Below are 72,089 nucleotides of genomic sequence, written 5' to 3' on the forward strand. Positions count from 1 at the left end.
CTTTATGTCCATGAAGGTCCCATTCAACTTATGGACCATTATTTTGGCCATTTTAAGCAAAGTAGTCCATGCATGCAAGTAAAGATAGGAAATTTACATGATATATTAGCCCTAGGGGAACAAATCTATGCTTTGGAAGCATTGAACCCGACTGGAAGTAACTGAATGGATTTAGACTAAGAGAACTCGACGATTTGTTCATAAAACTTGGCGAGTTGGATCGTGGTCCCCAGGGGCGCACCTTTTATGGGACCAGGAGGGGTCTTGCCCCCCCCCCTGAATTTTGGGCTAGAAGTAGAGTAAGTATGCTTAATTTTCAGAATTATAGGCCCAACAATATGAGTCTTGGGTTGTGGCCCCTCCTGATCCAATGTTGGTTTGTCAAGAAGCCGATCGAAATTGTAACATCCCAAAATACAACCCGAAATTTTTTGTTTTAATAATAATAAAAATCATATACTGAACGTCATATCATAAAAACCATACGTCAAATATCTCAACTCATAATAAAATGTCGTGAAACATCTGTATCAAATCAAACTATGAATCCAAACAAACTCCCAGGATAAAGAATGAAGCTGTGGTGTGTGCGATGCCATCATCCCGAGCTCTTCCCTTTACTTGCGGAAGTACCTGAAACCAAAACTAAAACTGTAAGCACGAAGCTTAGTGAGCTCTCCCAAGCTACCACATACCATACAATAACATAAGCACGTACTAGGCCTTGCCCACTACATCGGACCGAAGCCCGGAAACTGCATCGGACCGTAGTTCGGAACTGACTGGGACCTTGTCCCCTGCATCGGACCGGTGTCCGGAACTAGCTGCATCAGACCGAAGTCCGGAACTGACTGCATCGGACCGAAGTCCGGAACTAACTGATCATAGCATAGCATAAACACGTATCAACAAGCACAACACACATCATCATACACACATATACTGCATACTGCGTCAGGCCGTAAAAACCATAACACATAAATCCTGCCTGAGCCACGAAGGCATCAAACACACTATCTGCTGCGTCAGACCGAAGTCCGAAAACTACCGCTAGCTAATCGGGCCGGCATTGTGGCCGTCGACCCGTTCCTACTGGAAGGAAACTCACCTCGTAGCCTAGCTACTGAAAGGACTGCTCCGGAATCTGTCTGTTGCGGCTCCGGTTTCACCTCGGCTACAATTTTCATAAGCACCATCTATCAAATACTAATAATAATACTGAGAGAAAAATGACTCTCTTACCCCTGGTCCAAGTCAGCCTAACTGTCAATGTCAACATTCAGTTGACCTGACTCGTCGAGTTGGGTCGCCAACTTGTCGAGTCCTTACTCTTACTTTCTTGATTCTACTCGCTACTACTCGTCTAGTTTTGGCACAAACTCGGCGAGTTCCTCTTTGCTACTAACACTCCGACAATCTGCATCCGACTCGCCGAGTTGTATGAACAACTCGTCGAGTTCTCCTTCATCCGATGAACATTCTAGCTATGACTTGCCGAGCTGTATGAACAACTTGTCGAGTCTGTTCTTAATGCATGAAGGTTGCCTTGGACTCGCCGATTCAGGGCATTGACTCGCCGAGTTCTTCCACGAATGAGTCTAACCCTCTAGCTCACCGAGTCCATCTCTCACTCACTGGTTCCACTCGGCATAACTCGAAAAAGGAAAAACAGGGGACTCGCGACTCGACTCGCCGAGTCTGAAGAACAACTCGCCGAGTCGTATGCATGCAAACACTATATACTCAATTCTGCTTGAAACCAGTCCATACCATTAATAGATATGGGTTCCTGGGACTTGATTAACACGTAAAGTTTCCAACTTTACGTGTAAATAACATCAAATGAAGGTTTTAAGGTTCAAAGCACACTATAATAATAGATCTAGAGCTTCCATGCAAAATGGATCCATAAAGGTGCTAGATCTAAGCTTCTGGAATACAAACCTAGCTAGATCCGAAGGCTAATCAACTCCATGAGTCCTCTATGCAACTACTAAGCCAAGAAATGATTCAAGAATAGCTTTAATGGCTTCAAAAAGGGGATTTAAGCATAGAAACAGAAAAGGGCCAAGATATACCTTACTATCTTCTGAAATTCCTCAAGGATCTAGGATCTCCTTCTTCTTCTCTTGATCTACCTTCCTTTTTCTCTCAAGATCTTCAAGGAACACACCAAAATCATACAAAATGCAAAGAGGGCTCTAGGGTTTCGAGAATGATGCTCTGAGGGGTGATGGTGGCTGACTTGTGGCCTCAAAAGTTGTTGAAATAGGGTGCAAACCCTTGAAATTAGGGTTTCGTCCAGACTGGTGGACTCGCCGAGTCGCCAACTTAAACGTGCTCGAATTCCCAACTCTACTCGACGAGTCCAGCTACCGACTCGTCGAGTTCCCCTTAAAACTTGAAGAAAATAACAATAAACAGAATATAAATATCATACCAGAATTGGGGTGTTACAGAAATAGAGAAGCAAATCGGCAATCGTCTTCCACCCCAATCCCCCAGGCCCCATCCTTAATTCTTCGCTAACGGCTAATCGACAATTGCTTTCGCTAGTCGGCTAGTCGCAATCGCTACTCGCTTATCCTTAAATTGAAGGACGAAGGTCAGAAGTTGTCAGCTCCGGCGCTCCGCCATTCACCACCGCTCTCTGCTACGGTGTTGTTGCCTGCTGTTGTTCAGCTATTCCGTACAGCACAACTGCAATTCTATTGTTCGCCACTTCGCTTGTTCTTTAATATTTCACACTTTACAGCACAGAAGTGAAGAAAATCAAGATCAGGTATGATTTTTCAGTTGATATTCTTTCATGTTTCAACTTTCACAGTTTTAGGGATATAGGGATTTAGTTGTTGGATACTTGTAAATTGTAATTAGAAAGCTAGAATTGTTCGATGTTCAGGAGCCTGTTTTGTTGCTTTTGTCTAGAATGAACTTATGAACTAATATAAAGATTTCATGTATATTTGATTAATTGATTGTTGTTGGAATTTTAGGAAAGAACTAATTACACATTGTTATCCCAATAGTTTTAAAACATGTTAGGCCCTAAATGGAATACTTATAATTCAGAGAATTTATTTGTGGTAAAAACGTTTTGAAGGTCTCTCTCAGTCTCTCTTGTTTGTATCTATAATGATTGTTCATCTTTATATTTAAGTCTCATTGTTGTGACTTGAAGGGGCTAAAAAATAGATAGGAACCGGTGACAAATTATGCTTGGTCTAGTGAGATAGAGTTGATGTGTAGATGGAAGATTGGTACTTAGATTATTATAAGTAAAAAATTATTATTAGAATCTAGCATGATTTGTTTCACTGTATAATTTCTTTACATGAACTCTTTCATGAATAAGTTGTTCTACAAATGTCTTTCTTTAATGCACAATTCTTTATTTTCCCTTTCACTATCCACATCTTCTTACAGGTTAAGATATATCATTAGGTTCTATTCATTGGTTTTCCATTCATCATTTCTTCCCTGACATTATGAATGCATTCTGTCACACCCTAAAACCGGAACGGCGGAAATGTTCAGGGGTGGAGGACATCATGTTCAGTATCACAACAATGCATAGTAGGAAATAAGCAACAACATCATCCATTGCATCAATAGTATAATTTCATACAAGTGTGTTATGTAAAGTTATAAGACACCAAAAATGTAAATAAAAAATGAGATAAGTCTTGAAAGAGCTCCATCTTCTCTCATAAGCCTGGCATCGATACCTGTCTACTGATGATCTGAGAATACAAGTTATTTTGGAAGAGTTGATCAGCTTTAAAGCTGGTGAGATCATAAGTATTTTAGTGTCATTGTTTGTATGAAAGTGTTAGTATGCACTTAATGTATAAGTTTGTAAATGTTTGTAATTGTTTGTAAATGTTTGTAAACGTTTGAGGTCTCCTAGAGAAACCCTACTACCAATGCATCAAATGTTTGTATGTATATCTCTTGTAAGAGTATGTATTTTCCCAATTCTGACTATCATTAACCAAAAATATAGTTTTTACATTACTGTTCATTGTGAGAAGATCACAAGTGAATGCAATGGGGAAATAAAATAGTATTGTAGTGTTGTATTAGGTAACTACTGTTGTATTAACTACCTTAATCCAATTGTTAATTAAAGTACCATGTGATATGCGTGTACCATGCTACTGACTAAAAACACGACGATGAAAGACGTCGGAAGAAATGACATTTGGCACCCGTAGACTTGCAAGTCCTACTATAGCGAGCAACAAGGTGTAAGATAGTCAATCCAGTATAGATCTATACACAAACTCAATGCTCTCTACTTAAGGAGATTCTGGATACAAAAAGAGCCATGACAAGTGATGCCATGCCCTGTTACATGGCTCACATAACTGTTGTAATGTTCTTGTATATGTATTGTGTGTACTAGTTGTATTATATGTTCTCCCTCTGTCTAGTATGTATGTATGTTCTCTCTGTTTCTCATAATAGTATGTGTTGACTCATGTATGAACTGACTCATTTTATGTTTCATTGTTCTAGTAATAGTATTGTAACTTCCTAACCTATACCTATTATAGTTTACTAACAATGTTGTTTGTATGTATGAACATGTTTGTATACCTTTGCTATCCAAACGTATTGAACTGAATGAAGGAACTTTTATATCTATACAAATATACATAATATATAACTAAGATTCAAACGACCTTCGGACAAATAACCGATTCCCTAAGTCCACAACCAAACAAGGAACAGGAAGCAAGGCGAGCTATCAGTCCTAAGTCCTTTCAATCCTACTTATATAACTATATCTATATAGATATGCATTGAAAAAGTATAATATTTTAAAAGAGTTTTAATAAAAAGTATTTAACATGAAAAAGCATTTGATAACTATTGAAGTAGTTTTTGTTTGATAAAACAGCTAATTGAATAGCAAATCCTTTGCTTGATAGGTATTAATCACATGTGATTGATATAATAACTAAAATGTTTCAACTTGTATTCCCCCCCCCCCTCCCCCATAAAAGCATTTAAAATCATTTAAAACATAGATTAGGGGTATGAAACTCACCTGTAGTGAGTGGTTTGGAAGAACGGATTGTATAGGATGCTAAGTGTCAAGTGAAGACTTGAGCACACATACGGATCCTATATAACATATAATAACACATATATGTAACCAATTAATCATTTAATTAACCCATTTAAGACACCCTAGGACATGGAAAACACTTTGATTCAAGGCTTGCATCTAATGGTTGTATAGCCACTTAAGGGAGTTTTCGATTCAAGTGGTATGTTTCTTGTGGTTTTTGGTCCATATGGTTTTTGGTCCAAAAAGGTTTTCGGTCCAAATGGTTGGCCGAAAACTCATGATCTTTGACGCATAAGGTGATTTCCAAGGGCTTTCAACAAGAAAAGAAGTGTTCTAGACTCAATACTAAGCATTAGGAAAGGCTTAAGGTCTTAAAGGCACCTTTCTTTAGGGTTTTCAGTTTAAGGAGATGCACTAATCGAAAACCTCTTTTGTTCTTGGAAAAATGAAGATTTCAAGGCTCTAAAACAAGTATCTTTACTAGATCACAAGTATAAGAGATAGATACTTACAATATGGAAGCAAATAAAGGTGTTTTCGGCCCAAAACACTAGTATGTGTTCTTGGTGTTCTTGGTGAAATGAAGAACACTTGAAGATCTAAGATAGTGGAATGATTTCACGGATGAAATCATGTAAGATCACTGGATAATGGAAGAGATAAACTAAACAAGGAAGGAAACACTTACAATCTTGAAGATCCTGACAAAAATTCGGATGATACTTGAGAGAGAATTGTTCTTGACTTGGAAAATGGAAAAGAATGGTAAAAATGACTAAGTGTCATTTATATACCCTTTGGGGTTTTCAGTCCAAACACTATTTGGGCCGAAAACTCCTAACTTTTGGAGTTTTGTGACTTAAATGTTGTACAATTAATCCTAAAGTATACTTCCCCTAATTATCTCTTGAAGTACTAGGCTTTAGAACACTCAAACTCACTCCAAAAAGCTTAAAAATTAGCAGAAATAAATCTGACTTCTATTGAAGTGAATGGTTGTACAAGATAGAAATTTCGGGTTGCCACACATTCTTTCTCCATTAACTCAAAAAGAAACTAACACCTCATAAATCATACAATATCACCAGAAAAAAATGGTGTTTAATTGATGAAAAAATTAGGTTTTTTATGTGTAAAAATGTTAATAGTAGTTTCTAATACTTTTGCCCCCCACCCCCCTCAAATTTATTGTTCAAGCTTCGCCCCTGGTGGTCCCCCAAACTTTTCTGTTTACTGAGCAAACTCGGCGAGTCTAGGAGATGACTAAGCGAGTTGCCCATGTTTTTGGGTGTTGAAGGCTAAAGAACTTGATGGGTTCAAAGAGGAACTCTACAAGTTGAGTTGAAAAGTCCCGACTCTATTATAGGGAGGAACTCGGCAAGTTCATGAAAGAACTCGGTGAGTTGGATCGCGATTTCAGGACTTATGGTTCATGGAACTTGACGAGCTGGTGGACTAACTCGACGAGTTGAGTCAACCAGAATGTTAACTTTGACCAGGATGTTGACTTTGACTTTGACTTTGACCAAAGTTGACTCTTAAGGGGGGTATGAGTGTGAAAAGGGTAATTAAAAGGAAATGTTTATGTATAGGAGTCTGAGAGGGGTTGATTTCATAGCAGGAGTTTGTGCAGCTATTCACAGTTATCGAGGCGAGTTACCTTCCAGTAGGAGTGGGTCGAAGCCACCAATGTCGGCCCACTAGTATTGATTATAGTTGAGATAATTGTCTTTGTGATAATTGTCTGGTATGCCACTATCTGTTATGTTTTATGTGCTAGTATGTTATGTTATTATGTGGTGGTGGTAGGAGGTGAAATAGTCCCCGGTTACCAGTTGAAAGAAACCGAAGGGGATGCAGTACCCAGATATGCTAGGCAGTATATGATTTATATGTATATGCTAGGGTATTATGTGGTAGTGGTAGGGGTGAAATAGTCCCCGGTTACTGGTTGAAAGAGACCGAAGGGGAGTCCAACACCCATATATGTTAGGCAATTATCAGTTGAAAGAGACCGAAAGGGAGGCCAACACCTAGATATGCTAGGCAGTTACCGATTGAAAGAGACTGAAGGGGAGGCCAGCACCCCAATATGCTAGGTGTTATGTTATTATATGGTATGTGGTAAGATGGGGGAACTCACTAAGCTTTGTGCTTACGGTTTTCAGTTTTGGTTTCAGGTACTTCTTCTTCAAAGGGAAAGGAGTCGACATGACTGCAGTGCATCACACCACTATTTTCCGTACTATGATGTTCTTGGGATTTGTAATCTGACATTATTATGATTTGTTTTGAGACATATGACTTATAGGTTTTTATGATAAGGTATAACTCAATGATGTTTTTAATAATCTTTTTTATGAATTATTAAATTAAAAATGAAATTTTTGGTCTTGGATTTTTGGGATGTTACAATACAGATATGTGAGGTTTATTAATTTTTTTAAAATATATAAAAAATAAACACATAAATAAGAAAATAAATTAAAAAGGGCATAATAATCTTTTGAAGTAAGACAGAGACCAAACGCACGACAAAAATAAAAAGTAGGGATCATTCGAGTTAAAAAATAAGTTACGAACCAAGCACACAAAATACCCAAACCACAGGGACCATTCGTGTAATTTACTCTTACATTTTCGGTTTGTTCACATCTGGGTCACTATCTTTTTTTTTGTACACATCTACGTAACGAACTTTTTGGAAGTGTTCACATATGACCATTATGACCAGTGTAACCTGCTACAGCCGGTTATAATGGTCATATGTGAACAATTCCAAGAAGTTTATTACCTAAATGTGTACAAAAAAATAGTTACCCATGTGAACAAACCGAAAAGTTAATTACCTTAATAAGTCAATGTGTTTGCCTTACTACATCACAATGTGTTTGGGCTGCTATATCACATTTGACTAAACTTATTTTAACGAGAGTATTACCCCTAACTTGTAAAAACTCACTGTTTCATAGTATTTCCCCTACTAATTAAAAACTCATTATTTCATGAGAATCAACCAATAATTCTTTTTGATTTTGAATGATTCTTTATTTCTTTTCGAATCATATCTCGGTTTTTCACAAATGAACTAATCGAGTTCAATACCTTTTAATCGGGAAAAATGACATATGAGGGTAATAAAGTGTTTGACTTCTATTCATTTGGTCCCTTATCTTTTTTTTGTCTTTATTATACCATTGAACTTAATATTCCTGCTCACCAAAAACCTCGTGACCGGTTATCACCTGTTTTGCCGGTTTCCTTATTTTAAAACATTTAATTAGAGATGACATGGTGTATTATGTGGACTTAGAGCACATTTAATTAGAGATGACATACCCGTTTTTCTTTCACCCCCTTTATCCTTACAGTTAGGGTTCATAGGGAAATTGCCGAAAATAGTTTGATCGAAGATTACGGTTACGAAATTGAAGAGAACTGGTGAATGTGAGTGTTATAGCGAAGAAAATGGCCTTTGATTCCAAACAATGTAAGTATTTGACAGTTTATATACATTATAGTGGTTTATTCGCACCAAAACTATTAGTGTACTTGGACGTTGTTGTTTCAATCTGTGATGTCGATTTTGGTGCAATGGACCTCAAAGAGTTTATGTTGTTCGTTGCAAAGTTGATTGAAGGCAGTTGCGATAATGTGTATTATTGCACTAGAAATGAACCATTGGTAGTGGGTATTAGGAGAATTGCGAATGATGTTGACTACTTTAAGTTTAGTGAAACGAGTTATAGTGATGAAGCTGGTATAAGAATGAATGTGTATATAGACCACGAAATGAACCTGTACTTGATTGGGATGATATGGAAGTACTAGAAGATGATGAAGGCATTAAATTGAGCAAGACCCGGATGATGATAACGATTTACAACTTTCTGATGATATTCCATATGAGCATGAAGCAAATGATTACATTCCTTCTCTTAACAAAATTGTTGGTGATGAATTCTTACATCGGGTGTAAGGTATTTGTAAGGATATAAATGATGAGGTTGAAACCAACAATAGGGATGACAAACCAGTGTACCCTGTCCATAATGAGAACCAGAAATGGGACAAATGGTGCCAATTCTAGGTATGAGATTCTCTAACCCTATGGAATTGAAATTTTTTTTGACTAACTGTAACGCCCGTAGATCCGGGCTAGTCAATTTAGAGATAATATGGGTCGAAAACGACTTTTTGACAAAATATTATTTAGAATAAATAATCTTAACCAAGTTGTAATATATGTTACAAGGGTTCCGTACATATAAAGAACGCCGAAATCTGAGTTATAACGAAGAAGTTATGACCCGTCGAAGTTTCGTGACGGAACCGACACGGCACCGGGAAGCGTAAATAGTAAATTTACGATAGAGCGATATTCAGCCTTAGCAATCTAAACAAAAGTCGCAGAATTGGTTAAACCGAGAGTGTACATAAAAAGAACGCCCAAATCTGATTTCGTATGAGGAAGTTATGATTTTTCGAAGTTTCGGCTTAGTGGTGTACAGCCCGAAATTCGAATATTAATGCGAGGGGTTACGTGGCGTGATCCGAAGTGAGGTATGATCAGCGATTGATGGTCCGTATGTTGCCACGTCATCTCAGATAGCAAGTATACAGATAATATGCACACATAACACTTAATTTATATATAATACTTCATATCTATGTGTAAGCTAAACGTGACTATGCATTCACTTGATAGGGTGGTGACTCGGCACTCGGACAGCACTTCGTTATCTCAAAACAATATCCTTCGACGAAACCTAGTATCATTATCACTAAGGTTTAGTTTAATATTCACCGAGACTAATTAATAGTCTGGCTATTATTATTATATAAGCGTTAAACAACACTATATAACTCATAATAATAGCCCAAATAATTATTTTTAAGGTCCTAATAATGTTACTAGAATTAATTAGAAGCTATATTAAAAATTGTATAGGCGTAGCTCACTTACAGCGGGTTTTATCGAAAACCGGGACTTCGCTTGGAGCAGCGTTTCCGAACCGAAAGACCCTTTTTCTCGGGACTCTGGGAGCCTCGGGGCTTCCTTTGGGTGCTAGGGGGTTTACCTAGACTTTAGGGAGGGTTTGAAACCCTAGAGAGAGAAATATTGTAGAGTGAGAAGTGGAATTGGTGTGAAAAATCCGGAAGAGTTCGCACCCTTTTATAGCCTGCGAGGCCTCAGAATACGCTAGTCGTAATCCTTGGTTACGTTGGGCGTAGTCTTCAGATAAGGGTGCCAGCTTCGCACCAGCTGTCTCGCACATCGGACGGATAGGACCTAAGGTACGTGGGGCGTACCGGACTTCGTACGCGGGGCTTAATGAGAGGGGCTACGTGGCGTGATCCGAAGCGAGGTCTGATCAGCGATGGACGGTCCGGATGTTGCCACGTCATCTCAATTTTGCAATTTTCCTTCTCGACTTCTAAAAATCATAACTTTCGTATACGAACTCCATTTTTGACGTTCTTTATATCCACACGAAGGAGGGATTGTACTCTACAACTTTCGTTTAGACCCCGTCGGCTAATTTTGACTTTATTTTAAATTTATATTTTTAACAGGCCGGAACAGGATTCGTCCGTTAAAAAAATTCATAACTTCTTCATCTGACGTCTGTTTTCGTCTATTGTTTTATCGTTACGCTACTATTAACGAGATCTTCGATTCTGTTTAGGTTGTGTCGGCTAAAAACCGCTCGATCTAATATTCGAATTTCGGTATGTACACTACTAAGCCGAAACTTCGAAAAATCATAACTTCCTCATATGAAGTCAGATTTGGGCGTTCTTTTTATGTACGCTCTCAGTTTAACCAATTCTGCGACTTTCGTTTAGATCGCTAAGATTGAATATCGCTTTATCATAAATTCACTATGTACGCTTCCCGGTGCAGTGTCGGTTTCGTCACGAAACTTCGACGGGTCATAACTTCTTCGTTATAACTCGGATTTCGGCATTCTTTTATATGTACATAACCCTTGTAACATGTACTACAACTTGGTTAAGATTATTTATTCTAAATAATCTTTTTTTGAAATGTCGTTTTCGACCCCTATTATCTCTAAATTGACTAGCCCGGATCTACGGGCGTTATAATTATCTCCCCCTTAGGATGATTACGTCCCGGAATCATCAACTAAACAGGACTCACATGATGATTCCATACGTTATCTCTTCATCCTAATTAATAACCGTAACTTTCATGTTTCTTCGAACGAGTATCTAACTCTAAGACTTCCTAACTGCAGGTGGTGTCCGATCTTGGATGCGCTCTCTATCTCATGTTAGACTTATGATCTTCATGTCGCCATCTCGATCTTTAATGGAGACTCCTTCTTTAACAAACTTGAGATAAGTTTCTTCCTTCGATTATCATAATAGACCGATGAGTCAAGTTCTAACGACCTCTCATCGTATGATGCAACGCTTGGACTCAGGTCTTTTAGAGTCAAATTCCATAACATATTATACCTTCCTTCATGTTCTAACCACATCTTAAAAGGTATCATTTCTAGCTACAAGCAACTGTCGCGATACGTCTACTCATTGCTTTGATTGTCTTTCACTTCAAGCCTCTAGCTTAAGTCAGATGCTACATCGGACTTGGTTCTCTGAACCATTTAACATACTCAATGCGGTCGAAATCAATTTAATATGACCACTAGGGTCGGGATTACAACAATCTTCTTAGTCATTACCGAAATGATGGTAACGATATGCTTGAATAAAACAGAATCAATTACTAGCTTCTTGGTAACCTTGTGACTTTCCCTGTTCCAAGCGTGAGTCTTGTGCTACCAGTAGTATATGCATCTACTACCTTTCACACCTACTCATACTCGTCCCAAGTATTGTCTCGCAGTCCCCAAGTCACCATACAAGAAAATCACATAACAGTTTAACACACTAGATAACAAAACAAAGACTTTATTATTTTTTTGAAACTATTACATAGGTGTTCAAGTTTACCCTAGACTATGCCTCCAATAGGCTACATCATATGATTCTATCCCCTTGGTTACTTCATAACTTGATCTTCGGGTATGAATTCCTCATCCTTGATTCCTCGCATGGTTTTCTGCTTCGTCAAGGATCATGTGAAATGCCCTTGGGCTTGGTGGCGTGTTTGGCCTTGCCGCCTCGTTTTTCTTTGGGCAGTCCCTAGAAATATGCCCTTCTTTGTTACATCCATAGCACACTTTCTTGTTGGACGCACACTTGCTGGCGTAATGACCTGTCTTTCTACATTTGTAGCAAGTCACATCCTCGCTACATTTCCCGAAGTGCTTCTTTTTACACTTCTCGCACCACTAGGCTTCACCTCCTCCTCCTTCTTCAGTCTTTGAGAATTTCATTTCTTTGTTGAATTTTGAAGATCCTTCATGCTTCCTTTTCTCGCCAACTTTAGACCTCTCCAGACTCTTTTCTCTTATCTGGGTCTCTACGTTCTTAGCTGCTCTAACGGCTGTTTTCAAAGTAGTTGCCATTTTGACCGTTGGCCCAAAGTCTATCGCCAGTCCATTAGCAAACCTATCAATCTTGGAGAGTTTAGTGGGACCAAGTAAGGAAATAGCTTCATCTTCTCAGTGAATGCGGTGGCATACTCATCAACACTCGTCTTCCCTTTCTTCAGGTTCTGAAACTCATTGTTTAGGTCTATTAGATCTATCTCTGAGCAGTACTTCATTTTCAATTGTTCCAAGAACTCTTCCCATGACATCCTTAGGGCTTCTCCTCATGGCATCGTATCTTCCAATAGCTTCCACCAGCTTAAGACTCCAGTTTTTAGTTGTCTTACCGCGAAGACAGTCTTCTGTTTCTCGCTACAGTTGCAGCTCTCAAACACCATCTCCATCTCAGAGATCCAATCCATAAGCTCAACCGGCTTTGGGCTTCCAGAAAGACTTGGTGGCTTAGCACCCAAGAAATTCTTATACATCCACCCATCCTGGTTATTTCCTCTCTCTGAGCCATTCCCCCTTGCCCCTTGGGTGCAACTTGACTTACAATGCGGCTATAGTTCCCTTCCTCAGATTGCTCGGGAATCAGCTCGAGCTCCACGAGTGGTATGGTAGCTTCATCCCTATTTTCGTGAAACATCTGCCTCATTTCCTCTCTTTGTTCTGCTAACATAGCCTGTATCATGGCTTGTACTCCAGCCATTGTGATTGACTCGGGTGCAACTTCAACTACAACATGTATTTGTTGAATCATCGGGGGTTGATTCCTATTCCCTTTTGCATCCCCAGCTCCACTGCGGGTTCTTGCCATTTTGATTTATACACCAAATAAGGTGAATTTAGATCGTTACTTAGGATAGACGTTCAAATCATCCTTATCTCTCCAAAACGTTTATATGCTAGTCCTAATATCGTAGTCATACATTTAGAATCCTACACACATAAGGTTTCCAGATCTGGTCGGCAACAGACCATAGATCCGCACCAATAACAACATAAAGCATATTAGGCATACTTTCCTAAATAAGCTAGTGCTCACACCTCACCATCATCGCTTAACATTCTAAGTTTAAGTCTAGAAATTTCCTACAAATTCCTAGTTCGCTTAAACTAATGCTCTGATACCAACTGTGACATCCCCATTTTCACGGCCAGAAAAGACCGATTTTGTTTATGCTTTATAAAAATCAGAGTATCACTTTTAATAAAAATGTTGTGGAATTTGTTCCTAGAGAAACACGATAAATATGTTATCAAAACATTTCCAAAGAAACATATTTTATTCATTTTAAAACATTTGGGATGTCATCATCAATACAGAAACATAAGCATAAATAGAACTTACATTCATTTACACTAGTGATCTATATCTCCTTAATCTCTCAGTGTAAGGTAACTTAACATCGTCGCCTGTGATATAAATAAACTGAGTGGGTCATGTTGGGAAACCTGGTGAGCACATAGGGTTTTCAACCCACAATAATATAATCATTATGTTTAAACAATCAAACAATCAAGCCAATTACCCATCCCTATTACCTTCTTTACAACACCTACAGGTTGTGAGTCTGCTAGTGTTCCACTGGACTATAGGTGTTGTGAACGATGAGTTCATCCGGTGTACTCTGAACCTTGGCGACCATGCAGACTTGGTGCCTAAACCATGGCGATCATGCAGACTTGATGCCTAAACCCTGGCGACTATGTAGACTTAGTGCCCGTTGTGTAAAGCGTGGTGATGATGGACTTCGTGCCAATTCCTTAGGATGATCCTTAGGAATGCATGAACGAGGAATAACTGATTCTTAGGGTATATCCTTAAGAGTAAAGAAGATAATAGGGATTGGTAATTGGCTTGATTGTTTGATTGTTTAAACATAATAATTATATTGTTGTGGGTTGAAAACCCTTAGTACTCACCAGGTTTCCCAACCTGACCCACTCAGTTTATTTATATCACAAGTGACGATGTGAAGTTACCTTACACTGAGAGATTAAGGAGATATAGATCACTAGTGTAAATGAATGTAAGTTATGTTTATGCTTATGTTTCTGTATTGACGATGACATCCCAAATGTTTTAAAATGAATAAAATATGTTTCTTTGGAAATGTTTTGATAACGTATTTCTCGTGTTTCTCTGGGAACAAATTCTGCAACATTTTTATTAAAAGAGATACTCTGATTTTTATAAAGCATAAACAAAATCGGTCTTTTTTGGCCGTGAAAATGGGGATGTCACACTAACTATGCAGTGAAGAATGGCTACAACCTTTATTATGAGAAAAATGATAGTCAGAGGTTATTAGTGAGATGTTGTAAAGATAACAAGAAACCCTCTTGTCCTTTTAGACTGTGGGCTTCCTGGATGAGTAGTGAAAGGTCTTTCCAGATTTAGTTCTTAGTTGATGACCATAATTGTTCAAGAGTCTTCAAACTTGGCTCTATTGTAACATATAAATGGATTGGAAAGCATTTTAAGAATCATCTTTTGAAGAACCCCAAAATGAGTATAAGGAAAATGAAAGCCAAAGTAAGTACAAATTTTAACTTTGATTGTTAGTGTGACTCAATGTAGAAATGCTAGGAGATATGCTTTGGATGAGATAGAGGGTATTTTGATAGAACATCATGGTAAAGTATGGAGTTATGGTGAAGAAATAATAAGGACAAATCTTGGTTCAACAGTAAAGATAGATGTGAATGTGATGCCTGATTCCACCACTTACTTTTCAAAAATATATGTTTGTTTTAAGGGTGTGAAGGATATTTGGATTGCAACATGTAGGAGGGTAATAGGGGTAGATGGTTGCTTTTTAAAGGTTATATGTAAAGGCCAACTGTTAGCAGCTATGGTGGAAGTTGAAAATAAGGAAACTTGGAAGTGGTTTCTTGACCTCCTACTGGATGACATTGAAATGGGACTTGGTCATGGATTCACCCTCATATCAAACCAACACAAGGTATATTTTCTGTTAAGTTTTGTTTGAGCTGGATGTTTTTGCTATGTTATCTATTTCATGTTTTCTTTCAGGGATTGGTAGAGGCTGTTAAAGAAAGGGTTCCAACAGCGGAGTAAAGACAATGTGCTAGGCACATCTATGTTAACTTCAAGAAAAGATTCAAAGGTGAACAATATAGGAAGTTTTTTTGGGCTGCTGCTGCTAGTGGAACTAGTTCAAGTGGAACCAATTCAAGTTGATCCAGTTCAAGTTTATGATCCTACACAACATGTTGATGATGTTCAAGTGGAACCAGTTCAAGTAGATCCAATTCAAGTTGATGATCATGTACTGCCTATTGACGATGTTCAAGTAGATGTCCCTGCTCAACTTGTTGCAACTGGGAATAGGATACAAAAATACTCAAAAAGAATTACCAAAATAGGGTTGCGGGGGAAGATTTTGAAGAAAGAAGGAAGCACTGATCACCACCTAATGGTTTTGGAATGATTTTATGTTTTAATATTTTGGGAATACAAACTTTTAGTCTTTAAATTATGTAATTGGGAAAACTTTTAGTCATGACACATCTTTTGAGATATTAGGACAAATGCGGGCACAACTTTTGTAATGGTGCACATGCTAATGAAATCTTACAAGTTTGTCTTATATATATATATATATATATATATATATATATATATATATATATATATATATATATATATATATATATATATATATATATTATATGCTTTGGTTGTGGTTAAGAAATGTTTGCTATCTTTTGACATATTCGGACAAATGTTGTTGTTGTAGTTAATCTGGACAATTTTACCCTTGGATCACATTAAGACATTAACATTAAGAAATGTTTGATGTTGTTGTTGTGGTTAATCTAGACAATTTTACTCTTGGATCACATTAAGACCATTTTACCCTTGGATCACATTAAGACCATTTTACCCTTGGATCACATTAAGCCATTAACATTAAGAAATGTTTGATTTTGTTGTTGTGGTTAATCTGGACAATTTTACCCTTGGATCACATTAAGACCATTTTACCCTTGGATCACATTAAGACATTAACATTAAGAAATGTTTGATGTTGTTGTTGTGGTTAATCTGGACAATTTTACCCTTGGATCACATTAACATCATTAACAATTGGATGTTTCTATGCTTAATCTAGACCATTTTTTATGGGTTTTATACAAACAATCCTATGTGTGCATGCAACCCTAGATTCAGATCTATGTTTTCACTACTAGTCCTACAACATTATGAACACAAAAGAAACCTATCATGCTTCTAGTAATTTCAAAATCATAAAGAAGAATGGAATATATACCTCTTGTTTTTATGTTGTAATAACAACTTGTTCCTTGAATCTTCTTGTCTTTGAAACCAACTACCACAAGTGTAGTACCTCTAATGGATCGCAAACACCAAGAGCAAGTGAAGAAGTAAGGGAGAGACAAGGGAGAGGTAAAAATTCGACTCTAGGAACTCTAGGGATCAAGTGGCCGAATTTCTAATCCCAAAGGTCCTTTATATAGGTGTAGGAATTAGGGTTTCAGTCCTTATCCTTATCTGGTTGCTTGGCCACCAAGCAACCCAAAGGATAACTCTAGAACCCTTATCATGGATGAATTCTATGGCCATTATCCCTTGAATTCGTCCACCCTATCCCATAGGGCTTCCTTGCCCAAATTTGTAACTATCACATAATTACAGTTCAATCCACTGAGTTCAAGTAACTTCTTTTGATCACAAAATTAACTCTTAATTAATTCTTGATCAATGTTAATTAAACAAATATGATTTCTTTTAATATATTATTCTTATAATATATTAATAAATCATAATCACCTCTCTCTCTATTATTTCTCCATTCAAGTTGCTTTGGTGAAGGCAACCCAAAAGGACCATGCACAACCGGGTCAAGTACTTACCAAATATGGTTACGGGATTAGACATTAATCCAACAGTCTCCCAATGCAAGTACAATCCGATCAGCAATCATAGCTCTCAAAGATGCTGTCGAACTCTGATCTTATCAGTAACATGTCCTTTAGATAAGAGATCGTATAATCCTCTGTTCCAGATATCGTGTGGACAATCACATGGAACATAGTCATACTTATTGCCCAACAATTTGTTTCTCGATCTCAGATTTGTTTGACATAGAACTTAATTGAACACATCAATTGAGTCCTAATCGGGCCCGACACATAAGTCAAACCAAATCATCAAGGGGCCCTGATATTGCTTTTACCCTCTTAGGATAAAAAGAACAGATAAACTTCGACTTATATGCATTTACTATTCACTAATTAAATCATACACAACAATGTGTTTTATAGCATCAAGTTACTGATGCGTTTACGCATTATCAATGCACTACCAATTAGCAAACAATAAACCATATATCTAGGTTTTAAGACCATATGATATTATCGTCTTGCGATCACTCGAGATAAATTCCATGAAGTGATTCCAACAAGCGTGGGTTTATTCCAACGCTCAAATCAAACTCATAAGCACTCATGAATGTTATAGCAAACTTTTACTATGTCTAATACACTTTAGACAATCTACACACCTATTCATGACAATCTTCATTCATACCTACTTCCAACATATAAATGACTATAGACGGTTTGAATAATCTCATTATTCAGGAAGTCAAAACACGCAAAGTGAAACAATAGGTAAACAATTAACATACATTACTAATAAATAATATTCTTTTATTTAATCATCAAATGTTAATTAGAATTTATCTATTACACGCTTCTGAACTATCTAATCTAAACTAATGTCGTCCTTCAGCCCGATGCTCCTAGCGTGCTGCAAATGCTTAAACATGCTCAGTACCTTCGTAAGCGGACCTGTTGGGTTATCTTCTGACGATACCTTCTTTACTACGAGGATTCCTTCTTCCACCCGATGTCGAATAAAGTGATATTTATGTCGATGTGTCGAGATCTGTCGTGATCCCTCAGTTCCTTGGTCAAGGAAATCGCTCCTTCATTATCACAAAAAATTTCCATAGGCTCCTATATGGCCGACACAACTCTAAGGTCTCCAATGAAGTTCTTCAACCATATTGCCTCTTTTGACACTTTGCTCGCTGCAATGTACTCTGATTCGCACGTTGAATCAGCTACGGTCTCTTGCTTGGAACTTTTCCATGTCACTGCTCCTCCATTAAGGATAAAGACCCAACCCGACTGCGAATGGTAGTTGTCCCCGTCGGTTTGAAATCTGGTGTCACTATACCCTCGCACCTTTAAGTCATCACTCCTACCGAGGACTAGAAACCATTCCTTGGTCCTCCGAAGGTACTTAAGAATATTCTTGACTGCAGTCCAATGTGCTTTGCTAGGGTTCCCTTGATATCTGCTGACCATGCTCAAAGCGAAGGCCACATCATGGCGACTACAAGTCATAGCATACATGATCGAGCCAACTACGGAAGTGTAAGGTACTCGACTCATCTCAGCTATCTTGACTTCAGTACTCAGACTTTGAGTCTTACTCAACTTGGCATTACTTTGGATCGGTAATTCCCCCTTCTTTGAATTCTCCGTACTAAAACACTTTAGTACTTTGTCCAAGTAAGTATTCTGACTAAGTCCTATTAGTCTTTTACTCACGTTTCTCACTATCCTTATTCCCAAAATATAGGCAGCCTCTCCGAGGCCCTTCATAGCGAAGCACTTCCCAAGCCAGGACTTAACTTCCTACAGCGTCAGGATGTCGTTTCCTATGAGCAGTATGTCATCGACATACAATACAAGGAAGCTTACTATACTCCCACTGGCTTTGACATATACACATGATTCATCCTCGCTTCGCAGAAAACCAAACTCTTTGATTTTCTCATCGAAACAAAGATTCCATCTGCGAGACGCTTGATTAAGTCCATAAATGGACTTCTCAAGCTTACACACTCTATTGGGATGCTTCGCATTTACAAAACCCTCTGGCTGAGCCATGTAAACATCCTCAGCCAACTTCCCATTAAGGAAAGCGATTTTGACATCCATTTGCCATATTTCATAATCATGAAATGCAGCAATGGCCAGCATCACCGTAATAGACTTTATCTTTGCAACCGGTGAGAAGGTTTCATCATAGTCAACTCCAGGAGTTTGAGTGAAACCCTTCGCAAATAATCGCGCCTTATAGGTGTGCACATTCCCATCCATGTCGGTCTTCTCTTTGAGGATCCATTTGCACCTGACCCTCTTATGACCTAGTACATGATCAACCAAGCTCCAAACTTGGTAATCATACATGGACTGAATCTCATTGTCTATCACCTCTTTCCACTTTGCAGACTCCGGGCTTGCCATGGCTTCCTTATAGCTGTTAGGTTCATCCAAATTTATCAGTTTACTATCACTAATATACGTATCCCCTTCTGTAGTAATATGAAAACCATATAACATGGGTTGAATCCTAACTCTTTCGGAACGTCTAAGAGGTAAGGACTCGTTAATCGGTTCAACCGGAGTTTTCTCCTCGGGTTGAGTGCCAACGTTAGAGGTTCCTTCATTGCTCGATTCTTGAATCTCTTCAAGATCTATTTGCCTCCCACTGTCCCCTTGGCTTATGAGTTTTCGCTCTCAGAAAACCCCTCTCTTCGCAATGAAGACAACATTGTCACTCGATCTATATAAGAGATATCCAAAGGACTTATGTGGGTAGCCGATGAAAATACACTTCGAGCTTGTCGTCAGTCTCTCGTCTTACGAAAGACTTGCAACCCCAAACCTTGTTATGTGCTAACGAGGGAGCTTTCCCTGTCCATATCTCATGAGGTATTTTTGGCAACCTTCTTCGTAGGTACTAAGTTAAAGATATGGGCGGCAGTCTCTAAGGCATACCCCCAGAATGAGATAGGTAGTGAACCACGACTCATCATAGAACGAACCATGTCTAGCAAGGTTCGATTACGCCTCTCAGCCACACCATTCGACTGCGGTGACCTAGGTGGCGTCAATTGGGAAACGATTCCACATTTCTTGAGGTAGTCGTGGAATTCAAGACTTAGGTACTCTCCTCCTCGATCCGATCAAAGCATCTTGATTTTCCTGTCCAGCTGATTCTCCACTTCTTGTTTAAACTCTTTGAACTTTTCAAAGGTTTCTGACTTGTTCCTGATTAAGTAGATATACCCATATCTATTATAATCATCGGTAAAAGTCACATAGAAGCGGCTTGCATCCTTTGTGGTGGATCTAAAGGGCCCACACACATCGATGTGTATGAGATCCAATAAACCCTCACCCCTTTCACAAGTGCCAGTAAAGGGTGACTTGATCATCTTTCCAAGTAAACAGGAGTCGCACACGTCATCGTCCCTAAGGTCGAATGACTCCAATACTCCATCCTTTTGGAGTTGGGCTATGCGTTTCTTGCTGACATGTCCAAGACAGCAATGCCACAACCATGCTTTGTCCATATTATTGGAAGAATCAACACACAACACATCATTTCCTAAGTTATCTACAACCATCACAGTTTCATAGATTCCATTACAAGGCAATGTTTCAAAATATAAAATTCTATTAAGATAAGCATAAATAGAACCCTTTTCATTATCAAATGAATATCTAAAACCTTGCCTATATAAACCATGAAATGAAATGATGTTTCTTGCCATATCTGACGAATTGCAACAATTGTTTAAATCTATCCCTAATCCATTACTAAGCACTAAGGAATAAACTCCAATCTTTGTTACATGCGACGATCTTCTGTTTCCCATGATTAGATTTATCCTTCAATGCTCCACATCCCTATTTCTTATTAGTCCTTGCAAATCAGAACATATGTGAAAACCTGTAACGACCCAATTTTCACAGCCAAAAATTTCTTTTTTAAATCAACACTTTGGAAATCATTTGTGAATAAACATCATCATTTCATAAACATATTTCGTGTCTGAACCCAAAACATAAAAACAACCATAATGTCAGAGTACAAATCCCAGAATATCTCGTAGTACAGAAAACAAAGAGTGTGTGTGTGATATGCCGCTACCACGCCAGCTCCTTCCCCTTCCCTAAAGAGGTACATGAAACAACTGAAAACCGTAAGCGCGAAGCTTAGTGAGTTCCCCCCACCATACCACATACCAAATAACCACATAACATACATATATTGTCAGGCATATCTGGGTGCCCGACTTACCGCTTCGGTCCTCGCATCCGGATACTAACTAGCATATATGGGTGATGGTCTCCCCTTCGGTCCTCTCGACCGGATGTTGACTAGCATACTTGGGTGCTGGTCTCCGCTTCAGTCCTCTCGACCGGATGATGGGGACTATTTCACCCCTACCACTACCACATAACATGTATCACATAATCTATCTAGCATGGCTGGGCATGACTGCCCCTTCGGTCCTATCGACCGGTAATCCGGGGACTATCTCCCCTAGTGTCACTAGCACATAGCACCATATCATACTAGCACATAACATAACACAGGTAGTAGCAACCCTAGATGAATATCACAGAGACAACCATCTAACCATACAACTCCTACTAGTGGGCGGGCATTGTGGCCTTAGACCCACTGCTACTGGAAGGTAACTCACCTCGAAAAGTAGCTACTGAAAGTTTGTTTGCTAAGCGCCTGACTGTTGAATCAGTAATCCTCCGACTATAAATCATAAACATAGATTAGCCACTCATACCACCCTTAGGTCAGATGACTGACCCACCCCTAGTCCACAGTCAACTCCTTGGTCAAAGTCAACTTCCAGTTGACTGGACTCGCCAAGTCATGGCACCGACTCACCGAGTCCTTCTCCCACTAACCCGGTCCTACTCTACTAGTCCCTCTTCCCACTCACTGATTCATCCTTAACTCACTACTTGGGACGATAGAATCGGCTCGCGATCCGACTCGCCGAGTCCAAGAACAACTCGTCGAGTCCATACAAGCAGATCTCCTACTCGCTTCGAAATCCTCACCGGAGCATCCTTTATGGGGATTTGGGTTTCTGGGACTATTGCTAAACGTTAAATTGCTAATTCCACGTGTAGATACGACGGGTTGGACCTTCAACACCTAAACCCCTCTTACTCAGTAACAGTTCATATGACTCGCCGAGTTTGAAGAACAACTCGTCAAGTTCCAGGCAATCTTCATAGGACTCGCCGAGTTGTTCATCCAACTCGCCGAGTCTAAGGCCATCTTCATAGAACTCTCCGAGTTCCACTTTGGGACTCGCCGAGTCCCTTCGACCCATATACCATACAGACCAAATCTGAGACATGAAACGCTTCCAAACCATAGATCTATGTTCCTAGGGCATGCTTATCATGTAAAGTTGCAAACTTTATGTGCATGCATGGCCCTATAAGCTCAAAAAGGCAAATCCAAGCTCTTAATGAGGTCATACACTCAATGGGGACCTCAATCACTTCAACCACAGAAACTTTATACTTCTAATACGTCCATAAGGTCTAGATCTGAATTCCTTTCGGATCATAGCGCACAAACAAATGGAGTATGGTGTTTTAGGGCTTGAAATCCACCAATTAGGGACTTAAATGGAATCTAATGAACTAATGATCAAGGTAGGGACTTTTCTACCTGAATGGTAGCCTCTTGCAGGGTAGATGTCGAATCTACTTCTCCTCCTTGCACTCTTCCACCTCCTTCTTCTTCTTTGAGCTTCAAACTCCCTTCACAAGGCCAAAATCACTCACAAGGACAAAGAGGGGATATGGTTTCGTTCTACAGCTCTTCTGGAAGTGTTAAGGACAAGGGAGGCCGAGTTAGAGTGCTTAAATAGGGTGCAAACACCCGGGTTAGGGTTTTTTCCCAAACAGGGCCTACTCGCAGAGTCCGGGAACCGACTCGCCGAGTCCGAGGCTCAGACCCCGCGTCTCATCCTGCTTCTACTCGGTGATTTGGTCCTTTAACTTGCCGAGTCCAAGGCAAATTGCGTTAATTTAAGAAATACTAGATACAAGGAATACGTACCAGGAACCAAGTGCTACAAATCCCCCCCCCCCCACTTATTTTAGACTTTGTCCTCGAAGTCTGCTGCTTGAACCTGAAATAGCTCGGAGTAGTGCTCCATCATCTCTCCCACCGGCTCCCAAGTCCACTCTGATCCCTTCAGGTGCTGCCATTGCACCTTTACGAGTTCCACCCTCTTGTTCCTCAGATCCTTCGACTTCCTGTCTAGGATTTCCACAGGCCGCTCGATGTAATTCAGGCTGTCATCGACATGAATATCCTCCAAAGGAACCACTGCTGAGTTGTCCACCAAACACTTCCACAACTGAGAGATGTGGAAAATGATGTGGATCTGGCTGAGTTCGGCTGGCAGATCCAACCTATATGCCACCTTTCCCACCTGGGCTACAACCCTGAATGGCCCGATGTACCTTGGCCCCAAATTGCCTCGTTTTTTGAATCGGATGACGCCTTTCCATGGCGACACCTTCAGAAGAACCATATCCCCGACTTGGAATTCCAAGTCTGAACGGCGCTTGTCGGCATAACTTTTCTGTCGACTCTGAGCAGTCTGAATCCTGCTCCGAACTTGCTGAATCTTCTCGGTCGTCTTGAGCACCACTTCGGTGCTCCCCATGACCCTCTGGCCAACTTCACCCTAACATATCGGGGTCCTGCATCTCCGCCTGTACAACATCTCGAAAGGGAGGATGGTCAATACTCGTGTGATAGCTGTTGTTGTACGAGAACTCAGCTAGAGGAAGATAGGCATCCCAACTAAACCGAAGTCTAGCACGCATGCCCGCAACATATCCTCAAGAGTCTGGATGGTCCGCTCACTCTTACCATCTGTCTGCGGGTGAAAGGCGGTGCTAAAATGCAGACGAGTGCCCAACTTGTCAGAAAATTTCTTCCAAAACCTGAAAGTAAAACGCACATCCCTATCTGAAATCACGGATACTGGCACCCCGTGCCACGCCACTATCTCCCTGATATAGATGTCGGCCAACTTTTTGGCCGATATGCTCTCCTGAATTGGAATAAAATGGGCGCTCTTGGTCAATCGGTCCACGATGACCCATATCGAATTGTAATATCTTCCTATTTCCACAACGGGACGTCCAACGGCTGCATCTTAACGTGCGGTCTCTGATGCTCGGCCTTGACATTCCTACAGGTCAAACACCGCTCAACGTACAAAGTCACATCCCGCTTCATGCATGGCCACCAATAGTCTAGACGAAGATCCCTATACATCTTCGTCGCCCCGGGATGAATAAAGAACCGGGATTTGTGCGCCTCCTCCATCAGTACCTGACGCACGCCTCCATGATAAGGGACCCACACCCTACGGTGAAGAGTCAATAACCCTCGGCTATCATAGTCGAAGGAGGAAACCTGCCCCACAATCCGCTCACTCTTCCGATGTTCCTCCTTCATAGCCTCCTGCTAAGCCTCCCGAATCCGCTCCAACAATGGAGTCACTACTGTCATCCGTAGGCAGATATCTCGGATCGGCGCTGCCTTACGGCTAAGCACGTCAGGCACCACATTGGCCTTCCCTGGGTGATAAAGGATCTCGCAATTGTAATCCTTTACCACATCCAACCACCGACGCTGCCTCATGTTTAGATTCGGTTGATCCATGAGGTACCTCAAACTCTTATGGTATGTATAAATGGTACAGCGAACCCCATAGAGGTAATGATGCCAAATCTTGAGGGCGAACACAACAGCCCCCGGCTCTAAGTCATGCGTCGGGTAATTTGCCTCGTGAGGCTTCAGCTGCCTCGACACGTAGGCGATGACATGCCCTCTCTACATCAATACCGCGCCCAAACCTGAGATGGACGCATCGCAGAACACGACAAAATCCTTTATGCCCTATGGTAGGGCTAAGATTGTTGCCTCGCACAATCTCTGTCTCAATGTCTCAAACGCGGCCTGCTGCTCGGGTCCCCAACGAAAAACCATGACCTTCCTTGTTAGCCTGGTCAATGGTACAACTATCTTGGAGAAATCCTGGATGAATCTCGATAGTAGCCTGCTAAACCCAGGAAACTCCAAATCTCGGATGGAGACTTTGGAACCTCCCATCTCACCACGGCCTCCACCTTGGCTAGGTCTACTGAAATCCCGTCCTGGTCGACAAGGTGCCCAAGTAACTACACCTCGCACAACCAGAACTCACACTTGGAGAACTTAGCATATAAGCTCTCTCTCTTCAGGGTCTCCAACACCTCTCGGAGATGCCCCTCGTGCTCCTCCTGCGTCTTGGAATAAACCAAGATGTCATCAATGAAAACTATCACATACCGATCCAGCACCGGTCTGCACACGCGGTTCATGAGGTCCATGAACGCGGCAGGAGCATTGGTGAGCCCAAACGACATCACCACGAACTCATAATGGCCATAGCGCGTCCGAAACACGTTCTTCTGCTCATCCTCTTCCCTGACCCTCATCTGATGATAACCTGAACGCAAATCGATCTTGGAGAGCCAAGATGCTCCCTGCAACTGGTCAAAGAGATCATCAATCCTCGGAAGTGGGTAACGGTTCTTCACTGTTACCTTGTTCAACTCCCGATAGTCTATACACATCCGATGCGACCCGTCCTTCTTCTTCACAAACAGAGTCGGGGATCCCTAGGGTGAACTGCTCGGTCTAACGAATCCCTTGTCTAACAGCTCCTGCAGCTATGCAGACAACTCCTGCATCTCGGGAGGAGCCAACCGATACGATGCCTTGGCTATCGGAGCCGCACCAGGGACTAAGTCGATCCTGAACTCCACCTGCCTCTCCGGACGTATCCCAGGCAACTCCTCGGGGAATACACCCGCAAACTCTCAAACCACGGGCACGTCGCCCACTGTCGCCTTACCCGCCTCCTAGGAGTCTATGACATAAGCGACATATCATGTGCAACCCTGCTGAAGGTAATGCCTTGCACTCGCCGCCGAGCATAAGGTTGGCCCTCGCTATGGTCTCTCACCCTGAATCACCAACTCTCCCCCACTTGGGGCTCTGACTCGCGCTAGCTGCTGCGCGCAGTCTATCACTGCTCCATTGGGGCTCAGCCAATCCATACCAATAATGACCTTTTTTGTAACACCGAAAATTTCAAAACAATTTTTCATTTAAAAATAATCGTTTAATTCTTAAAAACACTTTGCTTAAAATCTCATTCATAATCGAATTACAAAACATAACTCCATTTTCACTTGCATAATAAACCAGGATCCTCAAAGCATGACTCTTTCTCTGGTGTGTACAATCGAGCCGATGCCGTCCCGTGATCCTGAGAGAAACCTGAAACACATAACACAAAACACTATAAGCACGAAGCTTAGTGAGTTCCCCAAAATACCAGACATAACACATGTTAGCCACTCGAGGCTATAACTTTGTGGGTCCGTGGACCCTACTCTATGAACCCTCTGGTTCTAACTCTATGAACCTTCCGGTTCTAACTCTGGGAACCTTCCGGTTCTAACTCTCTAAACATGCACAGCATAAATCACATAGAAATAATGCAGTACAACACATAGCATACAAATACTCTGTCACATAACTCTGGTTACCTACTCAAGGTAAAGTATAGTGAGAAGACTCACCTCGCGTATCTCGATAACTCGCAAATCCCGGAAATCACTCGCGCTCGATCCTCCGAGCTATAATCCTCCTATAACACAATATATCTCTAATTAACACTTTCACAACTAAGGTTGACTACCCCTATCAAGTCAACACTGGTCAACTCTGGTCAACGGTCAACTTTGACCGGACTCGGCGAGTGCACTAGAGCGACTCGGCGAGTGCACTAGAGCGACTCGGCGAGTCTATACGTGTTCACTGACTCCCTAGGATCCTCTCTTGACACGACGAGTACTTCCCTGACTCGACGAGTTCCACCTGGCATGAATCGCGGGGCCACCACGACTCAACTCGCCGAGTCTCAAGAACAACTCGGCGAGTTCCAGCTTGACTCAGTCCACCTGTCAACCCTCTCTAACTCTCCTAGAATCACTGAGTCAACCCTTAACTCGGTAAGACCACTCGCTGAGTGGTTATGGACAATCTTCATGCTACTCGTCGAGTCTGTTCTTCGGACTCGGCGAGTCTAAGCCATGCATGAACTCAAAATCACTTCTGAGGTCAGATCCGTTCCAGTAACTCATAGATCCAGTCCTTCCAAGCACATTTATCACGTAAAGTTACAATCTTGGTGCTCATGCAAAGGTCCAAAGGCCTTATTTGATGATATGGTCTCTAGAATGCTATTCTAAGCTCATGGCCTCCATTAACACTCATAAAGCTTGAGGGAAAAGAGTCTCTGGACCTCTTTGGGTCCAGATCTAAAGCATCAACACAAAAAGAGGCCAATTACTCCATGAATCATTCCACAAAGAAGCCCTAACTCTAAGATTTACACCAAGGGCTGAGAAAGGAACGAATGGTTACCTCAAATGAAGTCTCTGGACTTAAGAATCACTGGATTAGCACCTCCTTTGGTCTCCTCTTGCCTTGATCCTCTTCTATATGCAAAATCACCCACAAATAATCAAGGATCTTCCTCTTTTCTCTCACAAAATGCTCAAGGACTCTCTTAGGGTTCTCTCTGGGGTTGGTGGCCGCAAATGACGGCCATAAGCCCCTTTAAATAGGTCTCATACCCTGAAATTTAGGGTTTCATTAAATAACATGGACTCGCCGAGTCCACCTTTTGGACTCGTCGAGTCCGGACGCGAACCCGTGCCCAAACCGCGATCATACTCGGTGAGTTTGAGCTCCAACTCGCCGAGTCTCCTCACAAATCACCAAATTTATAAGAATGAATAATACCTGGGAATCCGGGCTGTTACAATTCTCCCCCACTTGAACTAGACTTTGCCCTCGAAGTCTTGCTCTGCAAATAACTCCGGATGCTGCTCACGCATCTCACGCTCTGGCTCCCAAGTCATCTCGGACCCCTTCCGATGTTGCCACTGAACCAAAACCAAGGGTAGCCTCTTGTTCCTCAGAACCTTGATTTTCCGATCTCTGATTGCCACTGGTCTCTCAACATAATTCAGGCTCGCATCCACCTGAATATCCTCTAATGGAACCACTGCCGACTCATCGGCTATACACTTCCGCAGTTGCGACACCTGGAAAGTGTCGTGAATCTGCCCCAACTCTGCTGGCAAATCCAAACGGTAGGCTACCCTGCCTACCCTCGCGATCACCCGAAAAGGACCGATATATCGGGGCCCCAACTTGCCCCTCTTCCTGAATCGGATCACTCCTTTCCAAGGAGAGACCTTCAGGAGTACAAAGTCACCGACCAAAAATTCGAGCTCGGACTGGCACCTGTCCGCATAACTCTTCTGGTGACTCTGAGCGCTCAACAACCTCTGCCTGACCTGTCGTATCTGCTATGATGTCTGAAGCACGATCTCTGTACTTCCCATCACACGTTGCTCTACCTCTCCCCCGCAAATGGGGTCCGATACCCCCTTCCCTACAACAGCTCAAAGGGTGGCACACTGATGCACTAATGATGGCTGTTGTTGTAGGAAAACTCTGCCAAGGGCAAATACGGGTCACAATTCTGTAATAGCCCGGATTTCTAGGTATCTTTTATGCTTATGTTTTTGGTGTTTTGTGAGGGGACTCGGTGAGTTGGAGCTCAGACTCGCCGAGTAGGATCGCGGTTCTGGACGCGGGTTCGCGCCTGGACTCGGCGAGTCCAGGGTATGGACTCGGCGAGTCCGCGTTGTTTAATGAAACCCTAATTTCTCGGGTTTGGGACCTATTTAAAGGGCCTTAAGGCCGTCATTTTTACCCACCAGCCCCCTGAGTGAAACCCTAGCGAGTTTGAGCGTTTGGAGCAAAGCAAGGAGCCATTATTGACATTGGAGGTGTTACATTGCAAGGAAAAGGAAGCAATAGCTAAGGGAAATCAATAGGAGCCACTTCCTGAAGATTTGAGGTCCAGAACATCACATTTGAGGTACTAACTTCGAGCTATTATCTGTTATGTTGATGTTTATATTGATTTAAGGCTTATTGAGCCTTTTGTGGCTAGATCTAGTGCTTCCTTGGTCCCTTTAGTGACTTAGGTTCTGGATCTGGACCCTTGGAGGTCCAGAGTGTCCCTTTGTCCCAACTTTTTATAGATCCATGGGGGTTTTGGATTGGGATCTTTATGCTTAAGGTCAAAACACCATTTATGAGCCATGGAATGTGTTATGAGCACCAAGACATGAACTTTACATGATGAATAAGCTTAGGAGGGCCAGATCTATGAATTGTTGGAGCGGATCTGACCTCAGAAGCAAGTTTGAGTTGATGCATGGCATGGACTCGCCGAGTCTGAAGAACAGACTCGGCGAGTAGCATGAAGATTGTCCTTGACCACTCAGTGAGTGGTCCAGCCGAGTTATGAGTTGACTCAGTGAGTTAGGGAGAGTTAGAGAGGGTTGACAGGTGGACTGAGTCGAGCTGGGACTCGCCGAGTTGTTCTTGAGACTCGGCGAGTTGAGTCGTGGTGGCCCCACGATTCATGCCAGGTGGAACCCGTCGAGTCAGGGGAGTACTCGACGTGTCAAAAGAGAATCCTAAGAGAGTTGGTGGATACGTATAGACTCGCCGAGTCGCCCTAGTGCACTCGCCGAATCCGGTCAAAGTTGACCGTTGACCGTTGACCAGAGTTGACCAGTGTTGACTTGATAGGGGTAGTCAACCTTAGTGGTAAAAGTGTTAATTATGAGACATATGATGTTATAGGAGGATTATAGCTCAGAGGATCGAGCACGAGTGATTTCCAGGATTCGTGAGTTATCGAGATACTCGAGGTGAGTCTTCTCGCTATACTATACCCGGAAGGGTTGATTGTGTGACTGGAAGGTCGGATATGATATGAGATATATGTGTTATATGTGATAAGTTAATTGTTATATGTGCCATGTATGATATGCTTGATATGGGCCGGAAGGCATTATGTTATGGGCCGGAAGGCGAATATGTTATGGGCCGGAAGGCGTTGTAATGTGGACCGTAAGGTTGGCGTGGGTAGGACCGGAAGGTCTACCTAGTCGGGACGAAAGTCCCCTGAGACACATGGACCGGAAGGTCAGGGCCTGGAAAGGCGTATGTGCGTAGGTTGTATTTTGGGGAACTCACTAAGCATTTATGCTTACAGATTTTGTGATATGTGTTTCAGGTACTAGCGAGGACCGTGGGAAGGCGCCGGCGTGATCTGTACACATTGATGGAAGATTTATGATCTTGGGATTTATATGATTGTACTATGACATGAAACATTGGATTTTGATGACTTATGTGATGGAAATATATTTTAAGAAATGAAAATTTTGTTTTAAATTTTCCGTTGTTACAAGTTGGTATCAGAGCCTTGGTTTGAGGGATTCGAGTACACCTTCGGGCGTAACTGAACTCAAACCGAGTATTTGAGAAAAATATTCAAAAACAAAATCATAAAATTTTTATAAAGGATTTTGTGGTAACCAAGGAGGAAGCAGTGTGTACGATCAGTCAGCGCCCGAACGGTAAAATCCCCAAAATACCCTTACAATATGTGTTATGAGTTATGATATGATATGAAATGCATGATAGAAGACTAGGTATTCATATTAGGACTAGAGTGGCCTGATTTGTGATGCCTTAGTCTAGGGAAATCTGTTGTTATGAGATGCTGTGAGAGCGAGCGGATAGCTAGTGCAGGGCAGGAATAGAGTACTCATGATTCGGGGTTTGGGGAGGAGGACTTGGGGTGAATGCTGATGCGGTAGAGTCGGTAGTATTGGGCCCGTACTACCGAAGACACCGGCTCAGTGGGCAACCCAAGTAAGAATCCCTGGGAATCGGAGACTGGGTAGGGTTGAGTTATCGAGTGCGATTATGCTCGATAGAGTCTCTGATATTTCTATGTTGTGTTTCAGAGGCATCATGGTTGGACCACGCCACAGACCCAATACGAGCAGTGTGAGTGACGAGGAGATTCGTTAGATGATTCATGAGGAGGTGGCTGCAGCGATCCGGGCTGAGATTCCGGAGATGTTTGGGTCTATTAAGACTACTCTGATGGAGACGTTTGATGAGCGGTATGCCGCGTTAACTGAGGCTGCAGCCGCTGCAGCTACCGCAGCTGTGGCCGCTGCCAGACCTCAGGGAGGTGACTCGTTGCTATTTCGGGAGTTCAGCAACATGAAGCCACCTGAGTTTGACGGGACGCAGGATCCGATCGCTGCGATGAGATGGATTGCTGATATCGAGGGATGCTTCTACACTTGTTCATGTCCGGAGCATCTGAGGGTACGGTTCGCCTTGAACCAGCTCCGCCTGGGAGCAAAGGATTGGTGGAAGTTCGTGACGGCGAACTTCACTCTGGCAGAGGTTTCAGCTGTGACATGGGAGAGGTTTACCACTATGTTCAGAGACGAGTACGTTCCCCCGGTGGAGAGGGAACGGTTGGTTCAGGAGTTTTTGACCCTCAAGCAGGGTAATGATTCTGTCACGGTGATCACGCGGAAGTTTCATGAGAGGGCGATGTTCTGCCCCGAGCAGGTGTCCACGGAGCAGGCTCGGATGAGCCGGTATTTGGGTGTGTTGAGGAGGGATATCCGGGAGTTCGTATCGAACTCGACATATCAGACTTTTGCTGAGCTTCAGGCGAATGCCAGGAAGCGCGAGATCGAGTTGGAGACCCAGGCCAGGGAGGAGGCCGAGTCTCAACGGGTGGATCGGCGGCCGGCTCAGTCTCAGCCGGTAGCCAAGCGGACTAAGTCCGCCGATTCGAGGACGGGAGGTCAGAAGGTCCGCACTTGCAGAAAGTGCGGTAAGGGACACGAGGGGATATGTCGATCAAGTGCTTGCTACAAGTGTGGCAAGGAGGGGCACATTGCTAGGGATTACCCCAAGGGGTTTATGGTTTGCTTTCATTGCAACCAGACCGGCCATCGGAAGGCCGAGTGCCCTCAGCTTCTTCAGGGATCCGCACCTGCTTCTAGGGCTGTTGAGACTCGACCAGTGAAGGCCGAGGCCCCGAGGGCTCGCGGGAGAGCGTTCCAGTTGACTGCGTGGAGGTCCGCGCGGCGCCTGATGTTGTGGCTGGTATGTATTCTTTCATTTATTTATTATTCTTTTATGAGATGTTGTGCTTATGTCATGTTATGCGTAGGTACTTTTCTTGTGAATTCTGTACCTGCTTTAGTATTATTTGACTCGGGTGCGAGTCGGTCTTTCGTATCTCTGGCTTTTAGTCAGCATCTCGGTATTGATCGGGAAGTGATGAGTCGACCTTTGAGGGTTTACATAGCTGATGAGAAAGTGATATATGCCGCAGACGTGATTCGAGGATGTGTGCTCGAGATTTTCGGTGTCGAATTCCCTATAGACTTGGTTCCTATAGCGATGGGGGATGTCTGCGTTATCGTGGGCATGGACTGGTTGAGTAAGTTTGGGGCAGTTATTGACTGCGAGGTTCAACGGGTGACGATTCGAGACCCTAGTGGGGGAGTGCTTACGGTGCATGGCGAGAGGACCCGGTGTGGGTCGGCGTTTTGTTCGGCTGCCAGGGCGAGGCAGAGTTTGCAGCAGGGCTGCAAAGGATTCATAGCCTACGTGACGGATACTCGAGTGGCCGCAGGGAGGCCCAATTCAGTTGATGACGTTCCTGTTGTACGCGAGTTCTCGGATGTGTTCCTCGAAGAGTTACCAGGATTGCCTCCGGAAAGGCAAGTGGAGTTCCGTATCGATTTAGTTCCGGGAGCGGCGCCCATCGCCAAGGCGCCTTATCGTCTCGCTCCACCGGAAATGCAAGAGTTATCCTCGCAGCTTCAGGAGCTGTTGGGGAAGGGGTTTATCCGACCGAGTAACTCACCTTGGGGAGCGCCGATTTTGTACGTCAAGAAAAAGGATGGTTCACACCAGATGTGTATCGATTACCGGGAGTTGAACAAGTTGACGGTTAAGAACCGGTATCCGTTACCTAGGATCGACGATCTGTTCGATCAGTTGCAGGGGGCATCTTGGTTCTCCAAGATAGACTTGAGGTCGGGTTATCATCAGATGAGGGTTCGGGATGAAGATATTCAGAAGACTACTTTCAGAACTCGTTATGGACATTATGAGTTTGTGGTGATGCCTTTTGGGCTCACCAATGCCCCAGTTGCGTTCATGGATCTCATGAACAGGGTGTGCAGGCTGATGTTGGATCGGTTGGTGATCGTATTCATTGATGATATTCTGGTATATTCGAGGTCTAGGGAACAGCACAAGGAACATTTGAGGGAGATTCTTGGAGTTCTGAGATCGGAGAGGCTGTATGCCAAATTCTCCAAGTGTGATTTCTGGTTACGAGAGGTCCAGTTCCTAGGGCACCTCGTTAACCAGAAAGGGATTTTGGTCGATCCGGCCAAGATAGAGGCGGTGATGAGATGGGAAGTACCGAGATCGCCCACCGAGATCAGGAGCTTTCTGGGTTTGGCTGGATATTATCGCAGGTTTATCAAGGATTTCTCCAAGATCGCCATGCCACTTACTATGATGACCCGGAAGGGTGTTGCATATTCGTGGGGACCGGAGCAGCAGTCCTCATTCGAGACCCTTCATCAGAAATTGTGCGAGGCTCCGGTGCTTGCACTCCCGGAAGGGATGGAGGATTTTGTGGTGTACTGTGATGCCTCTATATCGGGATTAGGGGCGGTGCTTATGCAGAGGGGGCATGTGATAGCGTATGCTTCGAGGCAGTTGAAGCCTCATGAGTCAAGATATCCCACCCATGACCTGGAATTGGGGGATGTGGTGTTTGCCCTCAAGATCTGGCGGCATTATCTTTATGGGGTTCGGTGTACCATCTACACGGACCACAAGAGTCTGAAGTACTTGATGGATCAGCCAAACCTGAATATGCGGCAGAGGAGATGGTTGGATGTGGTAAAGGATTACGATTGTGAGATCCTGTACCACCCGGGTAAGGCTAATGTGGTAGCCGACGCGTTGAGCCGTAGGGCAGAAAGCGCCCCGATCCGAGATATTTGTCTGAGGTTGACGGTGATGACCCCGATTTTAGATGCTATTCGTGGGGCACAGGCCGAGGCTGTGCAACCTGAGATGCAGAAGAGGGAACGGGTTGTTGGTTTGGTATCAGGATTCGTTACGGATGGTCGAGGGCTTATGACATTTCAGGGGCGTATCTGGGTGCCGTTTGTGGGAGGAACGCGTACCACTTTGATGGAGGAGGCTCATCGGTCGAAATTTTCGATCCATCCGGGGGCCACAAAGATGTATTTGGATTTGAGAAAGGAGTATTGGTGGCCCTGTATGAAGAGGGACGTCGCGTGGTTTGTTGAGAGGTGCTTGACCTGTCGTAGGGTTAAGGCCGAGCACCAGAGGCCGCATGGCAAGTTGCAGCCATTGGAGGTTCCCGAGTGGAAGTGGGAACATATCACCATGGATTTTATCACCAAATTGCCAAGGACTGCCAAAGGAGTTGATGCAATTTGGGTGATTGTGGACAGGTTGACGAAGAGCGCTCACTTCCTTGCCATCAGTGAGAGTTCTTCAGCAGAGAAATTGGCGGAGGTGTATGTGAGCGAAGTGGTATCTCGGCATGGGGTGCCGATCTCGATTGTTTCAGACCGTGATATGCGTTTCACTTCCAGATTCTGGAAGAAATTTCATGAGGAGTTGGGTACTATACTGCATTTTAGTACCGCATATCATCCCCTGACAGACGGTAAGAGTGTGCGGACGATTCAGACGCTTGAGGACATGCTTCGAGCATGTGTGTTGGATTTCGGGGGTAGCTGGGATGCTTATTTACCCTTGGCAGAGTTTTCCTACAACAACAGCCATCATTCGAGCATTGGTATGCCACCCTTTGAGCTGTTGTACGGGAGGAGATGTCGGACCCCCATTTGTTGGGGAGAGGTTGGGGAGAGGTTGGGAAGAGAGTGATGGGCAGTACAGAGATCGTGCTTCAGACGGCAGAGCAGATTCAGTAGGTTAGACAAAGGTTGTTGACCGCTCAGAGCCGACAGAAGAGTTATGCAGACAGACGCCGGTCCGAGCTTGAGTTTTAGGTCGGCGACTTTGTTCTCCTGAAGGTCGCTCCTTGGAAAGGAGTGATTCGATTCAGGAAGAGGGGCAAGTTGGGGCCCCGGTATATTGGTCCATTCCGTGTGATCGTGAGGGTAGGCCGGGTAGCCTATCGTTTGGATTTGCCAGCAGAGTTGGGGCAATTCACGACACTTTTCAAGTGTCGCAGCTGAGGAAGTGTATAGCCGATGAGTCGGCAGTGGTTCCATTAGAGGATATTCAGGTGGATGCGAGCCTGAATTATGCTGAGAGACCAGTGGCCATCAGAGATCGAAAAATCAAGGTTCTGAGGAACAAGGAGGTACCCCTGGTGTTGGTTCAGTAGCAACACCGAAAGGGATCAGAGATGACCTGGGAGCCGGAGCGTGAGATGCGTGAGCAGCATCCGGAGCTATTTTCAGAGCGAGACTTCGAGGACGAAGTCTAGTTCTAGTGGGGGAGAGTTGTAACAGCCCGGATTTCTAGGTATCTTTTATGCTTATGTTTTTGGTGTTTTGTGAGGGGACTCGGCGAGTTGGAGCTCAGACTCGCCGAGTAGGATCGCGGTTCTGGACGCGGGTTCGCGCCTGGACTCGGCGAGTCCAGGGTATGGACTCGGCGAGTCCGTGCTGTTTAATGAAACCCTAATTTCTCGGGTTTGGGACCTATTTAAAGGGCCTTAAGGCCGTCATTTGTACCCACCAGCCCCTGAGTGAAACCCTAGCGAGTTTGAGCGTTTGGAGCAAAGCAAGGAGCCATTATTGACATTGGAGGTGTTACATTGCAAGGAAAAGGAAGCAATAGCTAAGGGAAATCAATAGGAGCCACTTCCTGAAGATTTGAGGTCCAGAACATCACATTTGAGGTACTAACTTCGAGCTATTATCTGTTATGTTGATGTTTATATTGATTTAAGGCTTATTGAGCCTTTTGTGGCTAGATCTAGTGCTTCCTTGGTCCCTTTAGTGACTTAGGTTCTGGATCTGGACCCTTGGAGGTCCAGAGTGTCCCTTTGTCCCAACTTTTTATAGATCCATGGGGGTTTTGGATTGGGATCTTTATGCTTAAGGTCAAAACACCATTTATAAGCCATGGAATGTGTTATGAGCACCAAGACATGAACTTTACGTGATGAATAAGCTTAGGAGGGCCAGATCTATGAATTGTTGGAGCGGATCTGACCTCAGAAGCAAGTTTAAGTTGATGCATGGCATGGACTCGCCGAGTCTGAAGAACAGACTCGGCGAGTAGCATGAAGATTGTCCTTGACCACTCAGTGAGTGGTCCAGCCGAGTTATGAGTTGACTCAGTGAGTTAGGGAGAGTTAGAGAGGGTTGACAGGTGGACTGAGTCGAGATGGGACTCGCCGAGTTGTTCTTGAGACTCGGCGAGTTGAGTCGTGGTGGCCCCACGATTCATGCCAGGTGGAACCCGTCGAGTCAGGGGAGTACTCGACGTGTCAAAAGAGAATCCTAAGAGAGTTGGTGGATACGTATAGACTCGCCGAGTCGCCCTAGTGCACTCGCCGAGTCCGGTCAAAGTTGACCGTTGACCGTTGACCAGAGTTGACCAGTGTTGACTTGATAGGGGTAGTCAACCTTAGTGGTAAAAGTGTTAATTATGAGACATATGATGTTATAGGAGGTTTATAGCTCGGAGGATCGAGCACGAGTGATTTCCAGGATTCGCGAGTTATCGAGATACTCGAGGTGAGTCTTCTCGCTATACTATACCCGGAAGGGTTGATTGTGTGACCGGAAGGTCGGATATGATATGAGATATATGTGTTATATGTGATAAGTTAATTGTTATATGTGCCATGTATGATATGCTTGATATGGACCGGAAGGCATTATGTTATGGGCCGGAAGGCGAATATGTTATGGGCCGGAAGGCGTTGTAATGTGGACCGTAAGGTTGGCGTGGGTAGGACCGGAAGGTCTACCTAGTCGGGACGAAAGTCCCCTGAGACACATGGATCGGAAGGTCAGGGCCTGGAAAGGCGTATGTGTGTAGGTTGTATTTTGGGGAACTCACTAAGCATTTATGCTTACAGATTTTGTGATATGTGTTTCAGGTACTAGCGAGGACCGTGGGAAGGCGTCGGCGTGATCTGTACACATTGATGGAAGATTTATGATCTTGGGATTTATATGATTGTATTATGACATGAAACATTGGATTTTGATGACTTATGTGATGGAAATATATTTTAAGAAATGAAAATTTTGTTTTAAATTTTCCGTTGTTACAAATTCCCTATTCCTCATAAAGAAATACAATCCAATCGAAGATCGACTCAGCTCTAACCTCTGGCGTCTGCTGCGCATATTTTCCCGCGCGCCTCGCTGACCCTCCAGACAGAGACGGAGACCCCAGTCTCGCCCCGATTTAACCACTAGGCTCCAAAAACTCAACACTAGGGCTACTCAAGCCTAAAACTCTTCTGCATCATGCACTTATCGGAGAACACTCCATCATCACACTCTTTTGCCATCTAGTGGGTACTATGGCTTCCCGCAACATTACGACAGCCTATGACTAGTGAGTACTACGGCTCCCCGTAGTATCACAACGCCAACTAACTAGTGAGTACTACGGCTCCCCGTAGTACCACGACTCCCTCCCTCTGACTTGTGAGTACTACGACTCCTCGTAGCATCACAACACCCTCTGACTGGCAAATACTACGGCTCCCCGTAGCATCACGACTCTCTCTCTCTCTCTCTCTCTGACTTGTGAGTACTACGGCTCTCCGTAGCATCACAACACCCTCTGACTGGTAAATACTACGGCTCCCCGTAGCATCACGACTCTCTCTCTCTCTCTCTGACTTGTGAGTACTACGGCTCCTCGTAGCATCACAACACCCTCTGACTGGCAAATACTACGGCTCCTCGTAGCATCACGACTCTCTCTCTCTCTGACTTGTGAGTACTACGGCTCCCCGTAGCATCACAACACCCTCTGACTGGTAAATACTACGGCTCCCCGTAGCATCACGACTCTCTCTCTCTCTCTCTGACTTGTGAGTACTACGGCTCCCCGTAGCATCACAATACCCTCTGATTGGTGAATACTACGGCTCCCCGTAGCTTCACCCTATATTCTCATTCACATTACAATGCCACACTATGTTCACTAACTCATGCACCGAAGACTATCATAGATAGTTACACACACACTTGCCCCCGATATGCATTACAGACTCTGGCGGCAACCGCCATAACACAGAACCTACCTCTGCGGAGATCCACTTCCTTAAATAATCCCTCTTGATGACAATACACAAAGGGCTCCCACTGTAACCGTGGATACATGATACATTACTGGTCATCTTAAACCCAAGACTCTAAATAACTCTGAAATCGGGACGCTATACGCGGAAACCACGGAACACCCTAACAGAGCATCACAATGTCCTGCCTCTACCACTGATTCCCTTACTCCCAGCACCATACAAATACAACCATACATTTCCTCTGAATCCCATAATAATTTCCTATTTCACTCAATGCGCAACTTCAGTGCATCCAAACACTTAATTGGAATACAAGGAAGGCGCTAACCCTTCAGAACACATTGATGATCCTCCGAAACCCTTTCCACTACTGCTCAAAATCCAAGCAAGAATACACATCCCAGCCCGGGAGTTGGCTACTCGACAATCTTCTACCCATATTTCAACCCAGAAGTTCTCAACTCCCCATACCATCATTACGAGTCTTCCACTTGAAACGACTCTGACCACCACCAGATTCCTGACCATTGACCACCCGCCGTGGAGACACCCATCCTTCTCTCAGACATATACCACATGCATCATCTCGCCCTGCACCTTTCCTTGATCACTAATGACCCTGATCTCATGAATTCAAGCCGCAGGTTTCTGCATCCAACCCTTAACCGCTCTTGCACAAATCTCTGGTTCTCTCAATAAACCACCCGGTTCTCCCCCACTTAGGGTTCGAACCATCACTAGCTGACACATCAACAACCTTACGAACTATTTTCACCAGCAATAACGCACCTGCCCCTGGAAAGTGCTACGCAACGCCCGATAATCCCCTTTAAGGAAATCAATCGATCTCATAACTCTGAACCTCAGATGAAACCCTCAAAAACTTCTCCTCACGACTGCCTCTAGTCGTTCCAAGTCTCGTACCAATCCAATACCAAACAACTCAATTGTCCAATAACATCACTGACTCATAGACTGGACCACGAAATCATCATACTCCCCCACCTCGACTCATCAACCGACGTTCCAACACATGGATCATCCCAAGAACAGGGACCCACTCCCATATTCAATACCCAACATCAATAGCAAAACCACTGCACTGATTAACTCGACTAAACTTCCCACTGATACCTCTACAATACGCCCTACTATACTCAAATAGGTGTAACGTGGTCCTCGACTATCTCAGTCCCAACTGACTATCTGCTCATGGTAAATCACTGCCTCGCAGCACACATGCTACCTGATACTCTGATGGAAAATCATCATCAATGACAACCTGCAGGGTTTTACCCCCAAACCCAAAACTTAAACATCAGGCCTCTCATGTTCCGCACACGAACATAAATAGCACCACTCAGGTCATAGAAGGTGACATCTCCTCTATCGACTGATTGCTCAACTCAGACCGAAATTCTCCCCTCCCTCTAACTCCTTACCAAAAATACTCTGATAGGCTCTCGACCTCCCTCTCAAGGGATGCGTCTTCGAACTCAATCATGGCCCACAGGCCTAAAACCCATAGTGTCCAATCTCTACCTCATCAATCGTGACCGGATAACCGGAGAACCACAAGCATCATTCACTACGAACCATGGTACTCATCCCATGACATCTCTTCTCAATATGCTCCGGTGTATGGTACTCGAACCATAACATCACTCCTCCATCTTTTCCGATGTATGGTACTCGAACCATAACATCATTCCTTCATCTACTCCGATTTATGGTACTCGAACCATAACTTCACTCCTCAATCCGCTCCGATGTATGGTACTCGAACCATAACATCACTTCTCAATCCGCTTCGATGTATGGTACTCGAACCATAACATCACTCCTCAATCCGCTCCGATGTATGGTACTCGAACCATAACATCACTCCTCAACCTGCTCCGATGTATGGTACTCGAACCATAACATCACTCCTCAATCTGCTCCGATTTATGGTACTCGAACCATAACATCACTTCTCAATCCGCTCCGATGTATGGTACTCGAACCATAACATCACTCCTCAATCTGCTCTGATGTGTGATACTCGAACCATAACATCACTCCTCAACCTGCTCCGATGTATGGTACTCGAACCATAACATCACTCCTCAATCTGCTCCGATGTATGGTACTCGAACCATAACATCACTTCTCAATCCGCTCCGATGTATGGTGCTCGAACCATAACATCACTCCTCAATCTGCTCCGATGTATGGTACTCGAACCATAACATCACTCCTCAATACGCTCCGATGTATGGTACTCGAACCATAACATCACTCCTCAATCCGCTCATTAGAACCTTCAGAATACTCCCTGTATCAAGTATGGGTCCTCTGCTTTCAGTAGTACGGGCCCATACTACCTGCCACATCTACCCATACTTTCCACACGGACTATCCCGGAGCTTCTAAGTAGCTGCTCGACCTTCTCGTTCACCAACTCCATCGCGCGCTCGCTCCCTAGCGAAATTCTCTACTCTGCCAGTGCACTCATCTGGCTAAGGTTACTCCCTAGGCTCTTCCTAGATTCCCACACTTCTCTGCCATCAGCTGCTGAAGAGCTCCTAATGATGCCAGCCATTTACCTCCTGAATATCGTCATATTCGCTTGGTAGCTGACTCCCATCATCGAGAGTTCCACAAAGCACGAAGCAAGCAGCATTCGAGCATCGAAGAATATATATGACTCACTCTGGGTGATAACTCCGCTTGCTCTGCTCATCCTCGAAAGTACCACCGAACTCTGCAACTCTTCCCCTTGCGGGTTCTAACTATTCTTTCTCTAAGTACCATGGTACTTATCTAGGTATCTTCCCTAGATTACTCCTCTACACAAATCCCCTAAGGATTCCAACTAAATATTCTCACTCATCACATACTCAAAAGCACATCGCATATAACAGCAATTCCTAGGCTAAGGCATCACAAATCAGGCCACTCTTGTCCTAAGATATGGAATACATAGCCTGTCTCTAGCATGCAATAATATCTCCTAAAGTGCATCATAAATATCTCATAACACAAAAGTAAGGGTATTTTGGGAAATCACCGTTCGGGCTCTGGCTGATTGTACACACTGCTCTTTCTCGCTTTCTCTTTGAACTCTTATTCGCTTTAGAATATTATTTCTTTGAAAACTTTTCTTACTTCCTCAGTTTGAGTCCAGATTTACCCGAAGGCGCATCCGAATCCCTCAAACCAAGGCTCTGATACCAACTTGTAACACCGAAAATTTCAAAACAATTTTTCATTTAAAAATAATCGTTTAATTCTTAAAAACACTTTGCTTAAAATCTCATTCATAATCGAATTACAAAACATAACTCCATTTTCACTTGCATAATAAACCAGGATCCTCAAAACATGACTCTTTCTCTGGTGTGTACAATCGAGCCGGTGCCGTCCCGTGATCCTGAGAGAAACCTGAAACACATAACACAAAACACTATAAGCACGAAGCTTAGTGAGTTCCCCAAAATACCACACATAACACATATTAGCCACTCGAGGCTATAACTTTGTGGGTCCGTGGACCCTACTCTGTGAACCTTCCGGTTCTAACTCTGCGAACCTTCCGGTTCTAACTCTGGGAACCTTCCGGTTCTAACTCTATAAACATGCTCATCATAAATCACATAGAAATAATGCAGTACAACACATAGCATACAAATACTCTGTCACATAACTCTGGTTACCTACTCAAGGTAAAGTATAGTGAGAAGACTCACCTCGCGTATCTCGATAACTCACAAATCCTGTAAATCACTCGTGCTCGATCCTCCGAGCTATAATCCTCCTATAACACAATATTGTTGGATTAATGTCTAAGTCCATAACTATATTTGGTAAGACTTGACCCGACTCGGCATGGTCCATTTGGGTTGCATACCATCATGCACTTGAATGAGAGAAATAAGACACTTATGGTTATTAATATATTATAAGTTCTAGTATATTAATAATAAGAATAATAAGATTATTTAATTAGTATTGATCAAGAATTAATCTAGGATTAATTAAGTGATCAAAAGAAGACTAATTAAATATATGGGTTGATTGTGTAAATCATCCATACTTGTATAGTGGGCTAATGCTCCATGGATAATCAAGTTGGGCTAAAACCCATAGGATGGTCCATGGATGCTCCATGGTGTATTTGTACCCATGGATCCACGGAAATGGAAATCCATGACAATTAAGAGTTTACCCTAATTGTGTAACTATATAAGCATCTTATTATTGAGGAAAAATCGGCCACTAGTGTGTGTGAAGAAAGGGCTAGCCGATTTTGGTGAGTGTAGAATTCTCTCAAGTCATTCTAAGTGTTTTGATGATTGTGATTCCATTTGAGGTGTCACACTTGGGGCACTAAGCACTCAAGCTTCATGAAGACATTCTACACCAAAGAGGTATGTATTCTATCTTGCTATAGTCATTGTTATGTATGCTAGATTAGGATAATACCTTGGAAGTTCTTATTTGCATGTATAATAGAGAAAACATAGATCCAAGGTATTTAGGGTTGCATGTACACTTAGGAAGTGTTAGAATGCTCAAAACTCTTCAGTGGTATCAGAGCCAGGTTGTTTTCTGTTATATTGATGCAAATATTTTATTTTCAAAGTTGAAAAAAAAAACATGAAGTTTGTCAAATTTTAAGATAATTACTTGTTCTTGTGAAAAACTAATTATTTGTAAAATTTGAATAATTTGCTTTATGAGTTGAATTAGGTCAAATTTAATAAAAGATAAAATAATATGATTATTTTATTAGTTTTAAAAGTTTGATCTAAAGAGTTTTAATTTTTTTTTTTTGAAACCTCCATAAGTTATGGATATGAAAAGGTTTTAAAAAAAAATTGATTCAAAGTTTTTTTTTTGGAGTTACAAAATTTGGTGTTAATGTTTTAAAGGATTCCATAACTTAAGAATAAGTTATGGATCACCAAAAGTTTTTTGTGTTACCTTGTTTTATGAGTGAATTTAGATTAATGAATAAAATTATGTGATAGTTGGTTTTAATCCAAATTAATCTAAGAATTGATTCTAAAATGTGTTTTTGTAACTTGTCCTCAAGTTATATGAAAAGTCACATTTAAGAATCATAAAACTCATAAAAAATTGGCAAAGGTTACAAAAATGAAGAGTCTAGTTCTAATTAAATGGTTTTATGACTCCATAACTTGTCCTCAAGTTATGGAGGACCAAGAGTCTCTTCATTTAATAAAATAAAATAAAATAAAAAAAAGGTGTAACCTTAATTAATTCCATAAGTTATAAAATAAAGAAAAGTTAATTCTTTTATTAGTTTAAAGTCTTCCATAACTTGTCCTCAAGTTATGGAACTTGAAGAGTTTTTGGATTAAAACTACTTTAAACACATAAGTTATGGAATTAATTAGTTTTGAATAGTTTCAAAACTTGCCCTCAAGTTTTGGAATTTGTAAAGTTTTCACTTATGAATACTTTAATTCCAAGTTAGCCCTTAGAATTTTAAAAGTTAAAATTCAACCCTTATACTTTATAATATTATAAGTTAATAATATATATATATATATGTATAAGAGTAAAGTCAGTCTTACCGCTAGTACGCCTCATTCACGAAGCCGGTCTATAAGGTGGGTATAAGGTTGTTGCCTATAAAATGGCAACTTAATGGGTGTCCACTCTCACCCACCGCTTGCTTGACCGGTGGAGGGTCGTTAGCCGAACGGGTTTGACAGGACTATAATTCTCCCTTCATTAAAAGTATTAATGAAAATACTAAGTAACTAAACTCTTAATAATACCCAATCTTAGTTACTTAGGAAAAATGTGAATAAGGTGCTAACCCATGAAATTACACTTTACACTTTGTCTAAGTCGTTAGTGGAGCGTGTGTGGTTAACCGGCACACTAACTTGGACTTAACAAGGTAGGTAAAGGGTGACTTAATATTTATCATAGTATCGATGGAGCGTGTGTGGTTAACCGGCACATCGATTGAGGGGTAATTTATTAAGGGTACCAAGTGATTTGCATGGTTACTTCACACCTTGTTTTGTGATCCTCGGCATCCCAGTCACAAAACCTGAAGGGCACACTCGAGATTGAAACATGCCTTTGAACAGTTCAATGAATCTCAAAGATCTAGGAGTTTCAAAACCAATTAAAACCTAATAATACATTTCGTTTATCTTGGTGGAAATTGGTGAATCGTCATTCACCTACCTTCAAATATTTTATAGCTTGGATTACGGCATCCCTCTTCTGAGTTATAAAATAGTTTGTTGGGTCCTAGCCTTAATATTTCATATTGGGTGTCATATTAAGGACTTTAAAATCAACTATCTTGAATATCTCCCAAAAGATGTCTGGTTTAGACACCTATGATCTTCCCAAATCTCTTGAAACAAGGTTTCCTAATGAAGATGATGTCCCATGGATATCATACTTCTTCACCTCTTCAAATTATTCTCCCTAACCCACAAGTTCTTGAAAAGTTTAAGGTCACTCAGGCCCTATTAGGCAAGGCAAGGTCTAGGTGTGGTCACATCTTGGAGATGTAGTCACATATTGACAAGCCGGGAGAGTTGGGTGTCAAAGTCTTGAGAAAGTTGGTGGTTCAACTACTTTCTAAGTCACATAGTGAGTTCTTTTGGAACACCTATGAAAAAGACTATGACAAGACCCTTAATGATCTTATCTATTTGTTAAGATCAACTTCCTAAAACTTTATGGACATTGACAATGATGACATTGGATATCCAGTAAAGCATTCTCTTCCCAATGGAAAGGGATCGGCTATAGTCAACTCGGTTGACCAAATGGTAAAGAGAAAAGCTAAGTCTGTGATAGTCCTGTGTACCATTATCAAAGGGTCCATATGTTTGTATTGCCAAAGAAAGGGCATTGGTTGCGAAGCTGCCAAATTTACCTAAGGATGTTAAAGTCAATAAGTTTGACTCTACTTCAGGTAAATTCCACTATCTAACTCTGTTAAGTTTCTATTCTGAGATTCTTGATACATGATGTGACTGGGTCACATGGTGATGTTTTAAGAATGAAAGAAAAGTGAAGAAACTTAAAGAAAGAATATGCTGAATCTGATGGCGTAGATGGATTTCCATCGCATAGTTTGAAGATCGGATTCTTGAGCTACTTCTCAGGAGTTATGAGATATTGCTTAGGAATAGATAACAACAAGTTTTCATATGGATTGTAAGGATAAGTTTTTTTTCCGCAAAGTTTTAAAATAAAAGAAAATTTTTGATTTTATTTATTTTAAAATATCCTTACGATGGCATTTGAGGAAAAATTGTTGCTTATATAATTCCGTTAAGAGCAAGAGTGGAAATATGAAATTGATTCTTTCATTTGTGAACTTTCAAGTTTTGGAAAATTAAGACTAATTACTTGTTCACATGGATGTGTGAGTCAAGTAAAGGACTAAGGGATCGAGTACACATTCTTGTGAATTGATTGAGTCCACCACAAAAGTTTGATAAGACTATTCGTCATGATTTACTTAAGTTCAGTAAATATGATTATACTTACAAGCTTAAGTGTAACTCTGAGACATTGGAAAAGGTTCCAATGTAAGGCAGAGCGAATAAGAAGAATCAATTTAGGCAGAAGGATAAAAGTTTCTCAAATCTGAAAAGATGGGAGAGTACTTTAGTATCAGTTTTTGTGATCATCTTAATGATTAAGAAACCATAGCACAATTAGTTCTCTAAGGAAATCTTAGTGCATTCTTATGACTAAGAAGAGGGATCTTGAATTGTTGAAGTGGTTAAATCAAGAAGATGAGTCATACTTCGTTCCAATACAAGTCTTAGAGTCATACTCCAAGATTGTCATTTGAGTGACATGTCTTAAAGAAGGTTTAAAACACTTGTCAAATGTAAGAGTAAAAGTTTTCTACTCTTGTACATTTGAAATTGGTAAGTTGTGATGTTTTGGATAAAACAAAGACCAACTTAGGCCAATTGGGTAAAGTGTTTTTCTTGATTAGAATCCGCACTATCTCTTGGATGTTTGACAAGGGAGTCTTATATGTCAAGAGGACAGTGAGAGTCTTAAAGGTCTTGAAAGTCTCAAGAACTAATCAAGAATAAAACCTAAAGTTCTTCTCTAGCACACAATTTGAGGTTTATAATCTATTGTTTTGACATATCAGTGCCCATTCCAGTTAAAGTTGGCTTTGCATATGAGTTCTTAGAGTTCTCAGTTTGTTGCACAACAACTTGGAAGCAATGGCAGGCCCTTGAGCTGCCAGGTGGCAAGAAGTTAAGATTGAGTTCAATCCATATGAGTTTGGATTTGTCATTATCCTTGTCTTGTGACTATGGTTTTGACAATTCACATGGATAAGAACACATACGCCATTAAATCTAAGTGTCATAAGGTTTCTCTCTGATTCATGAAAATGATGGTGAGGAAACACTTTCACTAAGTAGATTTTAGCTAGATAGCAATTGTGATATTTGCATTCTCAAAGTCGTTAGTGGAGCGCGTGTGGTTAACCGGCACACTAATTTGGACTTGTGAGAAGTGGCAAAAAGGTCTAAACATTATGATTACGGCATCCCTCTTCATAATTGTTTAGATACACAAGTGTGCTATCTAAGGGAAGGTGTATGATTTTGATAAAGACTTATCAAAATAATCTAGTATCAGAAATCTGAACTTTGGTAAGAAAGTCAGCTGATTTCTGAGTACATGTCAAAGCTAGTGGGAGCATAAGTGTTATGCTAATAATCATCATGTTAGTGGGAGCATGATAATTATGATAAGTATTGCAAGTTAGCAATGTTAATTATAGAAAACAAAAAATTTCAATTGGGAAAAAGTTGTTTTGCTATAATTAAGGGAGAGGAAATTATACTTCATATCAAATCTATAAGGTTTAGATCTGAGGTTTTAATCATTTAGTCAAGGATATATATATGAATTTCATGTTGGAATGGCTCAACATAAGGAAATTCTGTATATGAGTCCATTATTTGCATTCTAAAATTCGATTATGATTACGGCATCCCTTTTCATAATCTGAATTATGAGAACTTGGCAAATTGAAATGGAAATGTTATAGCAAAAGACTAGTTTAGTCTTTATGTGAGACATCATGAATCGTGTCCCATATGCTTCGGATATAGGATCGATTACATGTGCTATAATCATCCGTTCTAAAATTTTCCAAATGCATGGGGCATTAAGAAGGGAAAAGGTTTAGAACTGGATATGACTAAAAGGATTAAACAATTGTCGAGGACAATCTAAGGTTTACCAAAGATTGGTTGCTCAAGGACAGTTGGAAGTATAGTGATAATTCTGGAAGGACCATATTGACATAATCTGTAAGGAGGCAACTCTTGTTCAGAAGTGATAGTCAAAATGGAATCTGGAAATGTTTCAAAGTTAGGATTTTCAAATCTGTGTAAGATTAAGGAAACTTAATGCAAGAAGGATGTTTCCAAGAAGTTGATCTCCTTTGGAATGATCTGTAATGTTTGTTGTCAAGTCTTTATGACTTTGTGCATAATCATTACAAGAGGATCAATGCATATAAGTTTAGAATCTGACAGATTCCAGTAAATGGCATGAATTTGGAATTCTTGCATTTGCAGTAAGGATTTGGGAGTGTGAAAAGAGAATCATTGAAGTTATGTTCAATGGATCTAGTTCACAAAGTAAAGATCATAGACAAACATAGTATGCATACTTAGTGTGTGGCATGACTAGTGTTTTGAAAAAAACATAGTGTACATGCTTGGAGCATGGGACAACTATTGTTTTAAATTCAAGAATAAAGTTGATAGCTGAAACAGTGTACAATGAATAATGTGTAATCATATGGTGATAAATAAAAGGTGTTTTATTTATGTTCAAAGGGTTGATACCATATTGGATTCAATTATTATTGTGTTTCACTTTGCATGTTTTGACTTCCCGAATAAACTAGGTTATTCTTCCGGAATGACTAAGTTATTCAAACCATCCACAGTCGGTCGTATTTTGGAAGTAAATATGAATTAAGACTGTCATGATGGGTTGTAGAGGTCTAAGGTGTTGGACAAGGCTACAACAATCATGAGTGCTCATAAGTTCTGAGTATTGGATTCAACCCGCGCTCATTGGAATCACTTCATGGATTTTATCACGAGTGATCATGAGACGATAATATCTTATATTCTTCAAACCTAGAGATATGAGTTGTTACTATGAGTTGATAGTACATTGATAGCACGAAAACGCATTTGGTAACTCGGTGCTATAAAACGTGCCTTTGTGTATGATTCAACAAGTAGTAGAACAAGCCATATGAGTCGAAGTTTATCCGTTCCTTTTACCTTCGGGATAAAAGCGATATCTGTGAGCCCCTCGATGATTTGATGATGACAAATGGAAGTGCTCGGCCGGGCCAGGACTGATTTGATTTGTTCAATTAGTCAGTTGTCATAAATCGGAAATCGGGAAACAACAAATGGACAGAGAGAATGATTATAATCCATGTCTCAGTCCATATGATATCTAGAATGGAGGAATATATGATCCCTTATCTAATGGACAAGTCACTGACAAAGGTCAGAGTTCATCTACAAGGTCAGAGTTCGACAGAAGCTTTTGAGAGCTACGATTGCCGGTTGGTTCCTGAAGTCATACGCAATAATAGTTTTAGACTTATCCAAGTGGGAGACTGTTGGATTAATGTCTAAGTCCATAACTATATTTGGTAAGACTTGACCCGACCCGGCATGGTCCATTTGGGTTGCATACCATCATGCACTTGAATGAGAGAAATAAGACACTTATGGTTATTAATATATTATAAGTTCTAGTATATTAATAATAAGAATAATAAGATTATTTAATTAGTATTGATCAAGAATTAATCTAGGATTAATTAAGTGATCAAAAGAAGACTAATTAAATATATGGGTTGATTGTGTAAATCATCCATACTTGTATAGTGGGCTAATGCTCCATGGATAATCAAGTTGGGCTAAAACCCATAGGATGGTCCATGGATGCTCCATGGTGTATTTGTACCCATGGATCCACGGAAATGGAAATCCATGACAATTAAGAGTTTACCCTAATTGTGTAACTATATAAGCATCTTATTATTGAGGAAAAATCGGCCACTAGTGTGTGTGAAGAAAGGGCTAGCCGATTTTGGTGAGTGTAGAATTCTCTCAAGTCATTCTAAGTGTTTTGATGATTGTGATTCCATTTGAGGTGTCACACTTGGGGCACTAGGCACTCAAGCTTCATGAAGACATTCTACACCAAAGAGGTATGTATTCTATCTTGCTATAGTCATTGTTATGTATGCTAGATTAGGATAATACCTTGGAAGTTCTTATTTGCATGTATAATAGAGAAAACATAGATCCAAGGTATTTAGGGTTGCATGTACACTTAGGAAGTGTTAGAATGCTCAAAACTCTTCAAATATATCTCTAATTAACACTTTCACAACTAAGGTTGACTACCCCTATCAAGTCAACACTGGTCAACTCTAGTCAACGGTCAACTTTGATCGGACTCGGCGAGTGCACTAGAGTGACTCGGCGAGTCTATACGTGTTCACTAACTCCCTAGGATCCTCTCTTGACACGTCGAGTACTTCCCTGACTCGACGAGTTCCACCTGGCATGAATCGCGGGGCCACCACGACTCAACTCGCCGAGTCTCAAGAACAACTCGGCGAGTTCCAGCTTGACTCAGTCCACCTGTCAATCCTCTCTGACTCTCCCTGAATCACTGAGTCAACCCTTAACTCGGTAAGACCACTCGCTGAGTGGTTATGGACAATCTTCATGCTACTCGCCGAGTCTGTTCTTCGGACTCGGCGAGTCTAAGCCATGCATGAACTCAAACTCACTTCTGAGGTCAAATCCGTTCCAGTAACTCATAGATCCAGTCCTTCCAAGCACATTTATCATGTAAAGTTACAATCTTGGTGCTCATGCAAAGGTCCAAAGGCCTTATTTGATGATATGGTCTCTAGAATGCTATTCTAAGCTCATGGCCTCCATTAATACTCATAAAGCTTGAGGGAAAAGAGTCTTTGGACCTCTTTGGGTCCAGATCTAAAGCATCAACACAAAAAGAGGCCAATTACTCCATGAATCATTCCACAAAGAAGCCCTAACTCTAAGATTTACACCAAGAGTTGAGAAAGGAACGAATGGTTACCTCAAATGAAGTCTCTGGACTCAAGAATCATTGGATTAGCACCTCCTTTGGTCTCCTCTTGCCTTGATCCTCTTCTATATGCAAAATCACCCACAAATAATCAAGGATCTTCCTCATTTCTCTCACAAAACACTCAAGGACTCTTTTAGGGTTCTCTCTGGGGTTGGTGGCCGCAAATGACGGCCATAAGCCCCTTTAAATAGGTCTCATACCCTGAAATTTAGGGTTTCATTAAACAGCGTGGACTCGTCAAGTCCACCTTTTGGACTCGCTGAGTCCGGACGCGAACCCGTGCCCAAACCGCGATCATACTCGGTGAGTTTGAGCTCCAACTTGCCGAGTCTCCTCACAAATCACCAAATTTATAAGAATAAATAATACCTGGGAATCCGGGCTGTTACATGTTTCCCCGCAACGGAATGGGAACCAGGTCAACCAGATACCGCTCCTCAAACAATCTCAATACATAATCCCGGAAAACCTCTAATGCTCGAACTGACCGGTCGTCCGCAATCTCCACCTCTAAAGGGCAATCCAGCCTGCCTGAAGACTCAAGAAACTTCTTGCTAAGCGCAAGAGAAACAAATGATCGGGTAGCCCCCGAATCGAACAACACCTGAACTGGGATACCGTTCACATGGAACGATCCTAAGCAGAGCACATACATATAACTTATCAAAATTACAGCAACATAACATAAAAGCATAAATAAAGAATCATACCCGTCACCATATCGGGTGTGGCGCGTGTCTCCTCTGTAGTCAACTGAAAGGCCCGGATCCTCACCATGGGAGCCTCCGACTTGCCCTGCCGGCCATCTGTGATTTGCAGGGTCGCTGGAGCTGGCGCCTTCACCAGCACTGATGTTGCTGTCAACTGGGGGCAATTGGCCTTCTTGTGGCCCCTCTGGTTGCAGCGGAAGCACAGCAACTCAGACGTCGAGAAGACAGGTGTAGGGGCGGTACAATCCCTACTAAAATGCCCTAACTTTCCGCACTTATAGCAGCCCGACGATCCCAACTTGCACGCTCCCTCGTGCGTCTTGCCGCATTTCCTGCAGCGGCCTCGCCCCTGCTGGCCTTTTGGCCCAACATCTGATCCCTTGGGCTTCTTCCCCAAAGCCCCAGTAACCTGTCCCTCCTCTACCTTCCTCTTCCAGATATGCTCCATGTCAATCTCCCTCTCCCTAACCCTGGTAATCATGGAATCCAGGGTAGGGCAAGCTGAAAAACTAACATGCTCCTGGATGTCAGCTCGTAGCATGTCATGCTAGCGGGTCCTCCTCATATCCTCATCACCTGCATACTGGGGCACTAACAACGCCCTCTCCTGGAACTTGGCGGTGATCTCCGCCACAGTCTCTGTCATCTGCCTCATATCTAAAAACTCCCCGGCCAGCTGCTGAAGCTCGACAGCCGGCGCAAACTCTGCCCTGAATCTGGTCACAAAGTCCGACCAGGTCATAGCCTCGACAGCCGAGGCTCCCAATGAGTCACCAACGGACTCCCACCAATCTCTAGGTCGGTCTTGTAAACACCGTGCTGAAAACCTCACCTTCGACCCCTCGGGGCAGAAGCTAGTCAACTGTGCAGACTCGATGTCTGTAATCCACCGTCTAGCAGCTATGGGGTCCTTCACCCCGTGAAAATCTGGCGCACCACTGCCCCTGAAGTACTTAAAGGATAGTGTGCGAGATCCCGGCTGGCCAGATGCCATGTCGCTCCTAAATGCCCTAAGGCGATCCTCCATCAACTCAACTATCCCTTCCTTGATCGACCCGAAGATAATGGGGGTCGACTCAAGGATGCCCCTAGTGATCTCTGACGCGATGAACTCACGAAGCCTCTCATCCCCTAGCTCGGAACCTGATCCCGAACCCGATCCCTCTCCTGAACTGCCAACTGTTGGCCTCGATCGTAGTACCACCATTCTGCAATATATAAACAACTGTTAGCGATACTGATACCTCTTGAGGAACCACATCCACTACAAGTTCCCTGGTCTTATCTCGGCCTTCCTCGGTTCGGGTACGGATCCTCTACTTTCAGTAATACGGGCCCATACTACCTTCCACATCTATCTGTACCTTCTTCAAGGATTGCCTTGACTCCACCAGATCCCTTTTTACCACTGCTGATCACTGCTATCTTTATCCTAGGCTTACCCTAGGAAAATCTCTTACTCCACCCAAACCAATCCTCAGCTGCCGAAGGCCTCCTTGTAACGCCAATTATCCACCACTTGAATACCATCACATGTGACGAGGCTCGGATAATCCTTCGAGTAAAAGACTCGTCCCTACAACGGTTGGACTCAAACGAGAGCTGCGCAACAGGGCCAAATCCACCACTCTAAGATTATCCAACCCTGATCCCATGTGATGTGACGTATTCAACTAATGGCTAACTCCCATCACTTGGATTCCCACAAAGCACAAAGCAAGCAGCATTCGGATATAGGAACTACTCAAGAAAATCTATTCTCATAACGAGAAACTGCACTAGCATACAATGCTGAACTCATACTATCAGGCATAACCTAAACAGGCTATTATACTACTGTTTACTCAATTTCTAGCATGCAATTCTCATAAAGCTGGAACACATAAGTAGGCACATAAGGCATCCTCCTAGATCCTTAGTCCTATTCTAGCATGCTGTTCTACTGAAACTGGTAAACATAGTATAACATTGTATGGGTACTTTGGGGAATACTTACTTGAGCTCGGTCGGTCGCGCACATCACACACTTCGTTCTTTCTTAAAACTCTTTACTTAATCTTTTAGAAAACTTTTTCTTTTTCGAAATCCTTTAGTCCCTCGGTTTGAGTTCAGACACTCCCGAAGGTGTGTCTAAATCCCTCAAACCAGGGCTCTGATACCAACTTGTAATGACCTAATTTTCACAGCCAAAAATTTCATTTTTAAATCAACACTTTGGAAATCATTTGTAAATAAACATCATCATTTCATAAACATATTTCGTGTCCGAACCCAAAACATAAAAACAACCATAATGTTAGAGTACAAATCCCAGAATATCTCGTAGTGCGGAAAACAAAGAGCGTGTGTGTGTGATATGTTGCTACCGCTCCAGCTCCTTCCCCTTCCCTAAAGAGGTACCTGAAACAAAAACTGAAAACCGTAAGCGCGAAACTTAGTGAGTTCCCCCAACCGTACCACATACCAGATAACCACATAACATACATATATTTTCAGGCATATCTGGGTGCCCAACCTACCTCGTCGGTCTTCTCGTCCGGATACTGACTAGCATATCTGGGTGCTGGTCTCCCCTTCGGTCCTCTCGACCGGATGCTGACTAGCATACCTGGGTGCTGGTCTCCTCTTCGGTCCTCTCGACTAGATGTTGGGGACTATTTCACCCCTACCACTACCACATAACACGTATCACATAATCTATCTAGCATGGTTGGGCATGACTGCCCCTTCGGTCCTATCGACCGGTAACACATAACATAACACAGGTAGTAGAAACCCTAGATGAATATCACAGAGACAATCATCTAACCATACTACTCTTACTAGTGGGCCGGCATTGTGGCCTTAGACCCACTGCTACTGGAAGGTAACTCACCTCGAAAAGTAGCTGCTGAAAGTCTGCTTGCTAAGCGCCTGACTGCTAAATCGGTAATCCTCCGACTATAAATCATAAACATAGATTAGCCACTCATAACACCCTTAGGTCAGATAACTGACCCACCCCTGGTCCAAGGTCAACTCCTTGGTCAAAGTCAACTTCTAGTTGACTGGACTCGCCGAGTCATGGCACTGAATCGCCGAGTCCTTCTCCCACTAACCCGGTCCTACTCTACAAGTCCCTCTTCCCACTCACTGAGTCACCCTTAACTCACTACTTGGGACAATAGAACCGGCTCACAATCCGACTCGCCGAGTCCAAGAACAACTCGTCGAGTCCATACGAGCAGATCTCCTACTCGCTTCCAAATCCTCACCAGAGCATCCTTTATCGGGATTTGGGTTTCTGGGACTATTGCTACACGTTAAATTGCTAATTCCGCATGCAGATACGACGGGTTGGACCTTCAACACCTAAACCCCTCTTACTCAGTAACAGTTCATATGACTCGCCGAGTTTGAAGAACAACTCGTCAAGTTCCAGGCAATCTTCATAGGACTCGTTGAGTTGTTCATCCAACTCACCGAGTCTAAGGCCATCTTCATAGAACTCGCCGAGTTCCACTTTGGGACTCGCCGAGTCCCTTTGACCCATTTCCCATACAGACCAAATCTGAGAAATGCAATGCTTCCAAACCATAGATCTATGTTCCTAGGGCATGATTATCATGTAAAGTTGCAAATTTTACGTGCATGCATGGCCCTATAAGCTCAAAAAGGCAAATCCAAGCTCTTAATGAGGTCATACACTCAATGGGGACCTCAATCACTTCAACCACAGAAACTTTATACTTCTAATACGTCCATAAGGTCTAGATCTGAATTCCTTTCGGATCATAGCGCACAAACACATGGAGTATGGTGTTTTAGGGCTTGAAATCCACCAATTAGGGACAAAAAGGGAATCTAATGAACTAATGATCAAGGTAGGGACTTTTCTACCTGAATGGAAGCCTCTTGCAGGGTAAATGTCGGATCTACTTCTCCTCCTTGCACTCTTCCACCTCCTTCTTCTTCTTTGAGCTTCAAACTCCCTTCACAAGGCCAAAATCACTCATAAGGACAAAAAGGGGCTAGGGTTCCATTCTATAGCTCTTCTGGAAGTGTTAGGGACAAGGGAGGCCGAGTTAGTGTGCTTAAATAGGGTGCAAACACCCGAGTTAGGGTTTTTGCCCAAACAGGGCCTACTCGCCGAGTCCGGGAATCGCTGAGTCCGAGGCTTAGACCCCGCGTCTCATCCCGCTTCTACTCGGCGAGTTGTTCCTTCAACTCGTCGAGTCCAAGGCAAATTGCATTAATTTAAGAAATACTAGATACAAGGAATACATACCAGGAACCAGGTGCTACAAAACGACATCCGGTATCAAGAACCCAAAAAATAGCATGCGATGAATCATTAGATTTTATAGTGTAAATACTTGCGAAGGATGGCTTGATCTTCCCATCCTTGATAGCTTGCAGATATTATGGGAAGTTTCTCTTCCAATGCCCTATCTTGTGGCAGTGGTGGCACTCTGCCTCCTTAGGGTTAGAGTTGGGTTTAGCAGAACCAGCCTTGGTTCCACTAGAAGAGGTACCATCTTGGGACTTTCCCTTGTGGTGGCTCTTCAAGGGAGCCTTCCTCTTCTTACCCTTACCTTGCCTTATTGCCAAGATAGGGGCAACAGTGGGAGTTGGAGTTGATGTAACAAACTTATCTTTGAGATTGCTCTCAACGGTCCTTAGCAAGCCTTGAAGCTTGCTCAAGGTGACCTCTTCCTTATTCATGTGGTAAGTCATGCAGAACTGGTTGTAACAGGGAGGCAAGGAGTGAAGGATGATATCAATCGCCAGCTCTTCATCAAAGTTAACATTCAACTTTATCAGAAGATCAACATATCTCTACATCTTTTGCAGATGGGCGGTAAGGGACTCTCCATTACCCATTCGGGTAGTGATCATCGAAGTGATGATCTCGTACCTTTCTTGCCTCGCACTTTGGTGGTACCGGTCCAACAAGTCTTGATGCATGTAACACCCAAGATTTTGAAAGCCAAGAAAGTAAAGGAAACCCTAAATTTAGGAGGGACTCGGCGAGTCGGAGCGGGATCCGGGTCGAGGAGTAAGTGACCAACTCGGCGAGTCGGCCAAGTGGACTCGGCGAGTCTGGTCTGTGCGAGGAAAACCCTAAATCCGGGGCTTGGAGCCTATTTAAACGTCTCAATCTTCTTCCTAGGGCTCCTTTACTGCCCCTCACACCCAGAACGCCGCACCCTAAGCCTCCATTGTGATGATTCATGCTTTTGGCCATTTTTGAGTGATTTAGAAGAAGAAGAAGAAGTGGGAATCTTTGAAGCATCAAGGAGGGGCTTTGGATCTGAAGTTTAGGGAACATTTCAGAGCATTGGAAGGTATCAATTCGTTTCCCTCCTTTAGATCTTCTTTGGTTATGAGTTTTGGGGCTTTTAAGCCATGCCTAGGATCAATTTCAAGCTTGAGGTCCGGATCTGAGGTTGCTACCTCAGATCCATGCTTGAGTTGGTTTAGAATTCCGTAAAGTATCAGCCATCGGGTGGATTTTGGAGCCTCTTGGTCTTAAACCCTAGTTATTAGTGCATTTTTCCTAGATCTCCCTCTCTACACGTAAAGTTTGCAACTTTACGTGGGGAATAGGCTTGGGAAGGGTAGATCTACAGTTTGGAGTTCATGCATGACTCGGAAGTCCTCTGCATGTAAGTGGATCTTAAGGGACTCGGCGAGTCCTTCGAGTGGACTCGGCGAGTAGCTTGAAGATGAGGAGGAACTCGACGAGTGGGATGAATAGCTCGTCGAGTCGGATGAAGATGAGCATGAACTCGGCGAGTTGGATGAACAACTCGGCGAGTTGGATGAAGTTTGCCGTGTGCTCGGCGAGTCTGTTCTTAGACTCGGCGAGTCAGGTCGCGTGGTCCCAAACCCTTCGAGTTAAGTCTCGAGTCAGCGAGTCGAGCCAAGACTCAGTGAGTTGGGCAGGACAGGAATCGGGAATCAACAGACTCGGCGAGTCAGGGGCTGACTCGGCGAGTAGAGTCGCGAGTGGAAGGACTTTGAACTTATGAACTCGGCGAGTCAGTAGGGTGACTCGACGAGTAGGGTTGACCTGGAAGGTTGACTTTGACCAGGACGTTGACTTTGACCAGAGTTGGCTTGGTTGACCTTTGAAGGTCAGTTAGACTAAGTGTTATGTTGATATTGGAAGCTCGGGGAGCTAGCGGAGCAGCAGTTCGGAGTCAGTGGTCAGGTAGCAGTCAAAGGGGTTAGCAGCAGTAGTTCGGCAGTATCAGGTGAGTTTCCTTTCCAGTAGGAACGGGTCTAAGGCACCAAGGCCGACCCGTGTAGACGAGATGCTAGTACTAGAGTGTGGGCCGAGCCCGTATCTCTGGGTTTAGTCAAGTATGATATATGTGTTAATATGATAGAGTTGCTTATACTTGTTGTCTGCGTGATACTTGTATGTTATGGGTTAGCGGTTGAGTGTGGGCAGGGCCCGTATCTCTCCGAGGTTGGAGTGTGGGCTAGGCCCGTATCTCCCAGATAGCGAAGTGTGGGCAGGGCCCGTATCTTCACGAGTGTGGGCAAGGCCCGTATCTCCCAGATAGCAAAGTGTGGGCAGGGCCCGTATCTTCCCGAGTGTGGGCAAGGCCCGTAACTCCTAGCTGAACATTGGTTGTTATATGTTTGCATGGTATGTGGTAAGGTGGGGAAACTCACTAAGCTTCGTGCTTACGGTTTTCAGTTTTGTTTTCAGGTACTTCCGGTACCGGATGATGGAGCTCGGGATGATCGCATGGCACACACCATAGATTAGTTAGCCTGGGAATGTTTTACTCTGATAATGAACACGTGTTTTGAAAACTAATACTCTGTTTATGTTTTGAAATGATGATTTTACTTTAAGTGGTACTTTATTAAAAGAAATTTTTAGTCTTGAATTTTGGGACGTTACAAGTTGGTATCAGAGCCTTGGTTTGAGGGATTCGGGCATACTCTCAGGTGTGCTTGAACTCAAACTGAGGGGTCGGATAAAAAGTTTTCAAAAGTGAAAAGACAGTTTTGTAAAAAGAATTTTGAGAACGAAAAAAGTTTTAGAAAAGCAAAAAGAATTCAGAAAGAAAAGAACATTGAAAAGAGAAAAGAGGTGTGGTGCATGCAATCAACCGAGCTCAAGTAAGTACCCCAAAATACCCATACAAGTTTATGTTATGATTATCAGTTGATAGAACAGCATGCTAGAATAGGACTAAGGATCTAGGGATGATGCCTTATGTGCCTGTTATTTGTGCTTTTGAGTTGCATGATAGTGCTGATTAGACAGTAGTAGGATGGCATGTTTAGGTTATGCCTGAGTTTATGAGTTGTGATGCATGCTAGTTCAGACTCTTGCTACGTGGATATGATTGCTTGAGTATGTTGTGGTTAGATTTTCCCCCTTGTCCGAATGTTGCTTGCTTTGTGCATTGTGGGATTTTGAGTGATGGGAGTTAGCCATTAGATGGATACGTTACGTCACATGTGATTAGGGTTGAATAATCTCAAAGTACTGGAATTGGCCCTATTGCGCAGCTCTCGTTTGAGTCTAACCATTGTAGGGACGAGTCTTTTACTTGAAGGATTATCTGAGCCTCGTTGCATGTGATGGTATCCAGGTGATGGCTAATTGGCATCACAAGGAGACCTTCAGCAGCTGAGGACTGGTTTGAGTTGAGTCAGAGGTTTCCCTAGGGTAAGCCTAGGATGAGATAGTGTTGGGAGCAGTATTAGTGGATAAGGGACCTGGTGGAGTCAAGGCAATTCCTGAGGAAAGTACGGATAGATGTGGAAGGTAGTATGGGCCCGTACTACTGAAAGCAGAGGATCCGTACTCGATTCGGGAAGGACAGAGACAAGACCGGGAACCTGGTAAGGCATGTCTGGTCTCGCATCAGTGATGAGTATTCTGATAGTGGTTGTGATATATTTTCAGCATGGTGAAATTGCGAGAGAGACCAGTGGGCGGATCAGGCGCCGGAGAGGGATCAGGCTCGGGTTCAGGGACCGAGCAGCTCGAGGAGCGGATGAGAGAGTTGATATCAACTGAGGTTGCGCGCAGTATTCCAGCTCAGACTCCTGTGATCTTTGGCACGGTCAAGGAGGGTATACTGGAGATTTTGGATGAGAGGCTGAGAGCCTACCATACTGAGATGATGGCATTGATGGGCGCGTGTACCTTGACATTTCGAGAGTTCAGAGCTTGCGGGGCACCAGATTATCATGGGGCTAGGGACCCCGTTGCTAGCAGCAGATGGTTGGCTGATGTTGCCAACGCTTTTCGTGTAAGCAAGTGTCCCGAGGGGGACAAGGTTAGATTCGCCTCCGGTCTCCTGAAGGACAGAGCGAGGGATTGGTGGGAGGAGATTGGTCATGCTTTGGGGGATGATGCCGCGTTGGACGCGATGACTTGGAGCGATTTCTCGGCCAGGTTCAGGGCGGAGTTTTCGCCAATTATTGAGGTGCAGCAGCTTGCACGAGAGTTTCAGAATTTGACACAGACTACTGAGACTGTGGCGGGGATCACCGCCAAGTTCAGGGAGAGGACTCTTCTTGTACCGCAGTATGTAGCGGATGAGGAGATGAAGAAGGCTCGGTACCATGAGATGTTGAGGGATGACATCAGGGAGTTCGTGAGCAGGTCCAGCGGTAAGACGCTGGAAGATATGATTTCTTGGGCTAGAGAAAGGGAAATTGATTTGGAGCAGATCCGGAAGAGGAAGCCGGATGAGGTTCAGGTAGCTACGGGTTCGGGCAAAAGGCCCAAGGGATCGGATTCGAGATCGAGGGATCATCAGGACCGCAGTCGGTGCGGAAAGTGTGGCAGGGCGCACGGGGGCGCGTGCAAGAGTGGTAGCGGTGGTGAGTCTGGCTGCTTCAAGTGCGGTTGGACTGGTCATTTCAGCAGGGATTGTACTGTTACCGCCGCGCAGGGACCAGACTTGATATGTTTTCATTGCAACCAGCGGGGCCACAAGAAGGCCCAGTGCCCCAGTTTGTCTTCGGCGGGACGGGTGATGGCACCCGCCCCTGCAACTTTGAGGATCGCAGATAGCCGTCAGGGCCGGGTAGAGACACCTGCAGCAGGGAGCAGGGCTTTTCAGATGACGACCTTGGAGACGCGAGCAACGCCGGACGTTGCAGGTATGCAATTTCCCATTTTCAATTCTTTTATTTGTGCATGATTTCATTGTTATGGTTTTGCATCATTAGCGGTAAAAGTATTTTATTTTGATTGGTTGATTGTGATCGAGTTATATGTCATCTGCATACCTTGGATATTGTATGGTAGTTAGGGGATGTGCTCTATTGAAGAAGGTTTCGAAGGATGCAGTAACTGTAGCATGCTTGGGAAGGATTTGGTACGTCTCGCTAGTTCGGAGTGGCATAGTGTTAGAGACGGATTGGTTATATCCCTAGCTATGGCAGGCTTGGGTTCCTTAGCAGAATGATTATGGAATGGCAGCAAAGATCGGGATCTCTTTTGAGTATCGAGCAACAAGGGGTAAGCAGGATCGAAGTGGGGGAGAATCCTCCGAGTGCACCCAGGTAAGAGCACGCATACCCAAAGCGAGTATGTGGCCTCCGAGAAGGAAAAGGAGTAGTTCAGCGTTTGATGGACTAAGGATTCAGGGTTGGGCGTTTGAGAAACTCCCCACCAGTTAGCGCGTGCGAACAAGATGGTCGAAAGCTGGTTGAGAATCCAGGATTGGAGGATCACCTATATGGGCTCAAGTGAATCGGAATGAGGATCCTGGGAGCGGTTAGCAAGAGATGTTTTCGTTTTAGTAGCCAGTGTCAGAGTCAGCATGCAGGGTTGTGTAAATTCAGGAGTTGGGAGTTTGGAAACTTCCCAACAATAGCTTCTTGTATCCGGATTAGTAGACGGTTGGTTTGGGAACCAAGCCGAAGAGTTCCTCGACGAAGCGCTAAGTATATTAAGGATATAAGATGTCGAGGATGATGCAATATTCAAAGATTGAGGGCTGGTTTTGAGAAATCGGGATAAGGAATCACTAGCGGGACCAGGGATAGTCAGGATGTCCTCGGGATAGTAGTAGTAGTAGTGTTGTAAGTCTGCGGGGGTAGCCGTAGCATTCACTAGCAGTCAGATAGTAGTAGTGGTGTTGTAAGTCTGCGGGGGTAGCCGTAGCAGTCACTAGTAGCCAGATGGTATTAGAGAGTTGTAAGTCCGCGAGCGTAGTCGCAGCCTTTATCAGTTTAGTAGGTAGCATGAGCGCGTGTTGGACGCGGGAAAGCAGTAATACCCACCAGTTCGGGTGCAGCAGTGAGGATATGGGAATCCACGGGTTAGATTTCGGATTTCCCAAATGGTTCAGTTAGGGCTAAGTCAGCAATTTTGGCTATAGATCGTCACATCAGTTATGAGATCAGAGTAGCAGTGGACCGTTGGGGTTCGGGTGTGTTAAGGGCTACCGTCGGTCTGGGAGCCATCATGTTGTTAGTCGTGGAATTGATGATGTCAGGATGTGACGTATGGACCCGATCGGTTGGATCGGAAGATTGCTAGAGCCACAGTGACAGGATAACTAGTGGAAACTAGTCCCAGAGGAAGATTTCGTTCAGAAGTCGTGGAAGCGACTAAGTGAGGAGTCCTTTGACTCCACAGTTGGGTTGGAGCTCAGTGTTTCAGTCAGTTCGGTGTTTCAGGCAGCTCAGTGTTTCAGTCAGATCAGTGTTTCAGGCAGCTCAGTGTTTCAGTCAGTTCGGTGTTTCAAGCAGCTCAGTGTTTCAGTCAGTTTAGTGTTTTAGGCAGCTCAGTGTTTCAGTCAGTTCGGTGTTTCAGGCAGCTCAGTGTTTCAGTCAGTTCGGTGTTTCAGGTCGTTCAGCATTTCAGTCGATTCAGCGTTTCAGGCAGTTTAGAGTTGCAGGCATGTTCAGTAGTGCAGGCAGTTCAGTGTTTGGAAAGTTTCAGAATTTTGGACAGTATTAGTATTTGTGTTGGAATGCAAGTGCTGGCGGTATAGTTGGTCGATTTGGAAATGGCAAGTCTCTCTCAGCAGGATCAGTTGAGCCTTCTGCCAAGTGTAAGTGATCTGTAAGGATAGCTAGGCAGGTAGCTTTTCTTTCAGGATGGAAGGCTCGAGTTAGTAGGATTTGAGTAATCAGATGGGAGATAAGCAAGTTGGTTCCAGCAGCATCGTTTCAGTATGAGCGGTAGAATGGATAGAATAGTTATAGATAGTCGAAGTATCTTCAGGAGTCGCTGGAAGCGACTAGGAGATTGCGATGGAGTGTAGTGACCGGTGGGAGTCCGGTAACTCAGATATCGGTAGATTAATTGGACCAGGTGGAAGACCAGCGTAGGTAGGCGGCTGGTGTTGGGTATTGGAGGCAGATCGCAGGCGGTGGGCCATGGTAAACTTCGAGGACGAAGTTCTGTTTAAGTGGGGGAGAGTTGTAACACCCAAGATTTTGAAAGCCAAGAAAGTAAAGGAAACCCTAAATTTAGGAGGGACTCGGCGAGTCCAAGGAAGGACTCGGCGAGTCGGAGCGGGATCCGGGTCGAGGAGTAAGTGACCAACTCGGCGAGTCGGCCAAGTGGACTCGGCGAGTCTGGTCTGTGCGAGGAAAACCCTAAATCCGGGGCTTGGAGCCTATTTAAACGTCTCAATCTTCTTCCTAGGGCTCCTTTACTGCCCCTCACACCCAGAACGCCGCACCCTAAGCCTCCATTGTGATGATTCATGCTTTTGGCCATTTTTGAGTGATTTAGAAGAAGAAGAAGAAGTGGGAATCTTTGAAGCATCAAGGAGGGGCTTTGGATCTGAAGTTTGGGGAACATTTCAGAGCATTGGAAGGTATCAATTCGTTTCCCTCCTTTAGATCTTCTTTGGTTATGAGTTTTGGGGCTTTTAAGCCATGCCAAAATCAATTTCAAGCTTGAGGTCCGGATCTGAGGTTGCTACCTCAGATCCATGCTTGAGTTGGTTTAGAATTCCGTAAAGTATCAGCCATCGGGTGGATTTTGGAGCCTCTTGGTCTTAAACCCTAGTTATTAGTGCATTTTGCCTAGATCTCCCTCTCTACACGTAAAGTTTGCAACTTTACGTGGGGAATAGGCTTGGGAAGGGTAGATCTACAGTTTGGAGTTCATGCATGACTCGGAAGTCCTCTGCATGTAAGTGGATCTTAAGGGACTCGGTGAGTCCTTCGAGTGGACTCGGCGAGTAGCTTGAAGATGAGGAGGAACTCGACGAGTGGGATGAACAGCTCGTCGAGTCGGATGAAGATGAGCATGAACTCAGCGAGTTGGATGAACAACTCGGCGAGTTGGATGAAGTTTGTCGTGTGCTCGGCGAGTCTGTTCTTAGACTCGGCGAGTCAGGTCGCGTGGTCCCAAACCCTTCGAGTTAAGTCTCGAGTCAGCGAGTCGAGCCAGGACTCAGTGAGTTGGGCAGGACAGGAATCGGGAATCAGCAGACTCGGCGAGTCAAGGGCTGACTCGGCGAGTAGAGTCGCGAGTGGAAGGACTCTGAACTTATGAACTCGGCGAGTCAGTAGGGTGACTCGACGAGTAGGGTTGACCTGGAAGGTTGACTTTGACCAGGACGTTGACTTTGACCAGAGTTGGCTTGGTTGACCTTTGAAGGTCAGTTAGACTAAGTGTTATGTTGATATTGGAAGCTCGGGGAGCTAGCGGAGCAGCAGTTCGGAGTCAGTGGTCAGGTAGCGGTCAAAGGGGTTAGCAGCAGTAGTTCGGCAGTATCAGGTGAGTTTCCTTTCCAGTAGGAACGGGTCTAAGGCACCAAGGCCGACCTGTGTAGACGAGATGCTAGTACTAGAGTGTGGGCCGAGCCCGTATCTCTGGGTTTAGTCAAGTATGATATATGTGTTAATATGATAGAGTTGCTTATACTTGTTGTCTGCGTGATACTTGTATGTTATGGGTTAGCGGTTGAGTGTGGGCAGGGCCCGTATCTCTCCGAGGTTGGAGTGTGGGCTAGGCCCGTATCTCCCAGATAGCGAAGTATGGGCAGGGCCCGTATCTTCACGAGTGTGGGCAAGGCCCGTATCTCCCAGATAGCGAAGTGTGGGCAGGGCCCGTATCTTCCCGAGTGTGGGCAAGGCCCGTAACTCCTAGCTGAACATTGGTTGTTATATGTTTGCATGGTATGTGGTAAGGTGGGGAAACTCACTAAGCTTCGTGCTTACGGTTTTCAGTTTTGTTTTCAGGTACTTCCGGTAGCGGATGATGGAGCTCGGGATGATCGCATGGCACACACCATAGATTAGTTAGCATGGGAATGTTTTACTCTGATAATGAACACATGTTTTGAAAACTAATACTCTGTTTATGTTTTGAAATGATGATTTTACTTTAAGTGGTACTTTATTAAAAGAAATTTTTAGTCTTGAATTTTGGGACGTTACAATGCATCTCATAGGGATACATGTCCTCATAGGACTTATGGAGTTCGGAAGTCATTGTTGCTAGCATGATGCAATGGACTTTCGTGGCATCACGCTCGTGGGCCTCAAAGGCAGCGATCTCTTCGAGAGTGGCAGTGTTCATGTCGATCTCCTTCAGCTCCTTGTCAAGGACATACTCTTTGTCCTCATAACGGGTGACCATTCTTATGTTACGGATCCAATCATTGAAATTGTTTCCGTCAAATATCACCCTCCCACACAAGTTCATGAGTGAGAATGAGCCGGAGGAATTCGAGCCGAAAGTGTTGTTGTTGTTCATGTTCGACATCTGAAAAGGAAAAGAACAAAGTTTAATTAGAAGTGAATCCCTAATTAAACACCAAAATGAGAAATTATGGCTAGGATCCAACAACATTATTTACATATTAGAAGAGGGATGACGTAATCTAATATGCAAATAATTTGAAGGTAAGTGAATGACGATTCACTAATTCTCCATCATGAAAAACAAAAAAGAGATTAAGTTTTAAATGTATTGAAAATTCCTAGATCTTTTGAGATTCATTGAACTTTTCAATGGCATGTTTAAATCTCGATATGTCCCCAAGTTTCTGACTGGGATGCCGAGGATCACAAAGCGGGTGTGAATAACCATGCAAATGCACATGGTGCCCTCATTGTTACAATCACCTATTTGATGTGCTGCTTAACCACACATGCTCCATCGAACTATGACAAACAATGAGTCACCCTTTGCCACCTTTTCTTAGAGCCCAATTAGTGTGCTGGTTAACCACACGCGCTCCACTAACGTCTTAGCAAGGGTACAAAGTGTAATTTCATGGAATTACATCAATTCACTTTTGCCTAAAGTAACTAAGATTGTGAATTTTTGTAAAAACATTTAGTTACTTTTATAATTCATTATACTTATTAATGAGAAATGTTTGCCCTATCCTACCCGTTCGGCTAACGACCCTCCACCAATCAAGGAAGCGGTGGGTGAGAGTAGACACCCATTAAATGGCCATTTTATAGGCCATAACCTTATACCCCCTTAGAGATTGGCTTCGTGAATGAGGCCTACTAACGGTAAGACTAGCATTTTAAGTTATACATATATACATATTAATCTTGTAATATTATAATAGTATAGGGTGTATTTTAAACATGTGAAAACCCGTAAATTATTCCGTCGCTGTCACCCATTCCCGTCAGTAAAACCCGTTTGTCTTTCAATTTTTCCGTTAACATTTTGGATTAATTCATTTAATTTAAGACTTTTATTATGACCTCGTAAGTAACCAAACCCGTTAGAAACACATGAAAACACCCCAAATTATTATTTGGAAAATTTTTAGTTTCAACCACGTCGGGTTACGACAACTAAATCGGGTACGACCAAAAGCCCCGTTTAACGTCGGTATCGGGTAGATTACCACCGAGCCTCAAACTCAAACCCTATATAAGGGTGAGTGGACTTCATTTGAAGATTTTCCACTCTCTCACTACTCTCTCTCTACAATCCAAACTTTTATCCAAAATCACCCCTTTCAAGCTCCAATTTGGTAAGTGATCAATCCTAGTTTATAGTTTAGCATGTTTAGCTTTCAAATTCGGGTTTAAATCATGAAATAGGACCAAGAACTTGTGTTTACGGCCCAGGAACAGCCCCAAGCCGCAAACACACATAAATGGGGTTTTGGAGCCCCAAAACCCTTCCAAAACACTTCTAGAGCTTAGATATGACTTAGGGGCTTACAGGATTGGACTTAGAACACCAAAACCTTAACATTTGAGGGGTAAACATGAGTTTATGGCCCAAGAACATGCTTGGACCGTAAACACCCTTTCTTAGACCGTAAACACCTTTTAACATGTTAAGATGCCCCTTAAACATCTCCTAAGCCTTGGAATAATGTCTAGAACCATCCACCTTTGCGTTTGTAACACCGTAAATTTCAAAACAATTTTTCGCATTTTATAAAAGCATAATTCATTTAGTATTCATAAAAACATCAGTGTTTGAAACTCAAATCCATAACATATAAAAATCCCAAGATCTCATAACATAAAAATCCCGTGTGTGTACTGATCAGGTCGGCGCCTTCCCGCGGTCATCACTAGTACCTGAAACAAATAACACCAAACACTGTAAGCACGATGCTTAGTGAGTTCCCCAAAATACCACACATAGCACATATTAGCCACTCGAGGCTATAACTCTGTGGGTCCGTGGACCCTACTCTGTGAACCCTCTGGTTCTAACTCTGTGAACCTTCCGGTTCCAACTCTATGAAAATGCACAGCATAAATCACATAGAAATAATGCAGTACAACACATAACATACATATATCATACAAATACTCTATCACCTAACTCCGATTACCTACTCAAGGTAAAGTATAGTGAGAAGACTCACCTCGCGTATCTCGATAACTCACAAATCCCCGAAATCACTAGTGCTTGATCTCCCGAGCTATAGTCCTCCTATAACACAACACATCTCTAATTAACACTTTCCCAACTAAGGTTGACTAACCCTATCAAGTCAATACTGGTCAACTCTTCTCAACGGTCAACGGTCAATGGTCAACGGTCAACTCAACTCACCGAGTCTGGCATGGACTCACCGAGTCTCTACGGGGACCCGATTCCTCTGAGTCCCTTCCGACTCACCGAGTCACTCAACCGACTCGGTTACTCAAACCCTGGTTCGAAATCACTGAACAACCCGCACCAACTCGTCGAGTCTGGAAATGGACTTGGCGAGTGCATTCCATGCACAACCCCAAACGACCTTCTGAGGTCAAATCTGCTTCACTAACTCATAGATCCAGTCCTTCCAAGCTTATTCATCACGTAAAGTTCATGTCTTGGCGCTCATAACACACCTAATGACTCATAAATGGTGTTTTGACCTCAAGCACAAAGACCCCAATCCAAAACCTCCATGGATTCATAAAAAGCTTGGACAAAGGGACACTTTGGACCTCCAAGGGTCCAGATCCAGAACCTAACTTGCTTAAGGGACCAAGGAAGCACTAGATCTAGCCACAAAAGGGCTCAATAAGCCCTAAATCAACATGAACATCACCATAACAGAGAATGGTTCGAAAAATAGTACCTCAAATGTGATGTTCTGGACCTCAGATCTTCAGGAAGCTGTTCCTCTTGTTTCCCCTTGGCTATTGCTTCCTTTCCCTTGCTAGATAACACCTCCAAGGTCAACAATGGCTCCTTATCTCACTCCAAACGCTCAAGCTCACTAGGGTTTCACTCTGGGGACTGGTGAGCACAAATGACAGCCATAAGGCCCTTTAAATAGGCCTCAAACCCGAGAAATTAGGGTTTCATTAAACAGCGCAGACTCGCCGAGTCCACCAATGTGACTCGTCGAGTCTGATCATTAACCCGGGTGAGAAATCGCGTCTCTTCTCGGCGAGTCTGCGCACCAACTCGCCGAGTTCTTCCACAAAACTCAAAATAAAATGAATAAATATAATACCTGAAATTCCAGATGTTACAATTCTCCCCCACTTGAATCTGACTTCGCCCTCGAAGTCTCATTCCTGAAATAGCTCCGGATGTTGCTCCCGCATCTCATGCTCTGGCTCCCAGGTCAACTCGGATCCCTTCCGATGTTGCCACTGAACCTGTACTAGAGGCACCTCCTTATTCCTCAGAACCTTGATCTTTCGATCCACAATCGCAACTGGTCTCTCTGTGTAGTTCAGGCTCGCATCCACCTGAATGTCCTCTAACGACACTACCGCCGACTCGTCGGCTATACACTTCCTCAACTGAGACACATGGAAGGTATTATGAATCCGCTCCAATTCCGCAGGTAGCTCCAAACGATACGCTACCCTGCCCACCCTCGCGACCACTCTGAACGGCCCAAATTACCGGGGCCCTAGCTTGCCCCTCTTCCTGAATCGGATCACTCCTTTCCAAGGAGATACCTTCAGGAGAACATAATCACCGACCTAGAATTCGAGCTCGGATCGACGTCTATTCGCATAACTCTTCTGGCGGCTCTGAGCGGTCAACAATCTCTGCCTGACGTGTTGTATCTGCTTTGTCGTCTGAAGCACAATCTCTATGCTACCCATAACATGCTGCCCGACCTCTCCCCAGCAAATGGGGGTCCGACACCTCCTCCCATACAACAGCTCAAAGGGCAGCATACCAATGCTCGAATGATGGTTGTTGTTGTAGGAAAACTATGCCAAGGGCAAATACGTGTCCCAACTCCCCTCGAAGTCCAACACACATGCCCGGAGCATGTCCTCAAGCGTCTGAATCGTCCGCTCACTCTGTCCGTCAGTCTGGGGGTGATATGCAGTACTAAAATGCAGCCAAGTACCCAACTCCTCGTGAAACTTCTTCCAGAATCTGGAAGTAAAACGCACATCCCGATCTGAAACAATCGAGATCAGCACTCCATGCCGGGATACCACTTCCCTCACATACATCTCTGCTAATTTCTCTGCGGAAGAACTCTCACTGATAGCAAGGAAGTGGGCGCTCTTTGTCAACCTGTCCACAATCACCCAAATTGCATCGACTCCCCTAGCAGTCCTTGGCAATTTGGTGATAAAATCCATAGTAATCTGTACCCACTTCCATTCGGGAACCTCCAACGGTTGCAACTTACCATGCGGTCTCTGGTGCTCGGCCTTAACCCTACGGCAGGTTAAGCACCTCTCCACAAACCAAGCAACATCCCTCTTCATACAAGGCCACCAATACTCTCTCCTCAGATCTAAATACATCTTAGTGGCCCCAGGATGGATCGAGAATTTCGACCGATGAGCCTCTTCCATCAAAATGGTACGCGTCCCTCCCACAAACGGTACCCATATACGCCCCTGAAATGTCATAAGCCCCCGACCATCGGCAACGAACTCCGATACCAATCCAACAACTCGCTCTCTGTTCTGGTTCTCCGATCTCACGGCCTCAGCCTGTGCTCCACGAATGGCGTCCAATACCAGAGCCATCACAGTCAACCGCAAACATACATCCTGCAATGGGACGCTCTCCACCCTGCGACTCAGGGCGTCGGCTACCATATTAGCCTTGCCCGGATGGTACAAGATCTCACAATCATAATCCTTGACCACATCCAACCACCTCCTCTGCCGCATATTTAGGTTAGACTGATCCATCAAATACTTCAAGATCTGATGGTCCGTGTATATCGTACACCGAACCCCATACAGATAGTGACGCCAAATTTTGAGGGCGAACACCACTGCCCCCAACTCTAGATCATGGGTGGGATACCTCGTCTTAGGAGGCTTCAGCTGCCTCGATGCGTATGCTATCACATGCCCTCTCTACATCAACACCGCTCCCAACCCCAAGATTGACGCATCACAGTATACCACAAAGTCCTCCATCCCCTCCGGGAGGGCTAACACTGGGGCTTCGCATAACCTTTGGCGAAGCGTCTCAAAGGAGGCCTGCTGCTCGGGGCCCCATGAAAAAGCGACACCCTTCCGAGTCAACCTGGTGAGTGGCACTGCGATCTTAGAGAAATCCCTGATAAATCTCCGTTAATAACCTGCCAACCCTAAGAAACTCTTGATCTCGGAGGGTGACCTCGGCACCTCCCAACTCATCACTGCCTCAACTTTTCCCGGGTCGACCAATATCCCTTTCTGGTTAACGAGATGCCCTAGGAACTGGACCTCTCGCAACCAGAAATCACACTTGGAGAATTTGGCATAAAGCCTCTCCGATCTCAGAACTCCGAGGATCTCCCTCAGATGCTCATCATGCTGCTCTCCATACCTCGAATATACCAAAATGTCGTCGATCAATACAATCACCGACCGATCCAACATCGGCCTGCACACTCGGTTCATGAGATCCATGAACACTACCGGAGCATTGGTGAACCCGAAAGGCATCACCACAAACTCGTAATGCCCATATCACGTCCTGAACGCTGTCTTCTGGATGTCCTCATCTTGCACCCTCACCTGATGATATCCAGACCTCAAATCGATCTTGGAGAACCAAGATGCTCCCTGCAACTGATCGAACAAATCGTCGATCCTCGGCAACGGGTAATGGTTCTTAACCGTCAGCTTGTTCAACTCCCGGTAATCAATACACATCTGGTGTGAACCATCCTTCTTCTTGACAAAAAAGGATAGGCGCTCCCCACAGCGAGCTGCTCGGCCGAATAAATCCCTTTCCCAGCAGCTCCTGAAGCTGCGAGGAAAACTCTTGCATCTCTGGAGGTGCAAGGCGGCACCTTGGCAATAGGCGCGGCCCCCGGAACCAAATCGATATTGAACTCCACCTGCCTCACGGGAGGCACACCCGGCAACTCCTCTGGAAATACATCCGGAAACTCACACACTATCGGAACCTCCTCAACTTACCTCGGCCTCTCTGAATCAACCCGCGTATCCATCACATACGCCACAAAGCCCTTATAGCCCTACTATAGACACTGCCTCGCCCTAACGGCCGAACAAAACGCTGACCCAGAACGTGTACCCTCACCGTACACCGTAAGAACTCCCCCACTGGGGTCTCGTATGGTCACCAGATGTCGCTCGCAGTCGATAACCGCACCGAATCTGCTCAACCAGTCCATGCCCACAATGACACAAACATCACCCATCGCAATAGGAACCAAATCAATCGGGAACTCAACACCGAAAATATCGAATACTCACCCACAGATCACCTCCGTGGCATATATCACTCTCTCGTCAGCTATGGAAACTCTCAGAGGCCGACTCAATGCCTCACGACTAATACTGATATGCTGACTAAAAGCCAAAGATACAAAAGACCGACTCGCACCCGAGTCAAATAACACCAAGGCAGGTACAGAATTCAAAAGAAAAGTACCTACGCATAACATAATATAAGCATAATATCTCAATATCAAAATAAATACACGAAAGAATACATACCAGCCACGACATCGGGCGCTGCGCGAACCTCCTCTGCGGT

Source organism: Lactuca sativa, chromosome 7 (assembly GCF_002870075.4).
Source record: "Lactuca sativa cultivar Salinas chromosome 7, Lsat_Salinas_v11, whole genome shotgun sequence".
Classification (NCBI taxonomy): Eukaryota; Viridiplantae; Streptophyta; class Magnoliopsida; order Asterales; family Asteraceae; genus Lactuca; species Lactuca sativa.